The 72089-nt window shown below is 31.7% G+C and overlaps 4 protein-coding genes across 17 annotated transcripts in view; 1 reads left to right on the top strand and 3 right to left on the bottom strand.

Annotated features, from left to right (window-relative positions):
• The window catches only part of LOC108324312 (carboxyl-terminal-processing peptidase 3, chloroplastic), a 5402-nt gene extending 355 nt beyond the window's left edge, over window positions 1-5047 (top strand). Inside the window, exons 1-12 of one of the 2 annotated variants that reach the window (XM_017557233.2) lie at window positions 1-112; window positions 774-855; window positions 977-1107; window positions 1339-1425; window positions 1813-1891; window positions 2263-2342; window positions 2618-2653; window positions 2800-2919; window positions 3124-3210; window positions 3322-3471; window positions 3967-4074; window positions 4590-5047. The exon at window positions 1-112 is cut by the window's left edge and continues 355 nt beyond it. In XM_017557233.2, the coding sequence (XP_017412722.1) occupies window positions 1-112; window positions 774-855; window positions 977-1107; window positions 1339-1425; window positions 1813-1891; window positions 2263-2342; window positions 2618-2653; window positions 2800-2919; window positions 3124-3210; window positions 3322-3471; window positions 3967-4074; window positions 4590-4844 (1327 nt within the window). In that variant the 3' untranslated portion in view covers window positions 4845-5047. The remainder of the gene's footprint in view (window positions 113-773; window positions 856-976; window positions 1108-1338; window positions 1426-1812; window positions 1892-2262; window positions 2343-2617; window positions 2654-2799; window positions 2920-3123; window positions 3211-3321; window positions 3472-3966; window positions 4075-4589) is intronic. The other variant, XM_052875333.1, reaches the window with a different exon arrangement.
• A 12056-nt stretch (window positions 5048-17103) lies between these two features.
• LOC108325971 (serine/threonine-protein kinase Nek5) lies at window positions 17104-25344 on the bottom strand. Of its 3 annotated transcripts, none has more exons than XM_017559148.2 (14): window positions 25210-25344; window positions 24757-25054; window positions 24305-24371; window positions 23395-23460; window positions 23189-23235; window positions 22666-22711; window positions 22335-22415; window positions 22216-22258; window positions 22075-22124; window positions 21802-21883; window positions 21661-21710; window positions 21483-21556; window positions 19411-19462; window positions 17104-19336 (listed from the first exon to the last, which is right to left on the bottom strand). In XM_017559148.2, exons 2-14 carry the CDS (start codon window positions 24858-24860, stop codon window positions 17252-17254), a joined length of 2847 nt encoding a protein of 948 aa, XP_017414637.1. In that variant the 5' UTR covers window positions 24861-25054; window positions 25210-25344; the 3' UTR covers window positions 17104-17251. The 3 variants fall into 3 exon arrangements, with proteins under 3 accessions (XP_017414637.1, XP_017414638.1, XP_017414639.1); XM_017559149.2 differs by having other exon boundaries at window positions 24757-25048; window positions 25210-25305; XM_017559150.2 differs by having other exon boundaries at window positions 24757-24878; window positions 25210-25280.
• A 16423-nt stretch (window positions 25345-41767) lies between these two features.
• LOC108325286 (chaperone protein dnaJ 6) lies at window positions 41768-44316 on the bottom strand. Its single transcript, XM_017558331.2, has 8 exons — window positions 44168-44316; window positions 43419-43517; window positions 43233-43334; window positions 42948-43007; window positions 42751-42857; window positions 42585-42667; window positions 42242-42332; window positions 41768-42160 (listed from the first exon to the last, which is right to left on the bottom strand). The coding sequence occupies exons 1-8, from the start codon at window positions 44252-44254 to the stop codon at window positions 41953-41955; spliced, it is 837 nt and encodes a 278-aa protein (XP_017413820.1). The 5' UTR covers window positions 44255-44316; the 3' UTR covers window positions 41768-41952.
• Window positions 44317-45576: 1260 nt separating this feature from the next.
• LOC108324364 (pentatricopeptide repeat-containing protein At3g49740) lies at window positions 45577-50160 on the bottom strand. Of its 11 annotated transcripts, none has more exons than XR_008248123.1 (4): window positions 49584-50160; window positions 47185-48458; window positions 46140-47085; window positions 45577-46045 (listed from the first exon to the last, which is right to left on the bottom strand). XR_008248123.1 is itself a non-coding variant. In XM_017557310.2 (2 exons), exons 1-2 carry the CDS (start codon window positions 50057-50059, stop codon window positions 46790-46792), a joined length of 2145 nt encoding a protein of 714 aa, XP_017412799.1. In that variant the 5' UTR covers window positions 50060-50160; the 3' UTR covers window positions 45577-46789. The 11 variants fall into 11 exon arrangements, 1 of the variants encoding a protein (XP_017412799.1); XR_008248118.1 differs by having other exon boundaries at window positions 46140-46306; window positions 46591-48458; XR_008248117.1 differs by having other exon boundaries at window positions 46140-46306; window positions 46468-48458.
• Between the last annotated feature and the right edge of the window lie 21929 nt (window positions 50161-72089).

Consider the following 72089-nt stretch of genomic DNA (forward strand, 5'->3'; position numbering starts at 1 on the left):
CGCGTTTGGGTTTGGCGTTTCCGCCGCGCTTTTCTGCTCTGTGTTCAGCCACTCCCCCGCGGCGCTGGCGGAGTCCCTCACCGTCGCTTTTCCCGTTTCACGGGCGCCTGAGGTCATTCAATCTTATAATTTTTTACAAATTGTAATAGTTTTTTATTATATATACCTGTCATAGTAATAGTAATAATCTTTTTTAACTACATTAGCTACTTTTTTACTGTTATAAAAAGTATGAAAGGACTTTTTTTTCACTGGTAATTGTTAAAAAGATTTAGTAAAATTTGAATTAAGTTTGTGTTTATTTTTTCATTTTGAATGTCGTTAGACTACATTTTGAAATGAAAGCAAAAATTTGAAATAATAGAAAATTAGGATATATTATTATATAAAGAATAGTAATTATTAGGCATATAATTAAAACTATTAACAATGGTTGACATAATAAAGAGATTAAAACAAATGTTTTTCAAAATATAAAAATTAAAAAAGATTCATGTTTAATTTAGAAAAAATAAGCATGTTCTTAAAATGTGCCAAATTTGTATGTATTTTAATGTACAAAAATTAAAAACAATGATAACCATAACTTTTTAACTTATTTAAAGTGTATTTTTTTTTTATGAAAATTGGTATTATAAATTATTTAATTAATATTTTTAAAATATTTGTTTGGTTAGTAAAGTCTAAATATAACTTTATTTTTATTTAAAAATTCGTATAAAGTGATAACTTCAACATGAACAGTACTGAGTGGAAAAAGGTTTGTTTGGTAGGTAAATGCAGTTCAAAGAACTCTTGTGGAGGCATGGGGTTTAATTCGAGAAACATTTGTTGATCCTACATTTAATCATCAAGGTATTATTTCTCATCACTTTACCTTTTCCTTCATGATTATTTTCACTCAAAGGATTGCATAAATATATATATTTATATTATTATTTGCATGGATCAGTAATAACAGACAGTGTTTTTGCAGATTGGGATTTGAAGTTGCAGCAAACCATGGTGGAAATGTTTCCCCTGAACTCAGCTGATGCTGCATACACAAAAATCCGTGGAATGCTTTCTACCCTTGGAGATCCTTTCACTCGAATTATTAGCCCAAAGGTATTATAACTATTATTTCAACTTTCAGGATTACTAATATTCCTTTTTCAAAACATATAAAAAGAATTATAATATACCAATATCATTGTATCAGAAGTCCAATTTATAGTAATTTATGATGCCTATTCTGGTGTATTGCTTCCATATGAAATAGACTGTATTCATGAATCAACAAGTCTATTTAAAAGTCTTTTTTAGTTGTTAATGTTTAACAGTGGTTTCTACTTACAGGAATACCAAGGGTTTAGAATTGGAAGTGATGGGAACTTACAAGGAGTGGGCCTCTTCATAAATGTTGAACCAAGAACAGGACACTTGGTCAGTGACTTGCAAAGAAAACTTTCTTCAATTTTTATTCTAATTGTGCATTTAATTAGATATTGACCCCTACCCCTTTGACAGTTTTTAATTTCAATTTCCCATTTGAAGTTATAGTTTAATTTGATATGTAAAGGTTATTACATTGTCATATAATTGACAATTATTCACTTCAATAAGTAATATGGAAGTCATATTTAGAATGATTTTTAACTCATTGAGAACATAACAATCTCGATATTGATAGTGTGACGAAATTAAACTCCAAAGGTTATTGGCAGCAACATTAATTATATATCAGTCATGTAACAATAACTATATCTCAAGATCACCTGATAATGAACCTGTATTGATATTCCTAATTACTTATTTTAATTGAAATCACAGATTGTATTGTCTTGCATAGATGGCAGTCCAGCTGCTCGTGCTGGTATACATCAAGGAGATGAATTGATTGAGATAAATGGTATTGATCATGTATATGTATTTTTCTTCTTGTATATGAAGCTGTTAGCATCTAGTTTTCTGTAGTTTATCATTGAAAACCGTTCATTTCATGAATTTTTCAAAGGTGCTGGAGTTGGCAATGTTAATACTGAATAGATTGAATTGATGTAGATAAAGGTATTATGGAAAATATCATATCTTAGTTTGAGGCATGATATTAACACTATCCCGAGTCTCTTCCTGAAGTCCTCAAAACAATTTTCTGGTTTGCATGCTTCATGAATTTTCAGCTGGAGGTGTCACTGTCAGATTTTATCAGGAGATAGAGATGTAATCTCTCAGGTGAAGCAGGTGTGATTTTCTTTGTTTGAAAATATTTGGATTGTGCAGGTGAGAGGCTTGATGGCATTGATAGTGAAACTGCAGCACAAAGGCTTAGAGGGAATGCTGGAACCACTGTTACAGTAAAGGTTCATCATGCAACTGTCATACTTCCTTAATATAAGCCTTATTTGAATCAGTGAGCCATGCCTCTTACAAATTTTCATGGACTAACTTTGAAACAATGGATGTTGATTGCTGGATAGAGTTCAATTTTTAGCTATCATTTATTTTTTCCTGAGTGTGGGGGTGATCACAACCTTTATTCATTCAAAAAATAGTACATGAGAGTGCATTAGAAAATAGCTTAACCCTTTAATTCTTCACAAGCTTTCTAGAAACTAATTTAGCAGTTCTTGTGCAGGTTAAAGACTCAGGGACAGGATCTTATATCCGAGAGGTAATGTTGACATTTCAGTGATTATGATACTTCAAATGTTTACTCATTCCTTCAATTTTAGTTTAATTGAACTAGCAAACACTTTCACTTTTAATTGAACTTAAATTCAAAGTATTTTAATTATTTCTGATCTAATATAATTGAAGGTCAAACTTCCCAGGGAGTTAATCAAGCTCTCTCCAATATCAAGTGCTATCATCCCTCATAGATCCCCAGATGGTCATCTCACAAAAACAGGCTATGTGAAATTGTCAGCATTCTCTCAGGTTAGCAAAGAATCAACTATCAAATAACATTTCAATATTTGTATCTGGTATGTGTTAATGAACAACTTTGTTCTTAACCCTTTTTGTTTTTCCAAATTATTTGTGCAAAAACTGAACCAAACCACATAGTTAAAAGAGAAAATATCTAAATCAAATACCAACTTGTTCTCCGTTATACATACTCATCTCGTTCTATACCGACAGACTGCTGCCGAAGACATGAGGAATGCCATTCAGGAACTGGAAAATCAAGGAGTACACTCATACATACTAGATCTTCGCAACAATCCTGTAATTTACTAATTTTTTTTATAGAACTTCCACGTATAGTGTTGTTATCTTTTCTCAGGAATGACGTAACTTGAAAGTGCTTTCCTCCTTTTTCCTAAATTTTTGTTGCAGGGTGGCTTGGTAAAAGCTGGCCTTGATGTTGCACAGATGTGGCTGGATGGAGATGAGACTCTGGTTAACACAATCGATAGAGACGGGAACATGTTGCCGATTAATATGGTCAATGGACATGCTATAACACATGATCCACTTGTGGTGATTGTGAGTACTAATTGTCTGTGCCCTTTTAATTCTACAATCTTTGAGTATGCTACGTAATAGTAACTTCGGTAATTGATGCTATTTGCACATAAAAATATAGCTATTCCTTCTAGTGTATTGCACACATATTGTCATATATTTTCAAGTATGTTGGTGTTAGGCAACACAACTTTTGCTCGGTTGCTTTTATTTAAGTCTGTCCAACAATCAGAACTAACCTTACATGAATCCAATTAACATCCAATTGCATGCGTTTTATGTAATTCCTGTATTTTTTTTCGAACCAAGTTCCGGTGTGAGGAAGGTTCATAATCAACAATCAACAACTCATGATTTCCTGATTCTTTAACCATTCATTCACCTGTGTAACTACATTCAATATCTATCCTTAATTTCTAAACATAAGCCAGACGCATCTTAGTTTTCCATGAGCATTATGATTTCCTTTGCTGACATAACTTGATTGATGAACTGAAATTTTTGTATCCTTAACAGGTCAACGAGGGAAGTGCAAGTGCCAGTGAGATTTTAGCTGGGGCATTACATGATAATGGTCGAGCTATTCTTGTGGGGCATAAAACATTTGGTAAAGGAAAGATTCAGGTACTACTATGATTCGTTTATATAGCTTATATATATGTTTATCATAGAAGGATTTCTTAAGTATTCAAATCTCTTCTAGACAAGATTTCCACAAGCCAAAGCATGAAGCAAGAGTTACTGGTTTGTATTCATGAAGAGGACAAACTACTCCAAATCTTCATATAAGAGTTTTTTTCATTTGTAAAGTCATGTACCATGCAAAATCCAGGCCAATTTTATGGATATTTTAACGATGCTGTTGAAATTATATTAATAAATGTTAACCCTGAATTCTTTGAAACAATGCATAGTCAAAAACCATGGTGCTAAAACTTAGTTTCACTTCAATATCTATTGTAGCAAAAGGTCTGACTAGATTTTCAAGCTGAAACAATTCTAGTTGGAAAACACCAGAAATACTTAAGGAACTATATCTATGTTCTGTGTTTGTTTTTCTATCAAAATCAACTTAGAAGTAAATTGAGCTACTTTTTGACATGCCTTGTCTAATTGGGAATATATGATACTAATTTCAGAGTGTCACTGAGCTTCATGATGGATCAGCCCTGTTTGTCACAGTGGCAAAATATCTATCACCAGCCCTTCATGACATAGATCAGGTTGGGATAACACCAGATGTGCAATGCACAACAGAAATGCTCAATTCAGCCAAGGAGATTTCAAGTTCAACCAAAGACAAGGCCTCAGTTTCATCTCTAGAAGCAGATTCATGCATAATGGTAGCAGAACATGCACTGGATATGGAGGAGTCCAAGGGGACTGCTTCTTGAACAACTTCATTTTCTTTATATCATCACACTTTCTTTCAATGTTTAACAGTTGAAGGAAAAGGTAGCTTAGTGCTGCTGTTTTAGCCAATTCATCAATTTGTACAATAATGTTACATTGGGATCCCCAAGTTATACAAAATAGTGGAACAGATTGTATATATAATTCAATAGAATAGTAGAAAATTTACCTCACAGTTGAAGCATATCTAATCTAGCAAGTATCTCATTACAGGGGCTTGTAAAAGTGAGAAATATTATAAAAAGAGATTTTTTTTATAGATGATAAAGAATATAAAAATAGACATCTAAAATTATTCACTTTGAATTATTAAAAATTAGTTTAATTAACAGAATATTATTTTAATAATGATGTGTAAACATCCTATTAAATGTATTGTTAATTAAAGACGCCTTTGACTCAATAACTTAGATCTTGTGGGTTGCCAGATTTTAATTTTCATATTTAATTTTAAAAGCAAAAGCACATTAAAAAAAATGGAGTTGAAATATTCTCTCACTTCTAAGGCACCTTTACATTTATTATCAAAATCCAAGAAAAAAATGTTTGTAAATTTAATTTTTAGTTTAAAAAAATTACTTCTGTTATTTATATTAATATCTCTAGTTATTGTTGTCATTCCAACCTTCACAGGTGTTATTACATAACTTCTAAGATTGAAGATCCAAATTTATAAAATTGGGTTTGATTACTTATCAAGTTATTATACTTTTGGATAAAGTTGGACTAGTCATCAAAGAAGAATGCTAAAAGAGAGTGACTTTTAAAGAATTTGATAAACTGAAACAATAAAACTCATCAATTACAAGGATTTTAACAATTACATTAATATATCAGCTCACACCAATAGCTGAGTAGAAATTATATGCTGTAGCTGTAGCTCATGATAAAGCTAATCTTACAAAATTCCAACAGATGCAGTACCATTTTCAACAAGCAAGCATAAAGTACATACAAACATATCAATTTTAATCCATAAACAAAGTAAGATTAACCCCAGAAAGTGAAAAGTTCCAGAACCATTGTCTTCCAAATCACTGCAACATGAATGCCACAAGAGAGGCCAACACAGAAGAACACATGATCACCTCAGAAACAGGCAAAGAAAACCCAGCTCCAGCCTCCAATTGCCCAGTGGGAGCAATCCCTGAATCCTGTGCCACAATGTTGGTCACACAAAACATACCCACAATCATCACTGCCATCAAAATTTCAGCAGTGAATCTACCAAAAGGTGCCATTTAAACAGAATATAAAATCTGTATGTTTCAAACGAAATGACTCAAAAGACTGAAGAGATTTGTATTGATTGGCACTGAATTGTTCAAAGGTAGAGCCAAGAGGTGAACTTATATAGGACTTGGGAAAACTTGTTACATCATAAAGTCATGATATTCAAGTTGGTAAAATGGTGCAATAAACATGAACCATTTTGGATGTGTTACTATCCCTTTTTGGTTAAGGCTTTGAAGACCCCTCTAGACCAATCAAAGCCAGTTGGAGAAGGTGGCATAGCATCCTCAAAGAGACCCTTACATCAGAATTATGCAGGAACAATCAGGTAATTACCACTTATGGTACACCCTACACTGCTACACTATTTGAAAAATTACTTAAAATATTTGTTTAAAGTGAAGTAAACAAGAACTGGTTTTGCTTCTACTAATTTTCATTCACTATAGAAAATCAGAAATTTAATGAAAATATTTGGAAACACTTGAGTTTCCCACATGGGTTGGATAACTGACACGTTTGGATTGATGAACATTTTTGTGGTGTTGGTTACTTGGAAGGGAAAAAAGAGTAAAAGGGAATGTGAAAGGGATTACTAGGCAAGCTATCTTTTCTGAATTCATTGCAACTGGTGGGAAATCTCTTTCAACCCAGCTGAAGCACCTTGACATAGCAACGGTTCTGTGATATGATATGTTATGATGGAAAAGGCTTGGTCTTTGGTTTTCATACAGATACCCCTTTTGCGTACAAGAGAGATCAATCAATCTAGAAGTTCAGTTTCATTTGGCAATTCAGAATAAACCAAAGATAGATTTTTCATTTTCTTGCATTATTTGCTTTGTTGACTGAGTTATAAATGTGGCTATTCAGAGATGTAACAAGAAATATCAGAATGACATGGTTTAATTTGAATCGTTATGTATCTACTTTTGAACAGGTTCAATCAAAAACCATTTGAAGTTGGTATGCTGCCAAGTTAATTCAACTTCTTGCTGCGGGGAATTCATATTCTGTTGCAGAAAGTTGAGACGTGAGAACCATCAAGAAGAAAACATGGCTTGTCTATGAACTATGAAGAAATTGAATGATAATAAATAATAAATAATAAAAATTTGGAAAAAATAGTTTAATATTATAAAATATTACCATAAATTGTTGAGTTGAAAGAATATCCAAATAAGTAATTTAGAGAATTCATGAAATAAATTATTTTAGTTATTATAACATGACAGGTATAATTATAATTATTTATATCATATTTAACTAGTTAAATTCGTTAATATCCATTTAAAGGGATTTTCTACATATTTCATATTATAATTTTATTTTCAATTATATTTAAAAATACAAAAATAATAATATACGAAAGTGATTTTCTTTTATTGATGTACACATTTTATGTTTTTGTTCTATTCTTAATTATATATTAAAAATAAAAAATAAATTATTCACGAAAGTTCTTAATTATATATTAAAAATAAAAAATAAATTATTCAGACATGGAAGTGCTTAGACACTTCAACAATATAATACACTGTAAAACAGATAGAGATTGCAAGTGTCTCTTTTCCACTAATAAATATAATAAGCATTTGAATTCATTTAATTAAAATTAAAATAAATTAATAAAAAAAAAATAGAAAGACTAATATTATTTAGCCTCTTAAAGGATTATATTGTTATACTTTAATATTGAACCGACAAATATTATTTGTTACAGAAATTTCAACATTTAATTGAGATACTTATTAGGTAATATATATGAATTGTGAAAAATATAAAATCTTGATCTATCTCTGCTATTATAATGATTTTTTATCTTCATCAACTTTTGTGAGGTGTCGTACGTCATCATAATCAGTGTTGATTATAGTTAACTCAAACCATATGTTTGATACGTATTTGATTTTTTAGGTGTCATAGTATGTCAAACCCAATTACACCTAAAAGGGGAGTGATAAATATCATACGTATTTGATCTCTCTAAAACTCAAGCCTCTAACTTTTCTCTTTCTTTCTTCTAAAAATTCTTCATCTTCTTTCATTTTTTTCTTCAACCAATCGCTGTTTAAGCAAATTAGGAGTCAAGATTATTGTTTTCCACCGATCAAAATCAAGCTTAGAGTTGGTAAGTTCGTCCTTTTCTTAAAAGTATATTTTTGGGCACATGCAAGCCAAGTTTCTGGTTGCATGTGTTCATCAGCTTTTTCTTCTTATTTCTAATCACTTTTCTGGTATTTGGGTTGGTCCGTTATCATAAATTGGAGAACTGTAGGTTCTTGAGATTTTCTGATATTAAGAGCAAATTTCTGAAGTGGTAGAGTTGTTCGGTCCGGTTAAGAGATAAGGGAAGCTAGCTAATTTAATTACTTGGTTTTAATGTATGAAATTGATTTGGATGATTGTGTATGAATGTAAAATTGGATGAATTGGGTGTTCGGTGCTGTTGGTGTGGAGTATTGATGTTGTGTTTATGATGATTTTGTTTTTGCATAATTCTAGTTCAGTGGCCGAGTGAAATTGGTAAGGTTTGGTGTTGATCCTAACTCTGCAGTTATTCTGCAGAATTATGTATTTTGCTGAAGGTCTTTAATTGACCGTTCGACTTCTCTCTGGTGTTGGTTTTAACTGAGTTCTGCTATTGTGGATTCTCAGTTAATGACCGCTCGGTCTAGTGTTGATTTTTAATTTAATATAGCGTTCGGTCTGTCATATACTGTAACTGTTAATGACCGCTCGGTCTCGGTAATGCTCGGTCAGATGCTAGCACTCGGTTTCAGTAGTGTTTGGTGATGCACTAAGCACTCGGTCTCATCATATTACAAAAATTAGGTAACTGAAATTGAAACTAAGAGTGTTCGGTCTAAGCTCGTAGTATTCGGTTTAAGCTCTTAAATTTTGATTACAAACTTTAGTATTTGATTATGTCCAATTATAGATGTTCTATAGTATTCCGTCAATTCTTTGGATTCTGTCTAGTAATTACAGTTCGGTTATAGTCTTTGAATAATGAGAAAATGTTATGTCTCACAATAAGTATTTGGTTCAACTAAAGTGTTTAGCCTAGTTATAACGTTCGACATAAGCCCTAAGTGTTCGGCCTAAGCCTATAGTGATTAGTCTAAGATGATAGTGTTCGGTATGGTCTACTAGTGGTCGGCATTAATCAGTAAGTGTTCGGTCTAATTCAATAGTACTCGGATCAAGCTAATAGCGTTCGGCTCATGCTTGAGTTTCACTCTTTACATGACCGTTTGGTCATGTTCACCATAGGGAAATAATATCCCGTTCTGTCATGTTCATTATAGGGAAATAATATCTCGTTTGGTCATGTTTACCATAGGGAAACAATATCACGTTCGGTCATGTTCGCCATATGGAAACCATATCCCGTACAGTCATGTTCGCAGATAGGAGGTGTTCTACCGTCAGGTTTTGTTCATAATAGGTGTTATATTTCTGAGTCAGTTGGGCTCAATGGTGGTGTTATTTTAGTGTTCGGTTTGAAGTTATTTAAAGGTGTTATGGATGAGGAAATATGTTGTTAATGAAGTATAGTATTTAAAATGTGATATGAAAGGAATAGTATGGATATGAAGAAGTATGATGTGATTTGTATTATATGGATATGAACGAGTGTTTCAAGGAGAAATATCTCAGAAATGGTTATGAAATTGTAAAGTATGAATATGGTCAGACTAAGGTGGCGTTTATCTTGATATTCTAATGGTCACCGAGTCTCAAGTAGAGAATGATGACGCATGTGATGAGAATAGCAGGAGGTCTGGTTGCGTATAGCTTGGGGTTCCAACTATCGGACTAAACTCATGTGTAGACTTGGGTTTCCAGCTACAGTGAGGGATGAAGAGCTAACCTCGTGTGGCGGCTTGGGTTTCCAGTTATGGTAATTCTGATGATTTTCCAGATTACCTTTTCACGAGTGCAAGAATGTCGTAGCTACATAATAATACAGTCCGGACAGTCAAAGTGAAAGTGGTCGGTTATAATATGTTAGTGTGATTTCTGTAGAAGTATGATTGTTTTATGTGTTTGTATGAAATGAATGTTTACATAGTTAATTAAATTACACTAGCTTACCCTTATTTTCCTGTCTTGTCATGTGGTCCGTTCGGTCGTCCTTGTATTTGCAATGATCACCCGGTGGGTGTAAGCAGAAGGTGCAGATGACTCTTTGGAGCAAGCGCTAGAAGAAAAAGGTAGTTTAAGAGAAAGATTGTTCGGTCTTGTACTCCTGTTGTATTTGTGTAGGACCGTTCGGTCGATACACTTCTTATATGACCGATCGGTAAGCTCTTTTGGTGTGTATTAGTATTGTTTTTGTAAAGTTTTTAATTTATGGTTATTTTAGGGTAACTGTAAATTAACTTTTTGGATGTGAAATAAATCAATTATTTTCCAACACAATCCAAGAAAAATAATTACAAAAATTAAATTCACTATGTATATCATTAAAAGTTTAAGAATTAATATGAACACAATTTAAATAGATTAAGGATTTATTCTTAGTATATGTGTGCAAATCTTTCATAATACAACGTCGTTTTATTAAGAAATTTAGAATTGGCAAAAAAAATCTAAAAAGGAATAAATATATCCAAAATAATATAAAAATAAGAAAAAAATGAAAGAACAAAATACAATAAAAAAGGTACAATCAAATACAAACACTTATAAAGTTCTTGACTTCTATAGAATACAACACTATTTGTGAAAAAATACCATGAATGCAAGAAGTGTAACTCATAGGAAATGTAATATCCTAAAAATACAGTATAAACCATACCATAGAATATTCACAGATTAATAATATTACATTTCAGTTCTGAATGCAAAGGGGTACGTTCATGGCCGAACAACCTTACAAAAATACTAGACTTTAAGATTTACAAAACCACAGTCTAGACCGATCGGTTCCCAGCACTACGCTCATACCGATCGGTTATACAAAATAAAAACAATCCTAATGACCGAATGGTCCTATGGTTCCGTTTTCACTTCCACTTCTTCCAGAGCCTCTTCCAGCAACTCTTCTCCTTCTGCTCACATCCACAGGATGATCATTGCAACAGGAAAGGACGATCGAACATGCAATACAGACAAGACAGGAAATAGGGTAAGCTTATGTAATTTAATTAATTTAATCAAACCTATACTTCACATAAATCTAACATAATTCATTATACAATCATGTAACATCCAATCATGCACTTCCAATCAAAATTTCACGTCAAAGCATGCGATGACCGACCACTTTACTCTGACTGTCCGGACTGTATGAATTATGTGTAGCTACGACGTTTTTGCACCCGGGTGATGTAATAGCTGGGATGCCCTCAACAGCTGTCACCCGAGGTTAGTCCGTTCCGTTCAAGTTCACCTTATGGACTAGGACCTCCTGCCATTCTCACACATGACTTACTCCTCTCTACTTGAGAATGAGTAATCACAGAATATCAGGATAACCGCCAGCTAAGCATAACCACATTCATACTCTACCATTCAATAACCACTCATGAGATATTCCTCCCTGGAATACTCTTTCAATTCCATACCATTCCATAATTTAATCCAACCAAACCAATAGAAACAGATCCCATCTGAAACCAAACTGAACAATAACATTTCCCAGGGACAAGACCGAACGTTTTTTAATACTTTCTAGACTAACACAGTTGAATACTTAGTGTAAGACCGAACGGTCTTCCACTTATACACAGAACAGGACCGAACGGTCCATTCTAGATGAGACTCCTCATAAGCCGAACACTATCATCATAAACCGAACGCTCGCGGTAATATTTGGACGTTTACTAGTTACTCATCAGTTACTATAGGACGTGATTTTACTAGACAAAACTTCTAAGAATGTACTGAATACTAAAGAATAAGTGTATTTTATATTTAACTGAAAATTGTGATAAATATTTGTGAAACCTAAGAACTTAAACTGAACCCTACAGGCTTAAACCGAATACTATTGAATTGGACCGAACACTCTTAGTTCAAAGATAGTAAACAATGGAGTATAATAGAAATACCGAGCGCTTGGTTAAAGACCAATCACTATAAAGACCGAGCGGTTGGTTCAAAACCGAGCATTACTGAGACCGAACGCTTGGTTCAAGACCGAGCACTACTAAGCTTAAATAAAAATGAAGAAATATATATGTACAATTACACAACACTTATTTTTTTAATGAAGGATAAAGATAACATCTACGACTTTAAGTATTATAGAATACATTATCTCAACTGTTTAGGAAACATAAAGAGAAACTATACTTAGGCCGAACGCTTATTTACAAGCACACTAAGAGAAAACCGATTGGTCATTAACGGAAATTCTCCACATAAGAAGAAATCCAGTCCATACCGAATAACCAGGGATAAACCGAACGGTCAATAATGACTCTCGATAACAACACAGAATTACGCAGAATACTGTAAACTCAAAATCAAACCCTACACCAACCCAATTCATATTATTCATAAATCATCCACTCATATAAACAAACATGCAATAACACCCGTACTTCATATTCATCAAATGATCAAACAAACATACAACCATTCATAATAAAGAACCATAATCAAATTATATAAGTTTCCCTTACCTCTAAAAGTAGCCGAACGTTAACAATTTGAACAGAATAGCTCACCACCAGAAATCTTAGAATCCTACGGGTCACGATTTGTGAAACTAAACCAAACAAAAGACCAGAAATGTGCTTAGAATGAGATGATAAACCCATGAAACCAGAATCTGGGTTTGCATGTGACAGAAATGAACGTTCTAAGAAGAGGAGTAACTCACCGAGTTAAAACCACAACTTGATCGGTTTAACTGAAAGCCTTTGACGCCAGGAGAGTTCAAACGTTGCCTGATTAGTGATCGGAAGAAGAAAAAGATAAGAATTCTTAGAGAGAATGTGGAGGAATCTAGAGAGAAGGAGGAGAAAATGGAGTTCAACAGTTTGGAGAAGAAGGGTGCATGCAGAAAGTGGCACGAAGTTTGAAATTTAGCCTTAAATACTACCGTCACTAAAACCGATCGGCCACTCAGCGTTGCACATCTGTCTTCCACTATCTGAAAATCCGAACCCTTTCATTGACACCTGACTTCTACTAACTTGGAATTTTTAAGGGTTCTGACAGGAAAACATACAAAAACTAAGCAAAATGTGGTTGATTGTAAAAGGTTTAAAAAACTTATCTTATTGAGTTTGTACATATATAATTATTACAAGCAAAACTTTGACCACAATATGTTCATCATTTTTGTACTATTTTAAAGAAATTTCAAAAGGTTTAGGATATATTGTTTGGATAATTGAGATATTACCATTATTAAGTATCACACTAAAAGTCAAAATGGTGTCCTATCCACATATATAAAGAAGTTTTACACTCCAAATTCAACATAATATGAATCAAAATGGACACTAGGAAAAAAAATTGTTCAAAATGTTGATTGTATTATTAAATACTCAATCATGTCAAATGTCATAACTCATATGAAAATAAAATTGAATCATTTTGATATTCAAATTGGAAAAAAATATTGACATCAAACTTAACAAAATTAAGAATATGAGTAATAAATAATGGGATTAATCATCGCAAAATAGTTTGATAAGATTAAAATTTGTAATCTTATATACAAAACTCAATAAAAATATCTCACATAAAACTTAATTTTTTTCTTTCAAAATTCATATATATATATATATATATATATATATATATATATTTCTCATTACATCAAGTACACTTTTTATATATTAATTTTATATGTCATTCTAGACAACCATGACATATCCATTATATTATACATTAATTCTCATTAAGTAGTGTTTAATGTTTACTAATTAATATTTCCTTTAATGCTTGTTATGATTTTCAAATGCTTGTGTCAGATGAACTCGCTTGATTAAAAAGGATATAATAAAAATACAAAGAAAAAAAATTAAAATTATACTCACTAGCTCTCGATTGTATCACTAATAATTCTTAAACATCAAATTCAAACAAGTGAAAAAAGATTTTATCTTTCATATCTTTCCTTTATTATTAATCATTATTAGTCAATGAAATCTTATTTTTTTAAAATTTTATGATTATTTATAGATTAATATTATAGTATAATTTTAAAAAAAGAAATACTAACAAGTGACCTACTTGACTAATTTTCCATGAGATCATTATTTTTGTTAGGCTCTATTTACAAGCTTTTGAAATCACAAATTATAAATTTGCTAATAATATTGTTAGATACAATGATCTTAATGCTGCAAAGAATAATTAAGGTAATTGATTATAGCAAAATTCATAAATAAGACCACCTGACGACCAACTTTTCATAAAAATTGTTTTTCTTTTTCTGTTTTGAAGCAATATTTACTGCACAATAATGGTAAACTCAAATGCTACAGATATTCGATAAATATTACAGTGTGAAACTATGGCACAACATAAAAATATTAATTTCCACATACCAATTAACTAATTTTTTTAGTGGTAAAATTGTAAGAGAGAGTAAGAAATATTATAAATTCAAACTGTTTTAACAAGCATTTGATAATATATAATATTGGTTTGATAAGCTTGAAAGTAAAAGGAAAAAAAAACTGTTAATACGACTCTAATCTTAAATTCAATTTAACACTTAAAAAATTAAAATTAATAAATTAGGATAATTATATTCATTATTTTTTAAAGTTTAGAGACTATCAAAGTTTAAGAGAAGGTAAACTTGGATTAATAATTTGATATTGGATTTTTTAAAAAAAAATATTTTGTTAATCAAATTATTAAATTACAATTTGATATCATTACAACTATTATGTAAAAAAAATTGTTAAAATTGAACAAAAACCAAATTATTCATACTTTGTATATTTTAAAATATATGTGGATTTTTTTATTCAAAATTATCTAAAATAAAAGAAAAAAAGAAAAGAAATTGAGAGTTTTCATCTGTTTTTAAAAGTAAATTTTTATTAAAAAAGGTTTTTGTTTATGTAATTATTTTGTCAATTAGGTTTCGTTGGGAAAACAATTTTGGAATAAACTAATAATCCCTACTAAAATGTTGATTTAAAATAATAAGCGATACTTTAATTATCCTTCTTAAAATAAGACACCTTATCACTTACATAAATCAAATCAGTAATCATTAAACTTAAATCAATAGAATAAAATACATTAAATAGAATAAAATACATTAAATGTACATAATCGGTATTTAACAACAATATGCGGATATAAATATCAATCTAAGTATAAATTTCTATTGAAGACACTATATTTAATGTCCGACCATGTCTTAAAAAACTCCACAAATATTATTATGGAAAATATAAATAGATACAGTATGTTCAATCTAATAATAATGTATGCCTTTATTATGAGATTATAAATAAAAATCAAGTAATTCTTAGTAATCAAGACTATTATTAATTATGAGATCATAAAAAAGTATTCTTCATTATGTTAATATTAAAACTTTCCTTATATAATTTCATCCTTCTAAAATAATAAGAATATCATATAATTTTAATTAATCAAAATATAACATTAATCGAACGTATTTGTTCTTAATTTTTTATTTCATCAAAGCACAACCTAAAAGAAGAAAAAGTGGACTTTTTCTTTTCCAAGAGAAAACAAAAATCTACATGTATCACTGATATAATGTTAGGAACAATTGAACTAGAAATAAACCATAAGAAAAGAAAAACAAAAGAATCTCAATTTTTCCAAACCATTTAAAGAAGGAAATATTATTTACTGTTTATTTATTTATTTATTTGGTGAAATAAAATATTAAAAGCTGTGCACAAACATAGGAAACAGTTAAAACAAAATTGATGTGTCACACACATATTTCAAGCATCCTACACTTGTCACACGACCCTTTTTAAGCTACCTTAAACCATGCAAAACCACACATGCAAACCCTAAAACAACCAACCAATAGCCATTTACCGTAAATGGCTCAAACCCCTGCACTATAAAACCCTAGCCAACCCCTCATTTTTCCTCAGACCTGCACCAAAACACAAAAAATAAACAGCTGCTTTCTCACAAACCAAGCGGGTCTCTCCATCTTCTAAAAACTCTCACTATCATCATGGACATGAGGAAGTTTTCCTGTGCCGTTCTCATTGTTGCTGCCTCCATGAGTGCAGCATTGGCTGCCACAGAGGTTCCTGCACCTGCTCCTGGCCCTAGCAGTGGTGCTTCAGCCACTGTTGTTGGCTCCTTGGTGGGTGCCTCAGTCTTGTCCTTCTTTGCCTTGTTCCACTGAAATGTTGCATAGGATTGAAGAAACATGCAGTAGAGGAAGAGGCTGATTATATTTATTTATATACACATATATGTAAGGAATAAAGTATGAACACAGCTATTATATGTTTGTGCTTTGATATTTTATGTGCCATCAAATGTAAATTATCTGTGTTCATAATGAAAAAAAAAAGTTATATTGAACATGTGTTCGTTTATTTTTCTTCTTTTTTTCATGAATTCTTTATTTTTACGTGTTTCCTTATATCTGGAAGAGTGAAAATCTTAACATTCTGAATTCACATGATTGAAAAATTACCAGACTGCAAAAACATGATCAACAGACTCTTTCAAATTCCAATCAATTAATTTAGTACTTTAAAATGTCATTTTGGTCTCTAAAATTACCCTAAGATTTTAATCCTGGAAATCATAAAAATAAGTGAAACGACCAAAACATAGAAACCAGAAAATCACAGGCTAATTAGCTCAACCAGATCAAGATATCTTACAAGTCCACCAATTAAATAAAACATGAAGCACAAGGACTTAACTTTCCTAGTTTGAGAGGGGAGGGGACAATGAGGATAGGCAATGTTCTTGAAAATGAATGTTCATAGTTTACAGAAAAATACCAACGAATATTAAACCATTTCAACAATTTCAAATATAATTTAATCCATTTACAATACACAGTTTACAAGCAAAGAATTTATGGGATGTTATTCTCCAGCCTCAAATCTTCAATCAAGCTAAAGTCTCAGAAACAAACTCATGTAATATTTGGAAATACACATTTTTCTTACAACAATGTTTAAATAATGAGCACAACACCTCTCACAAACTACGTTTCAGGATTAAGTTTTTGGGAGGCCATGAGGCTTTTTGTTAGCAATATCGCTGTTTCTCTGGAAGACACAGATACAGCATCTTCTCCAAATGGTCTTAGCACAGCAGCAAGCTCTTCAAAGTTTCCTTGCTGAAGTAGCTGTGCACATAACTCAAGCAGAGATTCCAAAGCATCAGCTCTTTGCTGGCAAGAAGCATTACTGCCTCTTGAAAGACGCTTCATTAATGAAATGTCATTTGCTGGCTTCTGGGTCACAACAGCCTTGCTGTCTTCTTTACACGTTGAGCAACTGATTGTGTGGGTGTCTTCTCTGTTTTCATCCTTACCTGGATGCGTATCCTTAGTATCAGAAGTCAAGCTGTTCGTGTGTGAGCCCTCTTTAAATCCTTCAGGTTTTTCATCTTCCTTCAAGCTGCTTCCAGTTTCAGTGTCATGTTCAACCCTAAAAGGTTGTGCCAGTGGGGATGATGACCTTTCCTCATCAATGGACCCGTCTTTATCACTGCTGCTGCCTTCTTCACTGAACAAAGATTTAATGGAGCCCTCAGGTTTAGCTTCTTTCTCCTGTGTTTCAGCTCTATCAAAACCTTCATTGGAAAGTTTATCTTCAAATTCTGTAGTCACTGTAGTTATGTCTATTGCATCAGACGTCTGGAAATGCTCAGCAGTGAGTCCTTGTTCTTCACCTACAGATTCTAGCATACTCTTTGAAGTGATCTCACCACCAGATCCATCTTCATCATTATCGTTGCTGTTATCGTAGGAAATTATTGATTTACTGGAGCACTCAAGTTTGGCATCTTCACTCTGTGCTTCAGCTTCACCAGAACCTTCATTAGAAACTCTGTCCACATGTATTGAAGCTGTGGCTTTTATGTCAACAAGATCTAACTTTTGAGCAGGTTCAGCTATAAACCATTTCTCTTCATGCATAGAATCGAGTGTACTCTTCAATCTGATGTCATCAATGTACCCTAATATTCTGGAGTCCTGTCTACCACTTTTCGTCTCTGTTCCAGTTTCACAAAATGCTTCATTGCAAAAATTATCTTCAAATTTTGTAGCCACTGCATTCGTGTCAATCACATCTGACTTTGGAAAATGTTCAGCAGTAAATTCTTGTTCATCATGCACAGATTCTAGAATACTCTTTGAAGTTATCTCTTCAATGGACACATCTTTATCATTGCCTTCGCTGTTTTCAGTGAACACTGTTGATTTTTTGGAGTCCTCAAGTTTGTCATTTTCCCTCTCTGTTTCCATTTTATCAAAACCTTCACTGGAAAAATTATCTTCAACTTCTGTAGATACTGTGCTTGGGTCAACCACATCCGACTTCCGAAAATGATCCACCGTAAGTCCTTGTTCTTCATGCACAGAATCAAGGGTACTCTTTGACATGATCTCATCAATGGACTCATCTTTATCATTGCCCTCGCTGCCTTCACTGGATATTGTGGATTTACTGTAATCCCCAGTTTTGGCACCTTCGCTGAGTGCTTCATCTGTAATGAGATCTTCATTGGAAAGAATATCTTCAACATTTTTAATTTCTGTATTTATGTCAAATGCGTATGACTTATGGGTAGTAAGTCCTTGTTCTTCATGCACACAATCTATTGTACTTTTTGAAGTGATCTCACTGTCAGCTGGGTCCCTTGCAAATCTATTTTTAAAGTCTCCTTCCTTGCTCACACTGCAAACAGTTGATTCAGATGTTGTAGAGCCATCTTTTGAGCCACTAACACTCGTAGAAAATTCCTGAGTATAGCTGGTAGAATCAACCATTTTGGTCTCAACCTTGTCTTTGGTTGGCATTGCTAGCTTGTCCTCATTATGCGGGTTCCGTGTCTGTACATCTCCATTTCCCTCCAATGGATAAATTCGGTCCAACCGATTTACTAATCCTGCTAATTCTGCTTCCTTATCCCAATGGTCTTTGCTACCACTAGATTTGTTTTTAGTTTTATCCTTTGGAGAGTTACTATTTATAAGATGTACTGGCAAATAAATAGATGAAGCATTACGACAGCGTAGAACATAAGGTTGTAAATGAGGATGCCTTAATAATTCAGATGCCTGCCAAAAAGAGCATTGTAAGAATAAACAACTTTACATAAATGAGTTACACAAGAAAAGCTCAGTGAACTCACTGTTGGTCTGTGTTCTGGGTTTTTCCTCAGCATGCTCTTGATAAGTTGTTTCCTGTTAAACATAAACGACACAAGTCTTCTGGCTTCAGTTTCATCATTTCAATGACATATTTAAAGGAAACAAAGGGATTCACTGGTATATTTGTGTTGGAGTTAAATAGATACAATAACTTTGAAAAGCTCAGATAGGGAAAATATGACAACAGTGTAAATGCTAATGGGTTTTAGGGGTAGATATTGTGCTTTTGGTAGTAAAGGGGGCAAAAGAACAAGGACTTCAAATTACAAGAAATTAGAATGAAAAGGTGTATTGTGAACTTGTGATGCGTTATTATCTGATAAAAATACCAATCCAATGATGCTATCTAGTGCATATCTAGTTTAACTTATTCGAAGAAATGATTGCCTATTTTTGCCAACTTAATTTAATCAGGTTAAGTAATGATGTAGCAATACTAGAACAAGCCCAAGCGCACAGAACAAGTTAATAAAATAAAATTGCTTGCAGTAACTAAATAAGAAACACAATATAATTATGAAACTACTCTCAAGATTGCTTCCCAAATATGATGTCCAATTGGTGAGATAATATCATTCTAAAGACTTTGATAATATTTGGAGATATTTAATATATTTTAAGACAAAATATATTCTGAGATAGGTAGTATACATTCAAACACTTCCCTAGAAGTTAATGCTTAGTAGTTTCAACCCTGTCACAATGAAAATACCAAAAGAAAACTCTGAAAATAATGTCAGCTGTAATAATAGTCTGAAACAACTCCAGAAAAGGGACAAGGCCCAAGTTACTTCAAATCCATCACAAAAAGCATTTGGAAGATTCAAATTCAAAGAAAAATTAGTAGCCTCAAAACTTAAAAACTGAAGCTGAGTGTGAATAACATTCATAATTAAGAGTTTAAGATCAAATCTAGTCTATATTGAAGCCAAAAGACAATTAATCACTTGTATTACTCATCAATTGAGGGCAGAAATCACCATCAGTATGTTTTTGGCTGTGGGAACCTGGTGTAAATTGCATCCAATAGACAATTCATTAGTGAGACGAGAAATCACCAACGGTACGAGGATTTACTCTGGGAAGAATACTCACCACTTGTATGATTGTTAGTGGTGGGCAGAGATCTCACTGACAAAATGATCATCAGCAAGAGGTGACATCACCAACAGAATGATTGTTGGCATGAAGAGATGTCACCATTGAAATGATCATAGACAAAAAGGGATGTCACCAGACTCATCACCTCAGTGGCAAGAGAGTAGTCTATCATTGTCATTCTCCATCAATGCAATGCCAGCATTGGAAAATTAATTTTTACACCAAACAGGTAAGAAAGCAAATATGAAGAAGATTTACTGGAGTATAACAAAAAAGGAGGAAGAGAAAAGGTTGTCATAAAGACAAAGCGGAATGAAACAAAACTGCATGAGGAAAAACTAGAATTTCAGTTTCTATAATTGATGATAGAACAAAGATCATGAATACCAACATATTAGATCAATATGGTTACTATGAAATATTGCAACATAATAACACAAAGGTTCTATTTAAATTGTTGAATTTTGTGGGAGAGTTTAGGGGAAGATAGAACAAAATACTACAGAAATAATTTACTGAATGGAAATGCTTGTTATTTGGTAAAATGCATATAATCTCTTAATAGTGCAGACTAAATCGTAGTCTACTATCAATCAAGTGCAACTGCTTACACACTAATACCTATGAGTACTACTAAATGCACTTTATCATGTGTTACGTGATACATGAACATATCCTTTCCTAAGTGCATTAACTATGATTAACAGATACTAAAAAAACAGGTTAAGTATTGAGATAGTATTGGTAAGAACCCAAGCTGGCTAATACAGTAGGATTACTAACCCTAATTACATACGGAAACATAAAAAAATAGAAAACAAAAACAACTGTGGCAATTGCTTCCTCAGATTCCTAATTCAGTACATAAGATCTTCTTAAGATATTCTAGAAAATTCTAAGATACACTAAATGTATTCCGAATATTTTGTAATAACATGAAAAAGTTACTTACAGTGTGGACGAGTAAACAATTGGCAACGGAGAAATGGAGCATCTATTTATTTTATTGATAAGTCCAGCCCTGTCCTGTTTGATTCATTCATGATTCACCAAATTATTTCACTCATATTGGAGAAACTTCATTGTCACTAATAATATCAAACTCATAGATGATTTGGTTTTGTTCTTACTGGAGCACGAAATGCTAGTTGATGTGCAACAATTTCAAACATACAGCAACCTTTACAATACAAAGAGACATCATTTTACACAAGGTCAGATATCATGGCATATGACTTTGTCAACTAGAATCAAGTAACTGTAATTCTTACCAAGTGACCACATATCAGATTTATAACCATAAGGCATACCAGCAAAGGCCTCGGGACACATGTAGTTAAGGGTTCCAAAAGCCTACAAAAGATATAAGATTGATGCACACAATAAACAGACATTAAGGAGCATTATCATTTGTGATTTAAGGTTTAAGGAGAGAAGGCAAAGGCTATTTATTTTTAGTTAAAAACAACAAATATTTGGTCTGAAATCCACCATCAGGGGACAACTGCAAGCAGATAAGGCCAATACGTTACTATTTACATTACCGGAGAAGTGAGGTCTTCAGGATTGAGAAGCTTCGCAAGACCAAATTCACCTGCAGTGTCCATGTAATGCAAATTTGCTTTAGACAACATGATACACAGAAACCCATAGTGATGAGCATTCAAAGGATAACAACTTTATACCTAGCCGAATGTTATTTTCTTTGGTAAGGAATATGTTGGAACACTGAAATAAAAAGAAGTTCTATTAATATAAACACCATGTAAGGATTTCTTTGCCAGGATATAAGAGTAAGTAGTACCTTAAGATCTCTGTGGAGTACCCGATTGGAGTGAAGGTAGTCCACAGCTAGTAGCAACTGAGTCAACCATTTGCAGACTTTCTATGGGATAGAATGGAAACGCAGAATGGGTAAGGAATCCAGAGAGAAGCAAGGCAAATGGAAGATGAGAGGTGAAGTACAAATTTCTTTCCCCATTTTTTTGGGCCAAGGATTACAAGATAATTCCTAATTTATCAAGACTCCCTATAAGAAGGAAGTTTACTTAAAATCTTTTCTCCCCTCCCTTTCCTTCTAATGTCCCAGAGCAACACAAACACTAAGGAATGAAACATAAAACCTTATTAGTTACCTCCTCCGAAAAATAAGATCCCCGAGCTTTCTTTATATTTGCAGCCCTGATCCAGAAGAATGTAATATTTCATGATTTAGTTTACGTAACAAGTTATAATGCTACCAAGTGTGATATAAATGTACACTAAACGTAAATGTCATGCTATATAATACATGAGACCCACCAAATCACAAAGCCCTTTATCCTATGGTCATCTATGCTATTGCAAACAATTAACATCTATGAACAATATTCTTATCAGAATCACCACATTACATATTACAGAGCCCTTATGTTCACAGTTTTCTAAAAGTACTTGTCCCTCCTGTCTACTAATTAAAATTTTAAATTAACATTTTCTTTGCGTGGATAGAATTCAGTATAAATTTCAGAGTAGCTTCTGTAGAAGATAGAAGTCTTTATTCTATACACATTTTACTCCTAATCATTACATGGTATTCTCTGTTTATAATGAATACGTCAGATCCTTAATTTATGCTTGAAATAAATTTTTGCTGCTAATAGATATAACCATACTTACATGTCACCCCCTTCGCAATAGCCGGTTATAATGCATATGTAATCCTCCTTCGTAACATAAAAATAGCATTTGTAAGGATTCATCAACATTTAATTAAGCCTATAAATTCTATTGAACTCCAAACTTATTTTTCAGCAATATAAGAAAGTGCAATTGAAAATTCAAAACAGAAAAGGAAAGGAAAAGAAAGAACGATTGTATCTTACCTTCTCCACCCAAGCATCTTTGTACTCCACAATATAAGGGTAATTTAGTTTAGCTATCAGGTCCATCTGGAACAGAAAAAGATAGAATATTACTACTTTTCGTCAGAACTAATAAGGTACGAAACATTCCTTCAAAACTATTAAGAGAAATTTCTCAGAAATAAAGTCAGTGAAACCATTATTAATAATATTATATTTAAAGAAGAAAAATTACTTTCAGAATTCAGTGGTACTTGGTTAACATAAAAATGATTCATCACATGGTGTTCATATCATTTGTGAGTAAGCATAATAAAATCAAAAAACAAACATCCTCCACTCTGGATGGAGGAGAAGTCTAATCAGTACTTCAAATGAAAATGACGAGTACAGTAGAAGAGGCCCTACAACATTCCATTAAATGAAACCAAATTTAATTTGAGTCTACTAGTACGTTTCTAGTCTGTTTGATTCTATGCACAAGGTATGCTACTTCCATTCAGATGACCGGTTTATGCGTAGCAGAAACGAAGTATAACATGTTCATAGATCATCATGACAAATAGAAAAAGATATTGAGAAACACAAGTTACTAACAACTAACATCTGCCGATAAAAAGAAAAAAAAAATAACTAGTTTAGGTTGAGCGGCATGGAAGACTCAAAAATCAAAAGAAAGTAAGAAATGGGTCCATCATTATTACTATGTATTCTTTGGTTACGGGACAAAGTAAAAACCATTTCAAAAAAGAAACAACAAAAGTTAAAGGCCGAACCAAAAACAGCAGTGTTCATAATTTGCACGAAACATTAGCAAGTCATATCAATTGGATAGAAAGTAAACAAATATGAGAAAATAATACCAACAAATAAATAATCGGCTGGCAGACACTGAATATATGCATTGAAAGAAAGGATCGGTTACACCAACCTCTTGTTGTGCTGTCACTTTGGATTTGTCAGCTTGTTTGGACAAGAGAATTTTCTTCAGCACATACCTACAATACCATAGACATGAAATTTTCATAGTGAAAAATGACTAAAGAACTGAAGCTGAAAAGCAAAGCTGTATTGAATCAGCATAGATTTCAGTCCAAAACAAAACAAAACAGAAAAATCTGGGGACTGTCCATTTCTGAACTCAAAATGGATTCATCTTGTACCCATGTTAAAATCTAGCTGTTACTGAACTTGCAGGGCTTCAATTGCGAAACCCGCCACTAAAATCTGAACAAGATTGAAAATTTCTTTGAAGGGTGGTCCAAATTCGACCAAAGAAAAGATCTAGAAGAGTTCATGTAGCATGGTTCCAACCAACAATTACACAGAACACACAGAAAAAGGACAAAAAAAAGAGAAAGAAAAGCAAAGGTACTGCCTTACCTCTTTTTCTCAATCTTGTGGAGAACAAGAAAAGTTGCACCAAGTGCCCCTCTTCCAATTTGCTGAATCACTTCATAGTCTTCCATCTTGCCACTACTCTCCATGGAAACCTCCAAAAGAAGCTACAAGACAAAAACAGTGAACACTGAAGCAGCAGATCCTGATTTGCTGAGAACCCAATTGAGGAAATGTCCGATTCTTTATTTTATGGCAAAGCTTTTTTACTGTTGTGAGTGTGAATTTCAGGCACCAACCCTTTTGCTTCTTCCAAATGCTATAAACGGACACAAACCTACAGCTTCAATATATATCATTAACTATTAGACTGCTTTAGGTGCCTATTGAATGACCTTCAGCAACCATGAAGAACTTTCCACAACTACAATGACTTCAACTAAACTAGCTCCTCAGGAGATTGAAGACACCAAAAAAAATTAGAGTTTGATGACTTACCAAAAGAGAGTTGAGAGAGAGAGAAGAGAGAGTTGAAGGACAACAAAGTCAAGTAAAGAAATGCTGCAGACGAGACATGCTGTGAATTAATAATACTACTTTAGTTGATAAGCGTGTAACAGTGACTAAATTTAGTGTAGTTGTGGCTACCATAATTTAAGGCCTGACGGAAGCCATGCTATTTATGTTAATTTCGCTTTAGAAATTTCTTATCCATATAAATTCTTTTTCAAGCTCACGGAAAATTATTTTAATTAGACTGACTTTTCTTTCTTTTATTAATTGCGTGCTTTAAAGTTCAAATAAACCATCATTATTTCTTAGTTCTTAGTTATTTGTTTAAAGAAAATGTTTTGTTGGAAATAATGTAAATGTGTCTTACATTGACCGCATTAATCACTATATAACAAAAAAAAAGCTAATAAATTTAACGTCTTGAAATTTTGAATTAAACTTAATATTAGACTCAAATCATATTTATATAATATTCTGGTAAAAACCCAACATGTTTATGGATAAAAAAAAAACATAGGACCTATGTAGAATCAAATGTATATTTCATTGATAATATTATGTTTTTATTAGAATAGCATTAATCGAGGTCATTTCATTTTTTATAATCTTTATGAAAATATAAAATTAAATTATTGAGTCAATATATTTATACAATAGTTATACTTTTTTTTATTGTGCATCTTCTTGGTCAGTTATATATATATATATATATATATATATATATATATATATATAAAAGTAAGATAATATTTTCAATAAGAATATAAACATAAGTATGTGTTAATTAATCTGTAACTATTTATATTTAGTAATAATTAGACAAAAATGTATAATAAAAAAATAAGTAGAACTGATGTCTAATTGATAACAACCACATAAAAACTACATAAAGAACGAAGTCAAGTTTTTATACGTTATAATAAAAGCATAACTGAACTTTCTCTTCACATTATGTTGATTTTTAATTTTTCCACCAACATTTACGAAAACTTAATTAGTCCGTTTTAGTTTTATTTAATTAATGTTAGTTTCAAAATACGCACTACAGTTACACAAACACTGAAGTAAGTTTTATTAAATGTTACAGGAAAAATAAAACTGGTAACGGTAGACTTTTCCTTACATAGCTTAATTACTTCATTTCAATTATATTTAATTCATATAATTTCCAAAACTAATTTAATTCGTTTTTTTGGAAAATATAATTAAGTTAATTTTAACATAATGTAATCACTATTTTATTGATGTAATTAATATTTCCAGAAATATATTAATTAAAAAAATTCATCAACAATTTTTTTACTTAATTATTTAATTTCACATATTTATTAGAGATTTTCTCTTGTGTAATTAAAATATATTAAGATATTAAAAAAGGTTAAAAATATTAATATTATTTTTCAAAAAAATAATTTTAAGAATGATTTAATCTATTCTATTCCCATAAAATCAAGTTCACATCTACTTAATACTTCTAAATAAGGTCATGTTATGCATTATTATAAACTTATACATGTATCTTGATATCTCAAAGTCTATCAATCATTTATCATTACTTTGAAACCGAAATATAGACAAACTATAAAAATTTAGAAAATAGTATTTTAGAATTGATAATGTATTAAAAATAATGAAAATCAATTATTTTAATATTAAAGAGCTTAGGTATAAAAGAGATTTTGTAAATTAGTTTTCTTACTTTAAAACACTTTATCTTTTTAGAACTATTTTTTTAGACTCTCTCGTTTGTCTCTAACTTGTCTCACTCTCGTTTGTCTCTAACTTATCTCACTCTTACTAGTCTGTTTGAAGAATTGAGATTGTAGGATTACTCTTGGTGATGAGCTATTCAAGATTAACTTATCAATTTCTCAATATAAATAAGTTGTTTTTTTTTGTCTCTTTTCTCTGTCCAAATTGTCTTACTTTTGCACATGAACTTATATCGATTGCATGTGTCATTTTAGTCGTCTATACGAGTATCTGTTGGTCAATGATCATAATGGTATGTCCTTATCATTTTTGTGATGTTTCTATGTGTGGATAGAACATCATGTGAAATTATAGGAGGTGTGGTATTCTTAGAGTTGTCTGGGGATGCCCTATAAAGGTGAGGGAAGCTAATTATAGCTTTTGCATGTTGAGATTTGTTAATTGGTGCTATAAACTAAAAAATTGGTGTTCTAAGTTGTGAGTTTGTATTTCTATGCTTTATTATGATGAATTGTATGTCTGAGCTGTTAAGTTAAGGTTGAGCTCGTGTTGTATGTTGAAATCGTGGATAATTTTGTTTAACATGTATTGTAGTGATGTAAAGTATGAAATTTTGGTTTGTTTTGTTCTTGAGAATGCATCTTTGAGAATGCATTGATCCAAGAAACACAAGTTTTGTGATCATTGAAATGTTTAAACATTAATAATTAGCTCAAACAATATCAAATTTCAAAAAATCAAGATTAAAAGAGGAAGTTGAGATTTTCTAATACTGTTAAGCACTAGTGATAGTTTTGGGCACCACTTAAACAATGACATTTTTTAGTTGACTATCAATGAGTGAGGCTTCTTCTCATTGGGTGATACCAAGGCCCATTCGCTCAATGATTGTATGTCTCATCCAACGACTTTAGCATTGGAACAATTTTCGTAATAACTTGCCTAGCGAGCCAAGTATGCACCTAGTGAGAGCACCTTTGGAGCTCCCAAGATTTTATATGTCAAAATTCACCCAACAATTGTTGACAACATCCAATGACAACCAAGTTAGTGCATTCTTTGACTTTTGAGTCACTCAAAGAGAATATACTCGCCCAACGACCACCAAGTCAATGAGCTCTCCAACTTTGATGTCACCCAACGACCCAACAAGTCTGCATAACGAAAAGACCAAAGCTTACAAATTTCATATCATTCCAACCATACCAAACCAATTCAATGTTGCATACAAATCACATAACATACCAACCAGCTTAATTAATTACATTTATAATATTATTCATGAAACATTACAAATTTCGTTATGCAACATAAATATGCAAATAGAGATCCTACTTCTAAAATCATAACTCAACTCAACAATTCATGATAATTAATCATATTATTACAATTGCACAACCACATTTGGTCAATTAAGGAATTTAAAACATAGAATAACTAAAACTAGAATTTTTCACATGTGACCTAGCTCGAATAGCTTTAAAAACACCAAAACATCTTTAAGTCCACAAGACGTTCTATCTACACGTGAAAGCATTACAAGAATGATCAAGACATACTATTATGATCACTAACAAGCAGGGACTCATATAAAAGACTAAAAGAACACATGCAAGTGGAAAAAAACTTACATGCAAGAAAAAACAAACTTAAGCGAAGAGAAAAAGGTAAAGGACCAACACTTTATTGGAGATTTTGATCAGCAACCCTTGTAAAAATCGACGCTTTGATCATTGAAGCGATCTTTGATCATCAAATAAATGAATAGAAAGGGAAAACTTCTAGAGAGATCATATGTTTTAAAATAATGAAACTCATTTATAACAAAATTATTTATATTAAATCCTTTTAATATTAAAATAATTGGGTTTCGCTATTTTTAAACCACTATTAATTCTAAATATCATTTTCTAGGTCCTTACATCCTAGTCTAAAGAACAACTTATAGTTCTTATGATAGAAAAAGGATTAACCTCATTGAGTGGAAGATTTTCCATCGCGATAGCATGATTTCTAAGTTGTTCGAAATCAATGTATTTTATCCTTATGATTAAGTCTATAAGAGTCTTTATTTTATGGATTGTGTGTTCATAACTGTTTATATTTATTTAGTATGATGTTGTAACATATTTAATTTATATATGATGATTCTTTGTCTATTGGTTTAACCTCTCTTGTATTCTTCTCTTGTAATAGTCACCTTATTAATTAAATATTTATGTATATTGGCATAAAGAATATTACTAAATTGAGATTTAAAACTCATTATGAAGATTATATTAGATTTTTCTTTGAATTGAGATATGTGTCGCAATCGAAATCATAACGGGACGATGAATAAAAAGAATGAATTAAAATTAAATTTTGAAAATAGTTTGGAGTCGTCTTTATTCTGAAAAACTATAAAAAATGTAAAAAATAAAAACATAGTCTACAAAAGTATATTTTAGGTTTGAGGAGTTAGTTACTCGTAGAGGAGGTGTCAACATTCTATAACGCTCGTCCAAAGACGATACCTTTTATTAAATATGCAAAATGATGTGATTTTTCTAAATGTTTATATTTTCCAAGAAATAAGACGTTACGAAAGAAACAACATATATTTTTTAACTTTTTGGACCCGATAAGTGTAACATCCCAAATTTAGTAATATAAAACTACTAAACTGAACATTACATATATAATGATAGAACAAGAACTACACATTTAGTGAATAAAATAATTTTCACTTGAAGAACAAAAATAACTACCTATATTATACTATAAGCTTCACTTCCCACCTTCAGCTGCTCCAACTGAAAAGACTGCATCCCTAAGCTCACACCATTAAGGTGATTATTGCAAAAGAGAAACAAACATACAAAAACAAACCACAGAAAAGCAAGGGTAAGCTAGAGTATCAAAAGATTTTACATACTATTTAAAACAATAACAATATACATACGCATTATGAATCAAACAACACATCAACTTGTCCAATCCACTTGAAACACTTTTTACTATCCAAATAGATGCATTGATATTGGACTCATAGGGAACCTGCACCCGTGTATGATGGAGCAACCTAAATCAGAAATAATAATAACCACCTCCTCAACCACTACCAATAATACCATACACCGAGGTTAATCCGTCAAACATCTATTTCCCTAACCAGTGACCATAGACTAGGACCTCCTGCTACTTTTCACGACATAATCACTCATCTCTACATGAAATGAGGTTATTGAAAGTGTCAGGATCATTCCCTAATCCAGGAGTCCCTACATCAATACATATAACAACACAACCAACTTAGGATATTCCTCCTTGGAATTCCTTTCTCACATGGTACTTGAAATCCACACCTCACATTTTTTCAAACATCATCACCACATCTCATCCATAATCACATTCATAACTTATTTCCATACCACATTTGCATACTATCACTGACCATATAATCTCATGAATAATTATACATTATCCACAATGAATCAGAACATAACTCAAATCAATCAAGGACAAAGAAGGAAAGAGTAAACTAAAACCTGGACCAGTCGCTCAGCGCATACCATCACTAAGCGAAACCCACCAAACAGTGGATTAGACCCTCAACTCACTAGCTCAGCGCACATCGTTCACTCAGCGAATAAAACTGACAGTGCTCCCAAACCCCAACAATTCGCTCAGCGCACACCATTCGCTTAGTGAATAAAACTGACAGTGCTCCCAGACCCCAACAATTCGCTCAATGCACACCATTCGCTCAACGAATGTCCTTAGACAGAAAACTCACCTCTATCACTACTCGTTGAGCGAGTGGATTCGCTCAGCGAGTCTGCATAATTCTGCAGCACCAAATCTGCAGAATTACGCAACCCTTACCAATTTTATCAATTCTAACTATTTTTCCCAACTTCTAACTCTCCTAAATTGTTTTATATACTTAATTTAACTTGTACAACTGTTTCTATACCTTACCAACATCAATCTAAGCAAGTAGCTACAAGATCTCAATCAAAAACTCACAAAAGCTCAACTTAAAGACTCAAATTGAATTCTACCACTTGTGGTACAATTTCAAGTAACTTAGAGGCTCTAACAAGTCTCAAATGACTTACCAAAACTCTTCAAACTGACTATTTGAGCACAGAACCTCTAACTCAAGTTTTCACTAGTTCACTTCCTCAAATTGAGTTCTAAACTAAGTAGAACTCTACCTTATTACCCTTCCATACTTCTATCTTAATTCTCTAACATTTCACAGTATTAAACATGACTCAAACAAGTTCATAACCCATCCCAACTTCAGCAAATCATCTCACCCACCATATTTCACTATTGACATACATTAGACCTTATCTTTTTACACCAAAATTGACATATAACCAAGAGTAACTCTTTCCTTCAACAAGTTTATCATAAAATTCACTTTATCAACATCACAACCAACCTCAATATTACTTACAACAGATTCAACATTATTTCAAACCATTCACCATCATAAAATTCATCAATTTCTCCATATTATCTCAATTATCACTAACATACCACAAAATATTTCATCCAACAAACAGTTTATTTGTCACATACCCTCAAATTCACACTACATATTTCAAATTAAAACAATTATCTAGTTTCCCTTACCTCGACTAAACAGCTCCAAAACCTCTAAACGCTCCACAGATTTCTTGCAGCACAAGGAACTTCTAAAAAACCTACAAATCACCGATTGGTGATTGAAGACCAACCTTAGAACCACAAACGAACCAAGAATCAAGGGAAAGAGATTGTTGATTCATGCAAAACAGACCACGTTACATGATCAAGAACCCTAAACACTAAGGAAAAATGGGTTTAACACTTACTTGTTCAAATCAACCAATTGATCGGTCAGATAGGTAGCCCTCGACACAAAGATCGCCTAGACACCTCCTGATCGTCGAACAGATGATCCAAGAATGAAAAATTGTAGAGAGAAGCGAGAGAAAACAAAGAGAACGAGTTTTAGAGAGATAGACTATATTTTAGATAATAAGACAAGCTTAGAAAATTCTATTTATACTATAAAGTTATTTTATAATAAAATACTCGGTCTCATTATTTTAATACACCTACTAATTCTAATACTCTATTTTCTAGGTTTCATATTTTCAATCAAATGAAAAGTCATGGACCAAATAATTCTAAATAAGAAAATTGTTTTGAAAACTGTTTGGAAAACAATTTTACTTTTTTAAAAGTGAACCAAAAAATAACAGCTTGTTCTTACTTGTCTTCATAAGAAATAAATGTGACATAATTCTTAATAAAACCATAGCAGAAAATGTTTGATTTTAATTTTTTGAAAATTTTATATTATTTTGATATTTTTGAATTATTTGAAAATACATCCCACACGAGGAAAAGTATATTTTTTTAGAAAAAAGATATTTTCCTTTTTGTATTAAAGAATCAATACTAAAAATTAAAAAATAATAAATGTATACAAGTATGTTTCTCTTTTATCATAAAATAATTAAAATGAAATAAAAAATTATGAAAATAATTAATAGTAGAAATAATAAATCTAAAAGAAAATATTAAAGTTAAGTGTACAAAAAGTGTAGAATATTAAAACAAAAATATGATGCAAAAAGAGAACATATAAATCAAAAGAAAAAAGAGAAAATAGCATATTCGTGTGCAAAGAATGAAAAACATATATTCCTGTTTCAAAATAGTGACACAAATAAATAAAAAACATTGTTCTCTTAAATTTTTAAACTATTAAGAGGGTATAGGAATGAAAAACGTCAAAATAAGAAATAGTAAAACATCTTACCGTCTCAATGCAAACTTATTTTCCTTTTTCTCTATTTGTCTCGCTCTTTTTCTTACAGTGCACATTCTTTTCTCCTTTACCTCTTTTTTTCTCATTCCTCTATGCTTCCTTTTCTATATTTTTTATTTAGGTCATAAAGAGGTGTAAAATATTACAATTATTATCAAAAATATTATTTTTAATCATTAGAATAATATTTTCTCTGACTGAAAAATTTGGATTCAGTATATTATAGAAATCCAATTATAACATAATATCAAGATATTATTTTAGTTATTATTTAGAAATATTGTTTCGAATTATTAAATTCAAGTCTTTCTCTAAAATCATAGATTTTCGTGACATATCTTATAAAGAATATAAAGAGCAAATAGTAAGAGTGAAGATATATATAAAATTGAATTAATGAAAAGTTATGAGATAATTAAAAACAAATTCAACTCTTTCTTTTTTAAAATTTATTATTTTTATTATTATTATTGTATTTTATTTATTCTTTTTATGCTAGAATTAAATTTTGAAAATCTAAAAATATTATTTCACCTTTTTTTACCTATCATTAATTAAAAACATATTTTTATCAAACAAAATTAAGTGCTGAGAGTACGATTTGATGATTAAATCTAATTGAACTTATATTGAGTTCTGAAGGGTTGAAATAGTTGGAACATGAAATTTGTCCATTAAGAACTGAAATTATACATTTTAAACTTCTTGTAACTTATATAGAATCGTTAATTTTAATTTGACTACTCAAGTTAGTTATAGAAATTTTTACTAATAGAAAAAACGTTTTGACTTAATGTTTACTTTAAAAACAATTTTATCGTCAGAATATATATCAATTTGTTTAAATGGTCATATTTCAATTTAACACCAATTCAGATAATCACGACTTAATGAAATAATATAATTATTAATGAAAAGTATAAAATTATTTTATTTAATATCTTTTTGTCCTTATTGAATTATCACATCTCATATTTGGTTCTTCTGTTTTCTTTTAAAAAAACGGAGTCTTTACACTACAAAAAAAACAATTATTACCAACAATCAAAATTCGTCGAAAACGTCCAAAATCTGTCGGTAATGTTAATTTTTCGATTATTTACCGACAGAGTTTGGTCCGTCGATAATAACGTTGTCAGTAATATTTATTGACGGATTATTATGGCATAATCTGTAATTACTAAAGGCTTAATTCGTCGGTAATTACCGAAAGCCTAAGTCCGTCGATAAATATCTCGATCTGGTTCATCTTCTTCCTTTTTCCCCTTCTTCGGTTTTCTCAGATTTTAATTTTTTTTATCAAACTTTCTTCATTTCTAAATCGAAACAACAATCCAATTCATTCCAAAACCAAAATCAAAGGCTCTACTTAGGTTCTCCAATTGTTTTAAACCCTGAAATTGGGAAAAATCCCCAATTAGTTTTTGAGCATCTCGACAGTAGCACTACTCCGCATGGTTCTCCGACGGCAGTAGTTCTCCCACGACAGTGGTGGCGTTCTCCCATGACAACGGTAGCGCTCCCCAACGACAATAGTGGCGCTCTCCAACAGCAGCAGTGTCGCTCTCCAACGACAACGGTGACGATCTTCAACGGTAACGGTGGCGCTTCGCGTGGTTCTCCCACGACAGCGGTGGCGTTCTCCCACGACAACGGTGACGCTCTCCAACGACAGCGGTGATAGTGTGGGAAGATGGTTGCACGAGAGAGAAAAATGGTTGTAGATAAGGTGAGAAATGGTCTTGAGATGAGAGGAAAGAAAAAATGACGAAAGTGTTTTGTGAGATAGAAAAATATAGTCTTCTTCGCGCAGAGAGAGAAAAAATAGGCGGAAATTTTGCCGCTCTTTTTACCGACGGGTTATCGACGGAACTTGTTTGTCGATAATTACCAAGGCTTTACCGACGGATTTTGGCTGTCAGTAACTAAAATATGTATTATCGATGAAATTACCGACGAATTTTGTCCGTCGATAATTACCAAAAACTTTACCGACAGATTTTGTATGTCGATAATTACCGAAAGACAAATATTCGTTGGTAATTACATTTTTTACATCCATCGATAAAATCTATCGATAATGCATCATTTACCGACGAAAATAATTCAGTCGGTAATTCCATGTATTTTTGTAATGTTATTATATTAATATATACAATTTTGGTTCATCGGTTGACTAAACAAATATCTAATATTTAACAAAAATGTTACATAGTTAAAACTGCTTAACGAAATTTACAGAAAGAAAAAAAAGAGAGAGAATCAAGTTCAACAAAGGATAATAAGAACAACACAAAATTATGTTGACAACTTTTGGTATCCTAAAAGAAAATTAAAAGTGATCAAATTTTGGACTATACTGTTTTTTTCCCAAAAAAAGTTGTAGGGTTTCAAGGGTTGGTGAAGAAAGTGAATTTCCCAAATTGACCCTAAGTTGGTAAGTATTGGACGGTTCAACTCTTGGTGGATTGCACTACATTTTATTATGTCTTTGATTAATATTTAATTAGTTTTTCAACTTTTAATTAGTCTTTATTGCCTTTCTCTTTCATTGTTTTTTCATTTAAAACTTCTTAATGTGTTTGTTCAATTACTTTTTTGAACACTACTCTCACATTCATTCTCTCTTTCTTTTCTTCTCCATTCATTTATATCACGTCTTTTGTTGGAAACTTAATGTCCATAGCTTTTGACTTTTCAAACAAAAATTCTAATTGAGAAACATATAAAATAATTAAAATTTACTATTTTATAAACTAAAATCAAAATTCATTTTGCAATATTATTTTTCCATGTTTTCAGCTAAAGTTCATTTTGTTTTCTGAACTATAAAATATAAAATATCAACACTCCTTATCCTTAATTATTAAGAGAACTTGCTTCACAAAAATGAAGGTTTTAAAAGAAATGTCACTGTCTTTATTGCTTATTAGGCAATCTATTTATATTATATTTAATAATTAAAATAGTTTATTAAGCATAAAACAAAAATGGTTATTTTTGTAAATCATTCACTTTGTCACAAAGTTGACTAAAAAAGTGTTTAAATTTTATAGCATGTTTTAAAGAGTTTTTTTTCCATAACATTTTTCCTTATTGGTAATAAAATCTCATTTTTCCTTATAGAAAAAAAAATACCTATTTGTTTTTATCTTTAATAGTACAGTTTTTCTTAATGTACTATGCTATTTCCTATATATATCATTTTCTTTGTGACACCATTTACTACTTTAAACAGGGTTCTAATTGTACTTGTTAGATTTCAACAATGGGTTTTTATTATGTCTGCTAATATGCAATTTCAATATTTTAAATTTTAGTTACGTTAATTTAGTTTTTATTTTTCAGTATCGTACTTATCTAATTTCGTCTTTTTAGTTCAAATTTATTTACGCACTTATACGATACGATGATGTCATCACGCCAAATTAGAATTTAGCAAACTTAAAAGATACACTCATCAAATTTAGAGAGTTAGATTAAAAATTTTAAAAATTTAAAAGACCAAAACCATGTACAAACATGTAAACGTATAAATTATAATTTGAAATAAAATTTTATATGTAATGGCTAAAATATTAAAATTAAGCAAGTATAGAATAACATTGACACCACAACCTTAGACAATCCCTTTTGTTTGTGATAGTGGGGACGTGCTAACCAAACATAATCAATTAGGGATGTCTCAAATATTGAATATAGATCACTATGCAAAAAAAAAAAAAAAGAACTAAATAAAACCACCAACTAATATTCAAAACAAATAGTCAGCTCATAAAAATTATAATATTTTTCTTTCTTAATAAAATAGTTTAGGATTCAATATTTTTTTTTTCATAATATTAATACTTCAGTTTTAATTATTTGTCATTTTGGATTTTAATTTCTTTTACACAATTTTAATTTTTGGGTAACTGTTTGTTTATTTATATTGTAACATATGAAAAAACACAGGTTAGATATGTTTTTATCTCTTAACTTTTAAAGAAAATTAAAATTAGTTTCTCTTCAAAACTTTAATCAATTTAATCTATAAATGTGTGAATTTAGTCATTTTAACCAAATTTTGTTAAGTTTATTTGACGTATCAAACATATTTTAATATAACATTTAAGTTGTTTACTCGTTTGATATATTTCTACTTCAATCTTAACTGAAAATATTTCTAAAATTAAAGGATTAAATTGAATCAAAATTTGAAGAAGAAACTAGTTTCAATTTTCTCTTAAAATTAACTAACTAAAAATATATTTAACAAAAAAAAATATCAAAACAATTAGTCCTTACATATATTTTTTTTAAAAGTAATAGCATACTTATACTCTAGATACTTTAATATTCTTTTATAAAAGAAACTTCGATATTTAATTTTTTTTTATCTTTTAGTATAATCTTCTAAGTTTTATTTATCCTAATTATTCTGAGAACGTAAAAAATTCTAGAAATGGTGGTGATTTTTAAAAGATGACATTGGATTATTTTAATAACAATTTATTACTATTTTTTTAAGAAAAATTAAGAAAAATAGCTTTTCAGATAAATGAATAAAAAAGTTAATCAAACAAATCTTAAATATTTTAAAAAAAATTGCTCAAAAATATTTTAAAATAAACGAAAACCCACATTTAAGGCCATTCTATGAATGCGTATTATTTGACCTTTTATTATTTATTTATTTTTATCTCTATATTGTTTTTAGTTTCCAAAACCAGCAGGATCCAGATACTGTGATATGACAAGACATCTACTGTTAAGAAGAACAAGCCCACAGTGTTTTTAACTCAAATGCCAAATTCAATTAACTTGTTAGGACGTTTTTTTTTTAACCAATAGATGAAATTTATCTATTTATATTATAAAAATAATATCGTTTTAAAAAGGCTTAAAAATGAAGACATTGAGTCCTTATGTTATGACAAGTGTATGAATAAGGTCATGTCCGTTAAGTTGACAGCAACGACATTAAGTCCATGCTAATGTGGCCTTACTTTTTATCTTTTCTCTTCTGTTGTCCAACTTTTTCTCTCTCTTGTTTAGCTTTTTCTTTGATAATTTATTGAACTTGTTCTTTCTTTATGGACCTTATTCATATATTTTTCATAACATAAAGACCCAATGTCTTCTTTTTTAAAACCGGGCACTAAACAAAAATTCAGCTCTTAACCTGGAGACGAAGTAAGCATTTAAGCCTTTTAAAAATTATGAAAGTCGATAAATTGTGTTTGAAAGAGTATTTTATTATAAAGAAGTTATAATCGGAAACACTAACTCTGTTTTTATATCTTTTACATTTTAATTGTTTAGCTTTTAAGCATATTTTAAATTAAGTTTAATATCAATTTTGGTCCCTATGTTATTATCCTATTTTTGAGTTGTTCAGAGTGATTCTATGTTTTGTAAAAATTGTTTAAAGTTGATCATTTTGCTGACGGTGTTAAAATACTAACCGTGTAATCTTCACTTTAACAAAAAATGAATGATCTATCCAGTTATTTATTAGGTGGCAAACTTCGTCATCTAATTAATTTTCCTTTTGATAGTTCAAATTGTAAATTCTACTTTACCTTTTACCTTAATCAGAGTTTTAGAAACTCTTGCCTTCCATTTATGGAACTTCTTTTTTCTCGACCAAACCCATCAGCGTGGGTTCCTCGTCATCATGCAAGGAGACACTCTCCTCCTTCCTCTCTCCTGTTTCTGGGTTGGCATCGTAGGGAACCTTTCTTCTTTCCTTCTTCTTGTTTTGTTCCTATTAGGGCTCCGAATTGGGATTCTATTTTTGAGATTCTACGATGTTGGGTTTCCTTCCTTGGATTGAGTTTCTGTTTTGTTTTCTCTACAGGTTGGTGGCACGATGGTTGGGGTTCTTCGTGATCTTGTGATTTGGAGATTTTAGATTTTCGTTTGGGATTGAAGGTTCTAATTTGGGAATTTCTTGTGCCTTGTTTCTCCTCTGCATATTGTTAATGTGATTTTGGGGTTAGAGTTTTCGAATTAAGGTTTTGTTTTCTAATTTCACGTTTTGGGATTATCTGTAATTGTATTATGATATTGCAGTTTTGAAGTTTTTGGAATATGTAACCTTAATTTTAACTTTTCCACATCAATAAGTTTAACTTTTAACATTTACAGGTCAATTGACCTGAACTTGCCACATAATGATAATTAGACAACTCATTAACTATTGACTTAGGTGATGGACATTACACTGTTAGTGTTTTTAACGCAGTCAACAAAAAGAACCAACTTGAACCATTTTGACCACTCTAAACAACTTAAAAATAAGATGACCACTTTAAACACAACTAACCAAACTAGGGACCAAACCTTTAAATTATTTTGTTTTCCAAAAGTTGTGTTTACTTTTAAAACTAACCTAATATATTCAAACATAAAAATGCAACATGATAATCATATTTAAATTTTTAGTAGACAAGTCCTAAAATCTTCATCTGACTATGACTTATAGTGAAAATGCAGAAACAGATATGTGATTGTAAAAGTCAAAATTTTCAAACCCATTTATCACTTTTAGATATTTTTAAATAGGCTTAATAGCATCTTTTGTTTCCAGTTGTGCTCGATTTTGTCAATTTGGTCATTGATTATAAAAAAATGTCTACTTGGTCATGATTTAGTAAATTTTGTCTTAATCTTATCCCTTTCGGTAAAAAACACTAACGGTGTTAATGAATTGATGATATGACAGGATAAACTGGTAACATGTCAATGAGAGGTTGAGGTGGATTTTACAGATTGGATTTTATAGTATAAATTTGGCTGCCACATCATCACCATGTTCAGAAATCCTAACTTCCATCAAACACCAAACCTTAGCTGCCGAACCATCCACAATCGCCGCCGTCAACAGCTTCGACGCTGCTAACATCATGCGTTGTTGCCACCATGAAACATCTTCATTAGACCACCATCTGCGCTACAAAGCCGCCGCAAGGCACCATCCATCACGAGCTCACGCAAGCTGCCGCGACCACCATCTTGCACCTCCATCAAACTCGCGAGCTCCGCCACCAATTTTCACCATCACCAAACCTGCATACCAGAAATCACCATCACGTTACCAGTAGCCACTGCAGATGGGAAGGCCGAAACCCAATTCTCGCGAGTTAACGGCGCAGAAGCACTCTTCCCCAATCTGAAACCCTAATTTTTGGGTGGGGAAGGGCTGCCACATGGTAAGCCTTCATTTCTGTTCTGCGCGAATTAGGAGTTTGAAAATTGGGAATTTTTCTGGGTCTTAATCGTGAGGAAGAAGGTGATGTTGTTGTTGGTGATTTGGGTTGCGCAACATTGATGATGGAGGGTAGGTTCGAACCTGGTTGTGCAATTTCCGGCATAGTGGTGACGACGCGGCATGGTGGTGACAACACGACATGGTTCATGGTGGTGGATGGGTTTCACGGTGTGGGTGGTTGCGGCATTGATGGTGAAAGACGATGTGGTAGTTGCAGGTTCTTTGCGGCATTGACAGTGTGGGTGGTGGCGGCACAGTTGGATAGGGTTTGGACTTCACTGTTGCGGCGCAGCAAGGTGGTAGTGGCGGATAGGGTTTGGCTGACGGTGGAGGAATTAGGGTTTCTGTGGAGAAGGCAAAACTGACATGGCAGGAAGGAATAGGTGGCCCAAAGATTCAAAAAAAGTTGAAAAGAAATTGCCATATCATCATATTAGTAACTCTGTTTGTTTTTTGTTTTAATGGAAGGAACAAAATTGACACAAAATTTTCCAAATCAAGACCAAGTAGACACTATTTTAAAACCAAGGACCAAATTGACAAAACCGAGCACAACTAGGGACAAAAAAGGCTATTAAACCTTTTAAATATATGTATTATCCATAAAGAAGTAAATTGTATGCATTAAATTGATATAAACAATAAAATAACCAAATATACTTTCAATCCTTAAACTTGTATAAATCAAAATTCTTAAACTTTGACAATTTTGATTCTGAAATTAAATATTGACATTGAGTTAAATATGTTAAATGATGTAAATAAATTATATAAATATAAAATTCCATTAAACACAAAAAGAAAAATAATTTTCATTGACTTCAAAAATTATATCTATTCATTTTCAAAACTCAAAAATTAAGATATATCAAAATTTAAAATAAATTTAATTTCTAAATTTAGGAACTAAAGAAAGATATTTAACACATTATAAAAACTCCATGACAATTAAACGGTAAGAAACAAAGAAAAAGGTTCAGCAATGTCACAGACATGATTTTGCATACTTATGATTTAGAATGAATCTATAACGGTCATCAAATAATTAATGGACACATGATATCAAACACATCACATGCAGCTATGAAATAATAGCTTCCATCTTTTTTATCTATAAATGAATGCCTTTATCACCCCTTCACTTCACCTCTCTGTGCATGTGTTTCCAAAATGAATCAGTAAATAGATTAATCCATAATATATTAGAGTTCTGCACTTTTTAGCTACATCAAAGCATTTAGATCAAGTAGCACAAGATCAAATAACACAAATTTCTGTGTGAAATTTAAATTTTTAACATGCAATTATATTTTATATTTGAAGAATCTTTTACTATTCAATCATATTATCCTATTTGAACAAGATTATCTCCTGAAAAACATATTCATGAAATAAAAAATTGCATCACGAAATGGCAAATTCGTGTAAGCCCATAATGCATTCAAACTTCCAATTAGCAGAGTATAAAACAAACTTAGGGAAGCAATTATTCAACTGATATTTTTTTGCATTTTCAAACATATGAAAGTAAAAATATTTTAGGTTATAGAATAAATTATAGGATATTTTCTCTTTCCATGAAAACACAATTTAGTTTAGATATATCTAAGAATATCATTCCGGTTATAATATTCCTGAAGATGCAATATCATATAATGAAACAATCACTCTGTCATACCTCACTAAATTATCCTGGGGTACTGAATCAAAAACTAGCTTTTACACCCTGTTGTTTTCATGCATAAAATTTTCTGAGAATGTTGAAGAAGGTAATGGATGTCATTTAAATCAAACAGTGATAAAATGGAACAGAGAAAATTGATAGACGATAAATAAAAGCCTAACACTTTTAGGAAAGTTCCTGATGTTGCAGCATTGACAGTAACTAGCCACAAAATAACTATCGTTCAGCAGAAAAGAAGAGTTTTCAATAACAATGAATTGGTTATCTTTGCTTTGACTTTTTTGAGGACCTACGTTTTTCCAGTTTTCTCTGTGCAGCTTCAAATTCCTCTTCAGAGGGCTCTGGCATTTGATCCCCACCATACTTTGAAATTAGAGATGAGAACATAGAATTAAGGCGGTCTTTCCTCTCATGTTGACGCTGTGATATGATGGCACCCAGATCTGTTTCTGATTGTTTCTTTGATGATCTGTAGAAGATTTAAACATCAGTATGCCTAAGTTACAGCGCAACAGAAAAAGATAAAATCAAACCCTGCTGATAAACTTACTTTGCACGCCTTCTTATGGGACTAGTAGGTGGCTTGGTTTCTGATAATTTCTTTGCCCATTTCTTGTAGGCTTTTGTTTCCTTTAGTTCTCCTACATGAATGAAGAGAGGAGAACAAGTGTCAAGGAAAGTGAACAACCCAAGTAAAATATTTGTCTGTATTAATATGCTGAATATCTCTGCTTAAAATAAAGGTAACTGCACAGTCTCCCATTATGTTATCAACTTCAAGATCCATCCCAAATATACAAAATTCAATACAGTTCTTTTCTATCAGTGAAACCCACGTCTACATCAGAAGTCTGGTATAAACTTGGACAAAAAATAGATAGTGATATTCTTACCAGCAGCTATAGTCTCATCAAGAATATCCTTGAATCGGTGTGAATCAAGTTTAGGATCTGAACAAAGCATTGAATGGAATAACCTGCAAAGAAAGGGAAGTTTATCAGATATCAAGCTGAAATCCTTTATGTGACAAAACGTTCTTGCTAATCACAAGGTCTTTACCTATTCATTTTACCCTTGTACTTCTTGTAGAGGTCAATCAAATCATTTCTCTCAGAGTCAGATCCCCTATAGTTTGCTTCAAACTCCTCAATATCGGTTTCAGTGACCTATTGGCAAATATTACAAAACTACATGGATGAAAACAAGTATTCTGCAATGCATACCAAAGAAAAGGGATCATCTACTAAAACATGTACCTTCTTGTACATTGCTCTGAAATATTCTTTGAGATTCTGAACAACATCCCCTGCAAGCTCCTGTTTTTGAGAAATAAGTGAGAAGTTAAGTTGTAAATATCCAGAACAATGCTAAAGTATCCTGAAATTCCAATCTTTTATTTTGTTGTAGTGTTATACAGTGATATTGTTATAACAAGAGAACAGTTTCCCCCAAAATCTCCAATGGGTTAGAAATAATAAACAATGTATCTAAACACTGTAAATTACAAATCAATTATATTATGACTTTACCGAAACACTTACAGCGTCATCAATACAACCAGTCTGATCATATACAGCCCGCTTTTCTTCATCACCAAGAATTGAGATAACATGTTGCAATTGCTGAAACTTAGCTTTAGCTTCCTGTAAAAGATGACCAATTACAACCAAAGATATCTATCATTTTAATAAATCAGTTAGAACAGCACGGAAGGCGAGAGATAATACCTCATCACCGGGATTCTTATCAGGATGTAGCTTTAATGCCAACTTGTAGTATGCCTTCTTTATTTCCTGTTGAGATGCTGTTCTCTCCACACCAAGAACCTAACAGAAAAATCAAGCAAAAGGTCACTAACCCAAAACATCCTTGTTCAGTAACACCAAGAATAGAACACTAATTAGAAGAATGCCCATGAGCTTAAGTGTGTCAAATGCGCAAGAGAATAGGAAACAATGGAAAAATGGATTTCTTCTTTTTGTAATGGTGATTACATAGGATGATGAGGATGATTTCAAAGATTGCTAGTAACATACTCTCTAAATCCTTTTACTATTGTTTAAAAGTTATAAAAGTACAAAATTCATGAAGGAAACTTCATTCACACTCACTACTGTACTCATAATATGTAAATCATAAGTGAGACTCATTCACACCCACATAATATAAGAATGTGTTGCTAGCATCCCTTGTTTCCATGATTCTTGGTATATCCCATCGAAAAAGTAAGAGACTAGTATCTGAAAATTAGTTCAGAATCTTAACTACATGTCTAATAATTCCATGTCCTTCCACTCAGACCAAAAAAATCAACCTAAGTTGTATGAAACTCAATAGATAAATAAGTTTGATATGTTACATTGGTTTTTCAACTAACAACATTATATTCAATCTTTCTTCAAAGTAAAAAAATAAATAAAAAAAATAGGTATAATAGATAGCGATAACTATTGAAGCATTAAATAATGTAAAGAACCTGGTAGAGGGCGTGTTCGTTCTGATCAGAAGAGTGGGTTTCGAATTCCTCATCATCCTCCAAAACCCTACTTCTCTTCTTTCCCATTTCCTTTTAACCGTGTGATGTCAATTTGTTTTTCGGGTTCGGGTTGAAATGAATTTTATAAGTATAAATAAAGAAAAAAATATATATATAACTAGAAATTGAAGAAAATAAAAAAAGATCGAGATTTAATCTCCCTTGTGGTTTCAGTCTTTTCTCTGCCGGAACTTGTTTTATGTATAAAAATGTTCAATTTCATTTAAACAAACAAAATTGCAATTAATAAATGTATTTTAATAATTAAAAAAGATATGATATTACAATTTTATAATACAAACAATTAAAAATATATATATAAACTTATAATATGTATTTGAAATACATATAAAAATTTAAACATAATGTATGTATCATATTTAATATAAAATTTTAATAATATACATCAATATTTATTAATAATAATAAGTTTCAAATTTGTAAAAGTTTAAATTATAATTTATTAACTTTTTAAAATTAATTTGACCAAGTCTTGTACTTGTTTTACTATTTTTGTACCTCAATTTTACTCTTTTACTTGATGAAAACCATAAGTATATTTTTACTTCAACACTTCCATCTATACTAACTAATTTAAGAAAATGTTACATAAAAAACTTCTATAGTTATTTTATTGTAAAAAAAGAACTAATATTAAATGCAAATAATTCTATAAAAATTCACCGTGAAAGTCAATTATTCTATCTCTCTCTCTCTATATATATATATATATATATATATGACTTATAACCTATATTTCAAGCACAAATAATTTATGGTGAAAACAATATTTTAATGCGACTTAGGATTCTTGGAAAAAAAGGTTTAACTCTTTTGTAAGTTATTAATAAACTAATAAAAGGTTAGACTATGCACCTATATGCACGTAGGAGTAAGAGAAAAGATTAAAACTATTCTCACTTCTTAGTTTATTTAGACGCATTCATTTTGAGTCTTATGTAGAACTATTTTACCTGTTTGGATAATAGAACATACCATGTTTTAATTTCTTTAAATTTACTACAAGAAAAATACCCCATTATCATCGCACAAAAGTTTAAATTATAAAATGTTTACATTACATCCAACTTTAGCCTAATTAACCCTGACGGAGCCTAATTTGGTTGAAGCTATACTTTACCATCAACCATTTAATTCTGGTCCATATCTATTTTAAAAAATTAATCTTAATGTCAATCAGACCAGTGCTAGATTTGGCTAAATGAGTCTAACTTCTGCTTACTGTGCTTTTTAAATAAATTTTTATTTATTGTTATTATATGTGTAAACATGGATATATAAATTAAATTATAAAAAAATAACAAAAACATGATAAGTTTACATTGACAATGATTCACTCATCTTCTTCCAATTATTAATCTTCATGCAGACTATATTATAAGTGTCAAACTACAGAAAAAAACATATAGAAAAAAAGGGTCTTTGTTAGGCTTCATCATCTAAGAATTGATAGTCCATGTGATCTTTGATAGTGTAGATGTCCAGACTTACTGCTTTTGGTGCAGAAGTCACTGGTGCTTCAAAGTTACCATGCCTTGTACTTCTTCAAGGAAGCAACAATCTCCTTAGCAGCCTTAGGTATCACTTTGGATCTTTAATCCTCTAGTCAACAGTCACAGCCACTTGCTCAAGACTCTTGAACAAGTGACATTACATCATAACAGAGGTTCACAAACAAATTGGCGATGTCTTAAACCTGACCTTGACTCTTGTCACTAGCAAAGTCCTGCAACAAGCCAAGCTTTCTGCATTTGGTTAAAAGGCTGCTGAAAGTCCTCCAGTTTAAAACAAAACAAGCTGTATAAAAATGATGCATACGTCAACAACATGCATTCTATCAAATCCATTGTCAGACCTTTCTTTTGACTGGTAAAAAAAGTAGGGTCCATACCCAACTTGTCAGATCTTCTGGATGGTCAGAGACATGGTCCTGTTTCTGCTCTCCTCTTCGTGTAGATAATTGTTTCCAATTGTATATTTGATGATCTCTTGTAGGCTCTAGCGCCACTTAGTTCTCCCACACACATGGAGAAAAGAGAAAAATAGGTATCAAGAAAACTGTTGAGCAGCACAAAAAAAAAGAAAAAATGCCTGTATTAGTATGCGCAATATCTCTTCACAGGTATAATTGAATGGTCTCCTAATTATGATATGACTTAAAGAAATATCTCACATTCGGAAAAAAAAAATTATTTTCCTTTCCTAACAGTGAAACCTACATCTAGGAGCTTCCATTGCTAGTCCACCCAGATATTTGAAAACCATACTACAAACTCATCTTACTTTCAGCTCCTCTAAGCACCGTCTCTATGTAGAAAATACCCAAACTTTGGCCTTTTTACCTTCACTTGGAGAAAATAAATATTGTAAAGCACATGCCCGGGATACTAATAGCAAATTTTCTGCTACAATATGAATTCTGCTTTCTTGCATATCACATCATACTCTATGGCCAAGTTTATTCAAAATTGGAATCTGTGTAGGACCTCCATCATATTCAGCTGGTGCTTATAATTTGCAAGAACATATAACCAGTAAGTCTTAGGTTCTGATCCAACTGCAGCCAGGCTGCTTTGTTGTCCCAAACTCTCTAATCATATCTCTAAGATTAGCTGCTTCTTCCCACTGACCTGCTGCTGCACAGATATTTGATAAAAGCACATAAACTGATGGATTGTCATTGTCTCTTTCCAGAATAAGTCTTGCAACTGCTCTTCCTAGCTTTAAATTACCATGAGCTGCACAAGCACTAAACATTGACCAGCACATATTAGAATGTGCTCCCAAATATCCATCTTTAATAACGGTCTCTGCCTCATCAAGGTATCCACTGCGACCTAGCAGATCAACCAAGCAAGAAAAATGATCCACACTTGGCAAAATTCCATAAGCTTTTACCATTGTATAAAAAATACAAGCACCGTCATCGACCAAACCTGCATGGCTGCAAGCAGAAAGAACTGAAGTAAAGGTAGCCTGGTCTGGTCTGATTCCAGGTGTGGTCTGCATTGCCTCAAAACAGGACACAGCTTCTTTCCCTCGTCCATGCTGTGCATAAGCAGATATTATAGCATTCCAAGAGATTGTATCTCTTTCCACCATTGCATCAAATACTCTCAAAGCCCCATCCAAAGATCCACATTTGGCATACATTGTGACCAAGGAATTACCCAAAGAAACTTCTGAAGAAAAACCATGTCTTAGTATGTAACCATGAATCTGTTTCCCATGACTCATGGCTGACATGCTAGAACAAATGCTCAGAACAAGACTGAGGGAATAGGCATTTGGCTTGATTTGTGCACGAAGTAACGCAGAGAATTGCTCGAACCCTTGTAACGGATGTCCATTCATCAAAAACCCAGATATGATACTGTTCCAAGATATTAAATTTTTATAGGGAACGGCAGAGAAGATTTGAAAAGCACTCTTCATCTTCCTATGTCTGCAATATGCAGAAACTAACACATTCAAAACTTCAATTTTCACAAGCCCACTTGTGCATAGAAGGGAGTGGATCATCTCCACAACTTGCAACGAATCTGTAGCAAACAGCAAACTTCCATAAGTATACTCGTCTGGTTCAATTCCCTCCCTTCTCATTTTCAAATAGCTCAAAATTGCTTCTTCCTCGAGATTCTCTTGTAGAAACGTTGAAATCATTATGTTCCATGAAACAACATCCCTTTCCTCCATTCGCTCAAAAATATCTCGAACCTCATAAACCTCCCCAAACCCAGAATACATTGTCAGCATTGCATTGTTCACAGCAACACAACCAATAAGACCCATCTTGATAGCTTGAGCCTGCGCTTGACAACCAGCTCTTAAACATGAACAGGAACTTATGACACTCACAAAGGTAACTTCCGTTGGACCAAAACAGTCCTTTTGCATGTCTCTGAACATCAAAAATGCATCCTCACTTCTCTCTTCACTTGCAAAACCATCTATCATTGCATTATACGTAACATAATCACACGTGCCACCTTCTTCTGCTTCCTCAAACACCTCACAAGCATCCACAACACACCCACACTTAAAATACATAGTGATCAAAGAATTAACCACAGAAGTCCAACCCAAAATACCACTTTTGATAACCACCGAATGCACGTGCCTTCCATAATCCAAAAGCTCCCAGGAGCACATACTCAACACGGTGGCAAAAGTGTATTTATCAGCCTTAACACCCATCTTTTGCATGTCCCTGAAACACAATATTTCCAGTCAAATAATATCACGGCATGCCACATACATTCACTTTTTTCAATTTTAACCTTTTAAATAAAAATGAGAAAAAAATTATTAAAGTAAGAGGAATATTTTTTTTGTATTAGGCAAAAGAGATGTTCCATGTGCGAGGCAATTCTACCCAATTCAGTAGGAATATTATACGCAACTAAACTCTCCCTCCAAGTATTCAATAGAGTTGCCTACTTAGGGTTAAATTCAACTGACTACGCTGAAACATTTATGTGCAAGTTGATCCACACGTTCCATGATAAGTAAGAGGATAATGGTAGAAAAAGGTAGGAAAAAAAGTAAACAATTCCAGCTGCTAATGTTTATATTTCGACACATTCACGATTTATTATGTATGTGCATGTAATATCTATTTCCTATTTTCTCATCAATAATTAATATTATTTACATTATTGTTATTTGGAGGAGTTGAATGTAGCAAATAATGAATGTGATGAAATATCACTTGTTAATTTCATAGGAAGATTAATTTCTATGCATTTTTAGTATAAAAAATTCGACATTCAACCAATAAAAAATCATTATAGCATGACTCTTATAATTGTTACAGTAAAAAAAGAAAAATACTTATCAAAAGTGACAAGTAGAATGAGTGTAAAAATTCCATACTACTAGACTATTTATTGAGAAAGGTTAGTAATACACTCTAACACACTTTTTTTAATACATCATCTACTATTGGCTAATTTCTTTTTAAATAAACAAATTGGCGGGTTTGACATCTTACCTAATGACTCTGTTTTAATTTCATTGTTTACAATACATTCCAACAAGTCATGTCTTAACAATAAAATAGATATATAAAAAATTATATTAAAATTTAAAATTGTAAAAGAGTGAAGAGTAAATAGAAAACAGTATAGAAGAGTAGCTTCTTATGAAATCTGCCGATTAGAGTAAACTTGGTATAATGTAAATTTTTTGAAAAAGATGTGATCCAAGTAGAACAATAACCTCTGTTTTTACAATCCATCTAGCATTTTATGATACCTTTTATATATTTTCCAGCTAAAGTATTGATATTGCTTATTTTCCCGATAAAGTGAGTTCCTAACCTAACCTTGATCACCTGAACAAGTTAAAAGCAAGACCTTCATGACCCTTGTCCGCACACCCGGTAATGATAGCGTTCCAGACCGCCGCGTGTCGTTTGGGAATTTGGTCGAACAGTTGAAGGGCATGGGTAACAGGGGCCAGTTTGGCACAGGCCGAGAGAAGTGTGGTCCACGAATACGCGTCGGGGCAATGTATTTCGGTGAACGCGCGTTCGACGGAGGCGAGGTCATGGGTCTTGGCGTAGAGCGAGAGGAGGGAGTTGGCGACGTGGGAGTGGGCCCAGAGCCCTGTTCGGACTGCGTGCGCATGGAGCTGGGCGCCGAAGGTGATGTGGCGGGCGTTGGCGGCGGCGGTGAGGGCCGCGGAGAGGGTGTAGTGGTCAGGTGTGGAGGTGGAGTGGGCGATGACGAAGAGGGTGAAGGATTGGGTGTGGTGGTTGGAACGAATGAGGTCTGCCAGCATTTGGTTCAGCTTCAGCAGACCTTTCATTTCTCATTTGTTTATGAAACAGTGACGATGAAGAAGAAGGAAAGGAAGGGTACCATGGTAACCAGACCAAACAATTTCTTCATGCAACCTCTTGAACACTATGCTCGTAATACTAATGTTTTGCAAAATATGAAACTTTGTGTAACTAAATTTTGAGGATTAAATAATATTTAACTGTGAAAAATTCATTTGTATTTAAGTTAATATTGTGTATATTCACGCGCATTTTTTTTTAATAATATAAAAAAAAATTAATGTTTTCATGTGATGCATTTTGCTTGAAGATTTACTTGCATCATGTCACAAACCTTTTGCTTCATTCATAATTTAGTATCACTTTTTTAGTTTTGTCTAATATATGTTTAACACTAAATAACTTAAATTAGACGAAAAATTATCCTGGTTATTATAATTAAAAGTTTTTATATCAATAATAAGACCATAAAATTAAGATGTGCATCTTATAAAAACTTAATTCATATTTGTCTTAACAATGTTGTAGAAATTCATGTTGAACAACAATAACTTTCTTTTGTTAATAGAAAATGATGTAATGATATTTTATGTTATTTAGTTGTACAGTGATACGAGTCTCTAACATGTTATTAATCTAAAATTTGAACTATTTAATTTTATATGTATTGAATTGTCAATTATCTTTGTAATAATTATATAAAATACTTTATTTACATTTCATGCGACACAACTAACAACAATCTTTATAATTAAATTTGTCAATCTTAAATTTTGTTCTTTATTTTCTTTTTCAGCTTTTAATAATCTTCTATATATTTTAATTTCAATTTGTCAACCCACTTAATTCATTAATTAATAATATTTATATTTTTAATATTTAATTTATTGTCAAAACTTACTATGAGCTCATATTTCAATTTGGATAATGTATTTATAGTGGCAAATCATCAACAAATGTTTTAAGAGTGTTAAAATTTTTATATAGATAAATAAAATATTTTGGAGATGTCAAATATATAAAGTATATTAATTTTTAAAAATAATTTAAATTATATATTAATTTATATAAATATAAAAATAAGTTTTGAGGCCAAAGCTTTCCTTTGTCACCATGAACTGCCTAGTATCCAATATTTTACATACTTTATTAATATGATTTAATCATTCAAGATATCCCTATTTACAGACAGAATATCAATTTGGTCATTTTCTTTCTCGACGTCTCAATTGGGTTCTATTTTTGTGAAAATTACAACAATTCGACCCTTGCCGTTAAATTGAGTCCAACGGCGTCAGTGTCTTATTGATGTGGCACGCTGGAATGAGTTTTTAATTGACGTGTAGAGACACCTCTATCTGACGTGGCAGGCCGGTCATTTTTTCCAGATTTTCTTCTACTTTCCCTACCTGAATGATCATCTGTTGCTTTTTCTCCAACAATGCTCTTTCCAAGCAGTTCAGATCTTGGTATCCTTGAAGTATCTTTAGAACTAAAGCCATTAAATTTATCATGGCTTCTTTGAATGGCATCAAGCCCATTATCCCTAAGATCTTCAGGAACCACTTTGGAAGAATGTGAAAGATCGGATGCTCTAGTAACCTTGTCATCATGCAATTTATCAGAAACAGAGAATCATTGGATGGTAAAGACATGGTTTTGATATGAGCATTCACAAAATTAGTTTCATATCTACTATGCTCATGAAGTTGTAAAATTCCATTAACAGATACATCATGTGTATCTGCCAAAGGTTGCTTAATCCCTGACTGGTAAGCAGCATCTTTTGCAGGAGTTGGCACACTGGAACTCTCAATTTCATTGTCTTCATCATCAGCATCAGAACCATAATTTCCAAGACCTAAAACATCTCCAGGAGAACCCCTAAATCGGGTTCGTCCATCAGCCTTCGTCGCGCCACCAGGCGCCGCTGTGACTGGAGCACCGGAGTTCGCCTCCTTCATCTCCACTATCATGCAACCCTGCAAACAAAAAGCCCCAAATTTGCGAACCCTAAGTGCAGGAAAGATCGCCTCCTCCGACACCTACAAAATCTAGAAGCACGACAACAACCTCCGCGTCAGCATTTCCCTCGCCGGCTTCGGCGGTCTCAAAATCCAGTGCGCTGACCAGAGGTTTCCTCTTCCTTGGAGACGAAGATCACTAGCATGACGTCTCGCCCGATCTCTCGGATGCCATTAAAGCTGCCATGGAAAAAGGTAAGAGCTCTGCCTCCACATCGGAGCTAGACTCCGTCGACGACCACCGCAGGGTCAGTGGGTTTCTCCCCAGCCGCCACCTCCGCGGCTACCATTCCCGTCTTTAGCACCATCATCAAAAACACCAAAACCCTAAGGCGCGACCTTCACCATGCCAAACGCCGATGGAAACTGACGTTAATTAAAAAAATATAAATATACACGTAAGCCAGAGTAGCCCCTACACGTGAATTAAAAACTCATTCCAGCCTGCCACGTCAACAAGACACTGACGTTGTTAGATTCAATTTAACGGCAAGGGTCGAATTGTTGCAATTTTCACAAAAATAGGACCCAATTGAGATGCCTAGAAAGAAAAGGACCAAATTAAGATTCTGACCCGAAAATAGGGACCTCCTGAATGATTAAACCTTATTAATATTTATCAATGAAATATTTAAATTTGAATTTAAATATATTATTTTAATAATAACTTTAATATATGTTATTTTAATTTGAATTTACACAATAACAATCATATATTGTTTTTAGAAATGATTATATATATATATATATATAATTTATCGTATTCTGTTATAATTTTTAAAATAAATATGTTAATATATCATAAAAACTCATAATGGAGACATGTTAAAGAAGAATATATACAAGTTAAACAAAAGTGTCAATCATAAGAAGTGTTTGACACCTACATCAAGACTAGATGATCATACAATCAATTGACACATTCTTATTATAGATGGTCTTATCAATAGACACAAGTCTTACAAGATAAAAGTACTCTTAAGACAAGATTATTTAGACAGACTAAACTATCTAGCAATTCATGTTTTGAATTTAACATACAATATTTAACGAAATATTGTTCATTGAGTGAAGCGTCTAAAGGATGTGCTTACTAAAAACAACTTTGAACGAAATAAACATTTATAATGTTTTATGAAAATAATGTTTTCCAGCATATATTGTCTAACAAACAATGTTTAACAAACAACGTCTAACAAAAAAAAACGTCTAAGTGTTCGTTTTATAAAACACTCAAACTTAAGATCTTATATCTAAATAGTGTTGAACAGATAAATGTTTTAAAAAAAGAAACGTCTAGGAAAAGTTCGCTAAATGATGTAATGAAACTTCAAACAATTTTATATAGTAAACGTTTAACGTTTTATATTGTCTAAAGATCATATATCAAAGGCTTTGCTTCCTCAACGATGCTTCTATCAAACAAGCTGACATATGCCAATATGTTTTAAACACGCAATATGACTAAACGATTACCAATGTTTAAAACATTTATTGCATACGAAAAAGTACTTTTTTCTTGTATGCCTTGCTCTCTTTATGTGTGCAGATCATGAAAGTACAAGACCTTTACTGAAATTCCTACACAAGAAGGATAAAGACGTTAAGAGATAAAAAGAAATGTTGAGAATGTTTCCTTAAAGCTTTGAGCTCTGAAGAACCGTACAAGCTGCTTTTGTAAAAGCTCTAATAAAGCTCTATAGCTCTATAACGTAGACCTGAGTTTGAATGTCCACCTAAAAAGGCTATGAAGTCTACATGGAAGTCAACTCTTAGTCTAACGGATCTCTCTTGAAGAAAACTATATATAGATGATTGCATGAAGAGAAGACAAGAAGAATACATACATATAAACAAGCTTGATGTTACGTTATCTCTCTACATTGCCTAACGTTTCATTTAAAACAGAAAGTTTTTTCAAGTATTCATATCTCATTGTATTTAATCTATCCTCTCTTCGAGAGTTATTTGAATTTGTAGTTGTATTCAAAAACACCTTGACTGTTTTTGTAAACTCAAAAGTGAATCAAAATACTTGTTTGCTAAGTTCAGGTGAACTAAACGGTCTAGTCAGGTTGACTAGTGTTAAAATCAGGAGTGATTGATACTACTCGTTGATACTAGGAGTGGTTGATAATACTCGTTCATACCAAAAGTGGTTGATACTCGTTGTAATCTTTTTTAAAGATTAGTGGAACTCCTTAAGAGATCTTAAGAAAGAGTTGAAGCAAACCAGTACAAAAATTGTGTGTTATTACTTTGTTTTATAAATGTTTTCAAAAAGTTCTTTTAATCACATAAGCGTCTAATAATTATTGCAGACCGTCTAACCCCTGTAAAATTCACTAAAAATTATTTTGGGAAAAAACTTTAAAAACACTATTCTCTCTCCTCAAAACGAGGTGTTTTATTGAAACATCTATCTTTAAAGAAATTTAGGAGATTAGAATGTTAAACATCTAGTAAAGTAGATGCATATTACGTTAATACAAAGAATAAATGAATGTTTTAAAATATCAAAGCAACAAACGGTCTTTCATAAGTTAATAATAGATGTAGATCAGAGTACCTTATACTAGATGCATTTTTATGATATCTTAAACTGTACAAGCTAAATAAGAACATCTTTAAATAAAGATTTTGACTAAAGTATCATTAACTATATACACTAGTATAAAAACAGCTTATAACGTCCAACCACTGAATTACCAACGTTAAAAATGAGCGGTGACATTTTTGTAAATAAATGCAATTATTAAACGTCGTTTAGAATAATTCGACGTAAAAGGATATAAAACGTCGAATGACTTTTAAATTCGACGTCAAAATGTTAGTGAATTCAATAAAAATTTGAGCGGGAGATTGAAAATTCATTCACTTTATCTTAGCGCGCGATACCCTCTTCTCTTCTCAAACTTTTCTCGAACGAAATTTGACGAGCATCATATGTAATCTTTCTTTCATTTGATACAAATGCATGTTAATTAATTACTTTATGTATGATTTTTGTTTGTTTAAACCGATTATTTTCGTGCTCTTGTCCTTCATAGGCGCATTCTGCTTTCTCTCTCACTGTGACAAAACTTTATTTCGACAAACCCACTTTTGAAGGTTAGTTTTCGTTTTCGTTTTGAAGAACTTGTTTGTTGTTTTTTTTTTGTTGAACTTGTTTGTTGTTGTTGTTTAGTTGAACTTGTTTGTTGTTGTTGTTTGATTGAACTTGTTTGTTGTTGGATTGAACTTATTTGTTGTTGGTTATTATTGTTTGTTGTTGATACTACACGTTCATAATTCATGATTTATAAAATACCAAAGACTGAAATTTGTTGTTTTTCTGCTTTTCAGGTATCGTAGAGTTGTAAAAAAAGATCACAATTAATTAAAAAAAACAAAAAAAAAATTATTAACGTCGAATATTGACAAAATTCAACGTTAAGTTTAACGTCAAATATTACGTAAATTTAATGTCTCCTTATATGAGGTCGTTCGCGATTTTGCTGTTAAAAATCCAAAATATTCGACGTTGTACGCGATGATTTTTATACTTTGTGAATGTGCTCTTTAGTATTATGTACATCTCATTATTATCATATTATGTAGTAGAGGATGTAATAGAAAATCATGAACATCTGAAAAACTTTTAACACAATAAATCCTGAATGAATTAGAAAAAAGAAGTTCCATAATGGATGTTAGTGGACAACAGTCTTCTATTGTAATAAATTAGGAATAACAATGGACAAAGATGTAAACATATTGGAGACAAAGACAAGAAAAAAAATAGACAAAAGCAACACAAGAAGATAATGAAGATAATAACATTAAAGTACACGTTAAATAAGACACACAACAATAATTTAAAAATAATCACAATAATTATATTTAGAAATATTATCATTATTTTTTAATTATTTTTTGTTTTATGAAAAATGTCTTTAAAAAGTTATATTTATCAATTACAAAATCCCAATTTTTTCAAAGATAGTCCCTCATGAATGATCATCAACGAAAAACATTGAAAACTATATATTTTATATTCGTGTTTATTCTATATTCTCCCAAGTGAATTTGCTCTAGTTTTTTTTTTCATCTTTCTCATTATTTTACCTGACAATGTTTGTGTTAACTTTAGTGAATGGACACTTTTTAGAAATAATATATATTAATTGACTCATGTTTTTATAGAAATTTAGAATAACTAGTTAAATTCCTTACTTATGGAAAACATAATGATATACAGGAATTACATGTTGAAATTAAGAAAATAAATTATTTGATCACATGCTCAAAATTAGGTCTTTAATAGGGTGCATCTAGAGAGAACATAATATCTTAACAACAAAAAAATATGGAATTATACTACGTATTAACCATAAATATTTTTAAAAATATAAAATATAATGAAAATTATGATAATTTTAATTCATTTCGACATACAATGACAAATTTATAAATACCAGAAGATTATTTAAATATAAGTCAAATTAGAACTAATTGAAAGACTTTCTAACATAAGACATAATTTTCGATGATCTAACTTATTATCATACATAAAATTGAATACAAAATCTATAAGATGATTAACTATTATGTCAATTGATCTCATTCTCCCTCATATGTCGTAGTGAAGGGTGGTTTTCAGCTATGGTATCTCTTTTTTTCCTTCCACCTCACATGTGCATCTACAATGAAAGTATATATACATAGAAGGTGCACACAGTGTTTTACTGAAAAGTGTAAGTACTTGTATATTTAGTTTTTTCTTCTTCTTTTTTTACTTGTTAATTGATACATACCTCTCAAACTTTCTGACCAGAAATGGAATGTTAATAAAAGTAGCATTAATCATTGGATTATTATTACTAGATAGTTTAACTTTTGCAGATATATATATATATATATATATATATATATATATATATATATATCTTCATACGGCAATCAACCATATCCATGCAACCTTCAACCAATTTGGTTTTAGTTTAAAATGATAATATGTGCTTTCCAGACCTTGTTAAGATAAATGGGATAAATTACATAACCATAAGGAAAAAAGAAGACTGAAAGTAGTGCATACGATATAATGTGACAGAACATGTCTGAAACAACATACAAAAGGGTTTCAATCATCAGTAGTTTCGTGATCAACCATGTCAGAGTAATCGAGATTCAGATATTGGGTTATATCCCAATCGTTGTCAGGAAGCACATTCTCATTCTGGTTGCTTGTGGCAAATCCATATTGGAGAGGCTCATACCTATGAACAGATGCAGCATGAGGGTTTTGTTCATCAAATTGCAGAATATTAGGCTCCATTGACCCAGATGAAGCAACACTTCCATTTCCTGCTCCTACTGTTGAGGACTCCCAATTTAGGGCATTATTGCCTAAAGCATCTGCATGGTCCTGAACTTGTGCACTGTCAAAATCATATGACCAAAGAGACGAACTTAGGTCAAAATCTAACCATGCAAACTGATCAGCATACAAAAGGTTGTTCTCTGCAACATTCTCATGTTGGTCTTGTGAAGTTGTTACTGCTTGAGATTGTTGACCAATCTCATCAAACACTGATTGCATTGTGGTGGATTCAGGGTTTGACAATGCATCACCATCTACATTGTTTTCCTGCACTTCAGCTGAAGCTCCATCTACACCACTGAAATGTATATATATACATGCATGCAACATTAATACTACAAAAACTTAAGTCAGCAAATTATGTTCATAAAAAAAATTAAATGCTAATGAAATTACAAAGAAAACATGTGACAAAATTGAAGATCTTAATTTACAAGGGGAGCTATAATGAAGGCACTTTCATGTCCAAACCTGGAGGAATTACTACCATCAGTAGCAGAAGTATCCTTGCTAACCCTGAAATTAATAGGTAAAATTTAATGCAATCATGAATAGTTTGTCCCTTTACCAAAATGTTTATTATACCATATTTAGTGAATAAAAAGATGATTTAAATTTCTTGTCTATAAATAAACTAAATAAAATCAATCTAGGCACTTTTGTAAAAAACCTTCCTTTAACCTTTTTAGAAGCAAAATGTCTATTTGTTTTAATTTATCAAGAAGTTCAATATATTCTATTAACTTCATCATTATTTCCTTCTCTATCTATATATATAATTTTTTTTATCTAAAACATATCAATGATATGTTGGTTTATTTTATTTTATTTAAAAAAAAAACTATTTTTACAAGTTTCTCAGGAGGACATTTGAATAAAAATGTTAAATCCAAAATTAATCTCAACCAAACACGTTTGGCCATATATATAAATATTACGGAATTGTGATAATTGCAAGTGTACCTTCTGATTGTAAGAATATATTCTCTTAGACTCATTTGTTGCATTTCTGATATTTCCTTCAAATAGAAACTCACCTACGATTCGTAGTATAATTATTAGATGGAGTTAATTTAGCAACTATAATTAAATCAATAATCCATATATAAATTTTGTTGTATTAAAAAAGCATAAATTTAAAACACCATCACATACTGGAAAATTTGTATATGCAAACTTGCCCCATATCTTAATGGCAATCAAATCGTGAGCTCTTGCTGCTTCAAGTTCATCCTTAAATCCACCTACCAACTCCAAATCATATGCATATACTAATTAAGTAAGATTAGTTGTACCAAATTTCCACCAATCATTATCCAAATCAAAATGTTTGGATTTATTACCTTACAAAAAAAACATGTAATTAGCTATTGCTAAATACAGAGATCCAAGTTAATGTAGAGTGGAGAATAGTTAGCTTCTTTTTTAAGCACAAGAAACTTGAATTATTTGACTATGTTGCTAAAAAATGACACCAACCATATCATACTAAAATGCACAATCAACTATGAAACATGTCAATAGTGGGTTATATAACCAAAGATTATCTTAAAACTTTTAAGCACAAGTTTTAGTAAGTCAACAACCTCATTCCAACATGATTTATATACTTAAAAGGACAACTAAGTAGAATTAATAAACTTTGATTTTCATAATCACTCCCTTCTCATAAACCCTAAACAACTATATATGAAACTCGAGCTACCATCATCCAACAATAAAAGCACTCAATTGAAGTCTAACCCTTAGTCATTCCTCTCTAAATTTTAATCTCTTTTTTTTTAATATTTTTAAAATCATATTTAAATTTAAAAGGATGCATATTCAACTGTTAACTTTTCTTAATTAATCAATTACTTTATTTTCCAAATACTAAATCCAGATAATTTTTCCGCATCTATCTTAATTAATTCCCTCTTTTCACTCTCTAAACTCTCCATTCCTACACTCTCAGAAAATTAAACTCATCATATATAAAATAATCAAAACCAAACACAAAAAGAAGAACATCGTTTTTACTCACCAATATAAACTGCCGAAGTTGATAGAGATCCAAACATACAACATGACAAAAACATTAGTAACATTTGAGGACAAAAAACAAAATCATTAGAAGTGAAAAAGCTAAAAATTCCAACCTGTTTTTCCTCTCTTCCCAGTTGTTTTGAGGTCCTTATCCCACACAAAAGATTCAAAACGTCCCTTACACCTATGCAAAACGAATCATATGTATGAAAGCAAAAATTCTAACACATCAACATAAAATAACTTAGATGTTGTTTTCACATACACACATATAAACAAGTAACAGAAGAATTGACGAAGTTGTAACCTTCGTAATCAGACTTTATGAAGTCAAGATTTGTAAGTATTTAGTTAAAAAATAGATACTATAATATAAGTATTGGATAGATTTTTGAATGAAGGTGACGTGAATTTCTTATGGGTTGGATTTATGTTTCATTAATGTTGACTTTTTTCAATTATTTTATGTAGAAAGCCCTCTCCACTACGTGATATAAGCTATTAATCTGATTTATCTTCGTATATAAGGGTAATAGATTCTGTCATTGTTACTGATAAACAAAGGTAATAAAAGAAACATGTATACCTTGTCACTCCTCGATACATTGAGGTTGTTTTCTTGAAATTCCGTTTACGATATCGTTTTTGCTTAACTTGTTCTTGAACTCCGAACTCAATTGTTTGTGAGGCAACCACGCTGCTCAGAGTTAAAGAACATTAAAAAAGAAGGTAACATAAACTAAATAAAAAACATGAAAATTGGAGTGTTAAGTTGCTGATGAGACACCAACCTGGTTTGTTGTGATGCATGTTCCATTGCTATTAAGTTTGAAGGAAATTGGGATCCTTGAACTGGAATCAGAACTTCATTTTTTGTGAAATTTAGGGTTACAGAAGAACTATTCCACAAGCCTCGAGAACTTCTTCCACGTTTAGGGTAACGTGGCTTTGAGGGTTCCATGGTTGTTTTTTGAAGCAACTCTTCAATGGAATTCAATTGTTTTAGATCTGTTTTTGAGCTAAAATAGATATAATGTTTGATTACGGTTACATTTTTGTTCTATCTATACATGGAATGCTGGACTTCACAATTTTTTGTCCTTTTTATGAACTCTCAACTCTCACTCACATGGCGTTATTGTTAAATTTTAATCATTATGTTTATACACAAATTTTAATGTAACTTTACTTCTTAATTAATTATTGTTTAAGAAGAGAGAGAGATGGGAATAAATAAATTATTTTTGGTGTTTTAACTCTCGACGTGTTATAGAAGTTATGTAAATTACACCAATTACACGTGAGGTTTTGTGAAATTATGTGAATATTTTTCGTTTTTTTTCTCTTTACACACACTTACCTTTTTTCATGTTTTAAAAGGCAATATTTTAATTACACTAACGTTTCAATTCTAGGAAATTATTATTGTGCATATCCTAAGTTAAGATAAAGGTTTATAAAACAGATGTTTATGTATTTTCACTATATTTGAGGAGTAATTTGAGCAATTTAATCATAAAGTTTCACCTAATGTAAAAATTGAACACGAGAGGATTGTTTTCTCCTTTTCTAACTTCTTTTAATCAATTTTTAAAAAAAAATTGTTTGATATTTGTTATGACTTATTTAAAAAATCATCATTTTGTTATGAATTTTCTAAAATATAACTCTCTTATTTTTTAAAGTAGTATCTTTTTTTTTGCCTTTGTTAGTGAAAAGCTAAAATGAATTTAAAAGATAATTCAGATCAACGGAAATTTTAATTTCTTTAATTAACTGGTTTTTTTTGTTTAAATTATGATTATGAAATATAAATTAGCTTATACTTTAAAAAGAAAAACTATAAAATACAATTACTAGATTATTCTACATTAGAATATTTTAAATATGTACTTATAAAAAAACAAGTTAAAAAAAACAAGGCGATATTATATTTATTAATTATAAAAAAAACAAGTTAAAAAAACAGGCGATTTTATCATAAGCTATTCTAAATAAATTATGGTTTCAATAATACTTCTTTAATATTTGGTTCTTATAATTTTTAAATTTCATATAAAAATTAAAAAAAAAAGGAATGATAATTCTTTGGAGTAAAAAACTGTAACAAGCCTCTAATTTATTAATAAACAAATGGTACGTTTAATTACCATTATTAAATATTTAAAATTAATTATCATTTTAAATATATAAATTCATTATCAATATTAAATTTATGAATGAAAAAATCATCATAATTAAATATTTCTTTTGTTTTAGTAAAATACAGTACAGATTAAATGCACATATACACGATATTTGAGACAGTTCTCATTGTTTTAGGAAAATTAACTTTATGCTAAATCTAAATCTTATTAGTGTGACAAAGAAGATTGATTAGTTAAGTATTCTAACTTAATTTTTTTTTCAAGTATTAAAGTGACCAGATTATCCTTTGGTTATATACAAGATATGTGATCAGTAAGAAAATTGCATTTTGGCATCTTTAAATATATTATATTTAGGGTGGACAATGATTTTGAATTTCTTATGATATCTTTTGTATTTAAGTCGGTACGTAATAATTTGGTTATTCTGCTGAATTTTTTTTTGTCGAGACTCATACATTATTATATATATTTTTAGTTTAATTGATTCGAAGATCTCTATTTGTGCAGTTTTATGTTAAGTAGGTTCCTGTATTTTGAAGTAGCTCAATTTGGTCTCTAATTATGAAAAGTTGAAGCAATAAAGTCCATGCTGTTAAATTCTGTGAACGGTATCAAAATCGTTGCCTAGTGGCTAGGTGAGGTGGCATTTGAAAACACGTGTCACATCTAGCACGTAGTCTCTCTTCGCGAAAGGGTTTCGCCTCTTCTCCTCCGCGGCGTTGCGAACAACCTAATGGTGTTTCAGGCAAATTGAACTCGTTCTGGTTCTTGGTTTGATTCTTGCAGGTTTCTGGATTTCGATGTGGAGGCACGAGAGGAAAACACGAGAGAAGACGAACTGATGAAATTGATTAGGTGTTCTTCTTTGCAGGTGCGACGCAGAAACGAATGGGTTTCATGGATGAAGGTGTTGATGTTCGATGCTGGTGCAAGCTGCTGGTGGTTCGCTAATGGCAGAGTGGTGCGATGAAGGTGGGTGCTGCAATGGCTTCGAGTTCTTGCGCGAGAAGTAATGCGATTCTGGGTTTTTGGTTTGGCTTTGCAAGTCCGAAAGTGATGTCGACACTGACGCGTTCTTGCTTCGCGGTGGAAGAGAAGAGTTGCGATTATGTTCCTTTGATTTCCAGGTGGAGAAGATGAAGATGGTGGCGGCGGCGCATGTGTTAGCAGCGGCGACCTGCGCTGTGGAGATGGTTTGCTACCGGCAAGAATGGCACGCGAGGAAGATGATAGTGTCCGTGGAAGAAGGTCGCGAGAAGCGTGGTGGCCTAAGGTTGCTCATGGTGCTGGCGCTTGTGGTGACCGGTTCTACGGTGGCGTTGATGATCGTGAATGGTGATGACGGCGAGATCGTGGTGGTGGCAACTGGGTTGTCTTCTTTGCACGGTTGCTTTCGCTCCACCTATTAAACTCTTTATGTGCCATGTGTTTTCAAATGCCAACTCACCTAGCCCTCACCTAACCACCAGACAACAATTTTGACGTTGTTTACAGAATTTAACGGCACGAACTTTATTGCTTCAATTTTTCATAAATAGGGACCAAATTGAACTACTTGAAAATACAGGGACCTACTTGACGCAAAACTGCACAAATAGGAACCTCCGAATCAATTTAACCTATATTTTTTAAAGGATTAGAGCACTCCACAAGTTTATTATGCTATAACCACACATTATTATATATAATTAATTAATTTTTTATTGATGAAAAAAGTCTTGTAACTTAAAACTGTTTTTTGGTACTATAACATATGAATTCACGTTTCTTATTCGTAACGTTATTACATAACAAAATTTAATCAAGTTTTATAAACAGAAAAAAAAAATACTACAAGATAAAAAAAAAGGTCACAAAAAATAAAGTTAAAATTAAGACGTTATCCGATTATATTTTTTAAATATCCGAATGAATGAAGTCTTTTTGGATATCGTATGTTTGTACCGATTTTGATAACGTAATATTTATTTTTTATATTAGATATATATGTGTAATATTTATTTTTAAATTAGATATGGAGATAGATAGTAATGTACGTATCCTTTTGTTTTGTCTGCATCCCTAGACTCATCTCAATATTTGTTCATATTTCATACTGATATTCATAAAAATGAAAACACTTTTAATTTATTAAGAGATTTAATTTGACCTTTATCTTATTATTATTTGAGTTTTTTATTCTATTTTTATATAATTATAATTTTTTTCTTGTTATTTGATATTAAAAAAATGTATATTTTGATATTTAATACTTGATAATATGATATTTTCTTTGTTATTAATTTTTTTTTAAATATTTAAAATAGTATAGGATAGATATAAATACTAGTACGGATATACTCATCCTTCAATAGGAATGAGAATGTTAATAAAAAATTCAGATCTATTAAGAATGAAGATGAAAACAAAAATAATTTTTTATTTAACAAATGAGAATGAAATAGTTAAACCTTAACTCATATTGATGATATCCCTAGTTCAATCCACATTTATTACTAAACCTAAAAGTATAGTTAATAGTAAGAATACAACTCTTTTTTACTTAAAAGTTGAGTTTAAGAAAGAGATAAACATTAAAAATATTTTATAAAAAATAAAAAAAAATCATTTTGAATTAATGAATATTGAAAATTAGGTGTTGATAGCTTATGCTATTTACATATGTTTAATAGATAAGATGAAATTTTTGGTATTTTAATATTATCGAAATAAAAAATAAATAAGAATAGAAACATTAGTTTTACCAGAGTTTAAAAAACTGAAAGAAGTAAATGATGGTGCGAACAAAAGTTAGACTTTGTGCAAAAGGAAAGATAAACTAGGCTTTAAAGGATCATAAGAACCATATGAAATTAGGCATGAGGGCCATAAAAAGTTGGGTTTTAAGAACAAGGTAAACTAGGCTTAGTGGGCCAGGCAAGCTGGACATTGGTGGTAAGATAAACTAGGATTAAGAAGTCAAGTAAGTTGGTCTTTGAAGGCTAGATAAACTTGGCTTAAGGGGCCAAGTAAATTGGGCTTTATAGGTAAGGTAAATTAGGCTTAATGGTTCATGCAAGGGGTGTTACTCTCTCCACCACCACCTCTTGCTCTCTCCACCTCCCCATTCCTGTTTTATCCCTCCCTCCATCTTCTTATTCCTATTTTACCTTTCCGTATAATTTTATTTTTAGGGTTAATATTTTATAACTTCTACCCACTTCAATGTCTTACATGAATGCGATGGTCTGATTTATGCTTAACCAACAAACATTTGTTATTGACAGTTATGTTATTTCTTTCTCTCTTCGATCTCATCACCTGAAAAACACAACCATTTTAATGGTGGACCCATGTTTCTATGTTTCATTTTCTTCTATCTCTCTCTGTCTTTTATGCTTCTTTCCATTGTTGTATCTTTTGAACTTTCTGATTGTTTATCTAACACACACCAACGTACGAAGAGTTAAGAAATCTCACATAAAAAGAATGTTGATACATGAGGAAGAAATATATGTCGCAATGTGTCAGAAAAAATATTGTGGAGGATAGTTAATTTTATAAAAAGGTTGAAACATTTTATATAATCATTTAAATAAAAAATTAAAATATTGAAATTTTAAAACTTTAAGAAAGGAATTTGATCATTTAAATTTAGAAAAATTTAAATTATAATTAAATAGTAAGAATTTTAAACTTTTGAAATTTTTTTAATTAATTCATGTATACATTTTTCATTTTTCTTATTCGGTTATCATTTTGAAATTGAGATACATATGCTTTAACACATTTTACTAACAATAATAAATATTTCTCCCATGTTAACAATTAATTGTGATTAATTTTCATATTTATTTTGCAATCATTTTTTTTTACCAACATTAATGATATATGTTTCCATTGATGTCATTTAGAATTTTTTATCAATGTCAATAAAATTATTTTTTATGATGTTAGTCATAAAATATTCATTATTGTTAGTTATAAAATATTCATTATCGTTTGGAACCGCTGCACCGCTGAATGACCACCGCAAACACCCCGCATCGCTGCACCACGAAAAGTCACACCACTGCACCATGAAACCAAACGGATATGGAGACAAGAATATGAGGAAGAACCAAACGGATATGGAGAAGAGACGTAACAGTTGGGAGATGAGAAGAAACGGATCCGGTGAGAGTTGGAGGGGGTGAGAATCTGGAAAGAGAGAAAGTGAGACTTGGGAGAGTGAGGGGGGGGGGGGGGAGGGTGGGGCTGCGCGAGTGAAAATGGGTGAGTAAAAATAGATAGGAATTTAGGGTTTCAAAATAAAGTAAATAAATAGGATTAAAAGTAAAAAAAGCTACTTTTGTAATTAAAAAAAATTGTAGAGGGTTTTTAGAGGTGGAGGGAGCAACACTCTCATGCAAGCTATGCTTTGGGGCAGGTATGTTGGGTTTTAAAGATATGTAGGTTATTCACATGAATGAAGGAGACCATCAATCCAAGAAACGTCTTGAAAGATGAATTTGTAATATTGATTTTTCTTTTTTACCTATGAAAAAGAAACTTGAAAAAGTATGTAGCATGATTATGGTGACTCGCGTTATGTTTTTAAACATGATATGTTGATAGATGTTATAACATACAAATCATTATGCCTATCATTTCAAGCACAAGGTGTCATAACGCTTGTCCAAGGATCAAAACCATGAATGCTCGAATGCATGATGAAAACATTTATTATGGTTTGTTCCTTTGATTTTCCTATGCACACCAAAGTAAAAAAATTGTTCTCCTTGCAATCATCAAACTCATTGTTATTTTCAATATTTAATGAAAGTGATGAATGTTACACATCACGAGGTCTATTCTAAGATGGTTATATGCTTGAATTTCTTTTTCACAACATTAGTGCACATGTGTTTGAATTCATAGGCGAGTGAAAATTGAGACATGTTTGAAAGGGTTTAGAGGAGATTAAATAGCCATGTGGGCACGTTCCTCACACACTCCTCAAAAGAGTTGTAATATGTGAAAGTTAGTGTGAAAAATGCAAGATACCCACAATGTTGTCCCATATTTGGCTTATGGGTAAAGTATATGGGCATATGGATCTATGAATGTTAAGGCGAGAAATCCATGCGGAACTTATAAAGCTAACCTAGTTTTTGTATATGGAGAAAATTTTGAATGAAATATGGGTTTTGTTTTAAAAGAAGTAATGGATATTGAAATGAATGGTTGAAAAGGATTACCTTAATTGGTTTTGTTTTCACTTGCTTTTGGCTATATAACAGGAAGTTCCCCTCTTTTCGAGAAATTATTTATTTTTTAATTTTATTTCCTTTTTTCATTTTTTGCTTTTTGTTTCATTCATTGATTTTTAATGAATGCATTGTTGGTCATGTCATCTTATCACAAAATTAAGCTTTATCAAAATTAGAGCAACCATTTTTTAATCTGTGAACTTTTATTTGGCGTGTAACATGACTAAAGGTCGAAAGGTATTGAAATACAAGACAAAAGGCCCAAATGAATTTTTGTCAGTTATTTTATTGAATCAAGGGTTAGCATCTAGGTATTGCATCTACTATCTCTCAAGAATTTTTTAACACTTCGCTTTTTTCAAATTTTAACTTCATTTTTTTCATTTGTCATCACTTTGTAGTTCTTTTAGCTTTTTGGCTTTTTTTTTCATGAATTCTTTTTATTTGATCATTGAGTGCTTTGGATATGTATCTTGAGTTAGCTTATATTGTAATGATAACCCTTGTTGGAAAATAAATTTGAAAAATACTTTATTTTTGGCTCAACAAGGTAGCAATGAATATTTTTGTTTTTTCAGATAAAGAAAGACGGTCACACATCATTTCAAATCCTAATTGTTTTATTTTCAAAAGATTAACTCAACGTCAAAACTCAACGACCTCAACATGAGTCATCTTTTCTTTTCTATTTTTTTCTTTCTTATGTTTTATCCTCTCTTTTTTTACTTTTCTTTTCCTTTTAAATATTTTGACAATTTTTTTATTTTTTTAGAAAAATTCAAGAATTACCCAATTAACGCTAAAAATGTTGTTAATAATAATGTTGTTAATAACAATGTTGTTAGCACAAATCCTTTTATTATGAGAAGATGAAGAATAGAGGTTTTCAAACAATAAGCACACGAATGTCTTAAAAGAAAATGTTAACTTTTTATTCTTGATTAAAATATTTGACTGCGAAAAAGAAAGACACTCCACTATTCTTCACTTCCCATTATTTATTCATTTTTCTCTTCTTTTTTCATTTTTTTTGTTACTTTTTGAAGAATTTGATGATTTGTAAGAAAAACAAATGAATCAAATGACAACGTTATTTTACTTTTTTTTTTCTTTTTTTTACACACTTTAAGACTTGTTTCGAATGAATCTTGAATATCTCATATACTTTGAAATTTCAAGAAAGATATAACATGATACAAATTGTGAAAATCATCGTAACAATATGAAAGGCAATCCAATTGTTTAACACTATTACACTAGTAAAAAAAGTGATTTTTAACGTGGTGGCATTTTTGTAATTTTAGCGAAACTATATGTCTCGTTTGCTTAGGAACCGATGCCTAAAGAGGTGTACTCTGACCAACCAAGGTAGAAAAATCTGCCTCCCCTTGCAAATCAGTCTTTTCACGTGATAAGCTTTTCAAAATAGGACATATTGTCTCGATTCATAGTAGAACCGATGTCGTAGGGCCTTTCAACATCGGTTTAACCATGAACCGATGCGTATAGTGTGAAATAATTTCAAATTTGGTATTTTGAATTTCTTTTTCAATATTTTCTAAGGAGTATATGCCTCGGTTCTTTCACTTAACAGAGGTAATAGCCTTTGCGTAAGTTCAAATTCTAAACACTAAACGCGAACGCATTTTCTTGCGTAGTGTTCTTCCTCTTCCCTTTCGCGTCTCCAAAGAAGTTCCTCCTTGTACCGCCACTGCACCGCTACCGTTGTTTTGTCATGTAGTCATCTTCGCCTCTCCTCGACACCGTCGTTGGCCGTTCTTCATCGTCATTGATGTTCACGCTGCTGACATTCATCCCTTCTCCATACGAACCGAGGCCTAAAGTCTGAAAAAAAAAACACGCTACTGCTTCAATTTTTTATGAACTGAGGCAAAATCCTACCCTTTTTTGCCTCGGTTCATAACTAAGGCAAAAAGCCTATCTCTTTTTGCTTCACCTGTATATGCCTCGGTTGCGAAACCGCTGCCTATAGGCGAAAATAACATTTTTCGTTTCTCTTTAATGCACTAATGTTAAAAGCATAAAATTTTAATGTTTACAAATCAATGGTGTTCTTCATGCAAAGGTGATTTCATGATTTAATGGAATATTTTCTTCAACATGAGGTTGTCCTTCTTCAAATGTCAACATATGTGTTAGGTCTATCGAGGAGGATGTTACCTGTGTGTTACACAAACACCAATAACATCCGAGCCAACTATATAAGGGATCGACATCACTCTTTACCCAAAGCTTTAAGCCAATAGGTTAATGGGTCTTTCACCTTTATATACTACTCTACTTTCTCATTTCTATCCAATGTGGAACTTAGACTCACACTTGGATTCTCAACATCTCCCCCTCAAGGGTGAGTCCCTTCCACATAGGTACACTCCCCCTTCAATGGAAGCATTTCCAACTAACCACAACCACGAGTAGCCCTTTCCAACTACGTATCTTACCGGAACTTGCTTACCTAGATACCCTTTGCTAGGAAGACTTTCGGTATAGGGATCATTATACTCGTCCGAGCCGTTCACCAAGACAAACCATCGACTCTGATACCACTATTGGGTCTATCGAGGAGGAGGTTCCCTGTGGGTTACACAAACACCAATAACATCTGAGCCAACTATATAAGGGATCGACACCACTCTTTACCCAAAACCTTAAGGCAATAGGTTAATGAGTCTTTCACCTTTATATACTGTTCTACTTTCTCATTTCTATCCAATGTGAGACTTAGACTCACACTTGAATTCCCAACAATATGAGGTTGTTATATAGGAGATTTAGTAATAGCTTTGTTTAAGCCATGAGGTTAGGAGCGAAATTCATAGCTTTCTTGTACCAATTGTGATTTTTCTACCCATTAACTTAATTGATTTCTTGTCCCAACTATAATTTTTGTGAATATCAAAACACATATTCATCAAGTAAATGAATATCCTAACAAGTAATCATATTTACACATATTCAAAGGTTTAGAAAGGATTTTGTTTTATTTGATGATTTTATTCTCCCCTTCTATTTGTATTTTCGTTTGTGATTCTTATACTCTACATGTGTGGAATTGTCACACTGAGTATAGTAATAGGTGTATATGAAAAACCTTATAGCATATTGTAAGTGAATAATTTGGTGTAAATGGTGTTATGTTTAGAGGAAGAATAGATAATGAAAATGTGTTGGCCATTGGATCCTCTACATACATAAATGTCCCATTGATTATTCTGGCTGTTGGAGAATGAAAAAAAAGGTTAGGAAGAAGGTGCTAGCTGAAGAATTCAAGAATATGATATGGATGAGATTAGTTGTGATAATAATGGATGTTGATGAATGATGAGTCTAATTAAAAAGTTGAAAATTAAAAATGGAAAGAAAGAAATTTGTTATATAAGTTTGGACTAAGTTGGGTTAAAATATATTTTAAATTTTAAACTCTACTAACTAAAAAAGGGAGTTGCTCCCTCCACCCCCACACGTCTCTTCCTCCACCTCCCCAATTTTCTAAAATGCCAATTATATCCTTCTAAAATGACAATTATATCCTCAAAAGTTAAAAATTTTATTTTTTTATTATTTTAATATTTTAATTTATTTAAAATTTCTGATTTACTTTCCTCTGCACCTCTTCCTCTCTTCCATTTCCGTTTACCTTTCTCTCTTCCGTCAAGCTTCTTCTCCATTTCTCCATTTTCGTTTATCATTTTCTCTTCAAGCCTCATCAACCTTCCACTTCTATTTCTCCATTTCTTTCTTCTTACCATATATAACATTTAAAATTATAAATTTAAATATAAATTACTGTAAATAAAATAAACAAATAAAATAAAAACGAAACGTAAAAGGAACACTGCCTCTGGACGGATGACATCCTTCAACGGATGTCAACATCCGTTTAAGGCAAAACGGATGTCGACATCCGTTTCGCCTTAAACGGATGTTGACATCCGTTGAAGGATGTCATCCGTCCAGAGGCAGTGTTCCTTTTAGGTTTCGTTTTTATTTTACTACGTTTTGCGGCTCATGAAAGGATTATAGGCTTGGATATTCAAAGGATTATTGGAAGTATGGGAAGGGTTTAGGGTTTAGAATTATAGGAAGGATTATGACTACGTACCTGGAGAGGAACCACGACAAGGACACTACACCATAAACGCACTGCACCACGTATTGCACCGAGAACAAGAGGAAGATTGCTTGATAATTCTTTTCACGATCACCAAGCTTTGCAGAAAAATATTTTACTCATACAAGGAACTACGTAGTTTATCAGTGAAATATGTTATAAATGAATAAAATTAAAAAACAATAATTTTAAAAATAAAATTTTACTAAGGGGCAAAATAGTAAAGGAAAGGTGGAGGAAGGGGCAAAAAAGTAAAGGGGAGGTGGAGGAAGAGATGTGTGGGGGTGGAGGGAGCAACTCCCACTAAAAAATCGGCTTACTCGAATTAAATCTGTGATAAGTCGGATTAGTGAGTCAGGTTGATGAATCAATCTGGTTAATTTTTTTTAAGTTATGAAACCTAAATGCTCTCATAGATTGGTGACTGTCTAAAGACAATAAACCTTCAAACAAATTCCACGAAATGTACAATACACATTTCATTCAAACTAAGTTTCAAATTTGATTCAAATTCATACTATTTCATTCCTTTTCTCTCTTTCGATCATCTCCAGGTTACTTGTTGCTTCTTGAAAAATAGAATTAATTTCTAGAATCAAAGTTTCATGGTCAAAAGTCTCTATATATCTTATAGGTTGCAATTTTATGAAATTTTTCCTGATTGACTTGGACGGGGTAATTTTAACTCAAAAGGTCGCAGTTTTATAGAATTTTTGTTGTTTGACTTGGACAGGTAATTTTAGCTCAAATGGGTGTTTATATCTCTCAGCTTCTATCAAAGTAATGATCTTTTTATTTAACTTCACGCTCGTTGACTATGAGCTGATTTTGAGCCGATTAAAAATAGCAACGTAGAAGAAACCTTGAATGTGTATTTACCTATTCTTGTATTGTAAAGTATTCTTTGTTGTAAAGGAAAGTTTTCATTAATTTCTCTTATTATTTTTAAGTGCTACAGCAATTTTAGGGCTTACCGTGATAATAAACCGTTGAAGGATTTGTTACTTTTTCAATCAATTCCAATCTAAATTTTAAAGAGTTGTTTTATTTTCTTCTATATTTATATTTATATTGTAATATGATTTTGTTTAGATTTAATCACCTAACAAGATATTATGACTTCTTGAACTGT

This window comes from Vigna angularis, chromosome 3 (assembly GCF_016808095.1).
Source record: "Vigna angularis cultivar LongXiaoDou No.4 chromosome 3, ASM1680809v1, whole genome shotgun sequence".
Taxonomy (NCBI): domain Eukaryota; kingdom Viridiplantae; phylum Streptophyta; class Magnoliopsida; order Fabales; family Fabaceae; genus Vigna; species Vigna angularis.

Bases quoted from the DNA above. Each gene is read 5' to 3' on its own strand.
- LOC108325971 (XM_017559148.2), bottom strand. From the start codon at position 24,860: ATGGAGAGTAGTGGCAAGATGGAAGACTATGAAGTGATTCAGCAAATT. The intron at 23,236-23,394 runs GTAAGATACAAT...TATGTTACGAAG, and splicing joins AAGATGCTTGGGTGGAGAAG to GAGGATTACATATGCATTAT. The intron at 22,416-22,665 runs GTAACTAATAAG...TCTATCCCATAG, and splicing joins GATCTTATTTTTCGGAGGAG to AAAGTCTGCAAATGGTTGAC.
- LOC108325286 (XM_017558331.2), bottom strand. From the start codon at position 44,254: ATGGGAAAGAAGAGAAGTAGGGTTTTGGAGGATGATGAGGAATTCGAA. The intron at 43,335-43,418 runs GTATTATCTCTC...CATCTTTTACAG, and splicing joins ATAAGAATCCCGGTGATGAG to GAAGCTAAAGCTAAGTTTCA. The intron at 42,333-42,584 runs GTAAGAATATCA...TCATTCATGTAG, and splicing joins TGATGAGACTATAGCTGCTG to GAGAACTAAAGGAAACAAAA.
- LOC108324364 (XM_017557310.2), bottom strand. From the start codon at position 50,059: ATGAAAGGTCTGCTGAAGCTGAACCAAATGCTGGCAGACCTCATTCGT. The intron at 48,459-49,583 runs GTGATCAAGGTT...ATTGTGTTTCAG, and splicing joins CTTGCTTTTAACTTGTTCAG to GGACATGCAAAAGATGGGTG.